The sequence below is a fragment of the Lotus japonicus genome, chromosome 6 (genome assembly GCF_012489685.1).
Source record: "Lotus japonicus ecotype B-129 chromosome 6, LjGifu_v1.2".
Classification (NCBI taxonomy): domain Eukaryota; kingdom Viridiplantae; phylum Streptophyta; class Magnoliopsida; order Fabales; family Fabaceae; genus Lotus; species Lotus japonicus.
In genome coordinates, this window is record NC_080046.1 from 33000982 (window position 1) to 33073070 (window position 72089).

The window sequence follows — 72089 nt, forward strand, 5'->3', positions numbered from 1 at the left end:
ATATCCAAAACTTCTTGTACGTTGGTTATTGTAATTGGTAATTATTTTGTGTTGGTGACTATTTGTGTTGGTGTTCCAAGTCAATGTCACTACACCTTATGTTATAGGGCATGCCCAGCAGCTAGTTGAATCATGGGCTTGAATCGTTTCAACATCATTGTATACACTTACATTTTAGTCCTTAATATGATGTAGAAACCTGAATGAAACCCGTGTCGTTACTTCGTTAATCAATTATCTGGTCCATTTTTTGTTTTATTTGATACCTCAAAATTGAACCTGCCTATATTTTATTGTATATACTTGTCTTTGCATTCTATGTTCCAAAAGTTGAGGATATTAGCTAAGTCTACTTTCGCAAATGATTTTGCACCCTATATCTTTTTCATTTGGAACAGGCGAACCAATTGTGTAAATATCCAACCTAAGAAAAATCTAATTTGCGTGAGTCAGGAGCCGACTCTAAGTAAGTAAGCATCGCTTCATAGATGACAAATGGACAACCTTTATGACTTTAGAGTTATTACACATTCTTCTTTTGCAACAAATTTTGTTTCTATTCCCCTTTCTTATGTCAAGAGACCTAGAAACAAAGCTCCTCTAACCAAATTAACCTTACAAACCATCCCGTCTACCAATGTGATGGTTGCTTCTTCCAATGGATGACAAGAAGGTTTGTTAGACTTTATATGTTACGAGATTTCTTGTTTCTAGCCACCTTGAGATAAATATCAGAAAGAATAGAAGCGCAGCAAGTTGGAGATTAACAACGCTTAATAGCTCTAAAGCCATAAAATGTTGTTTTATAAGCTGTCAATCTGTCATGTATGAACATTTCATGGTGTAGGAACTAATTTACTAACAATTAACATTTGTCTATAAAACAAATTTAAAGTTAATGTTCTTTCAACCAAGGTATCACTTTCATTATGGAAATTATCTACTAGGGTTGTCCAACGAACAGGTTCGGGCCCAAAGTTCGGTTTTGGTCAGGTGGAATCAGCCTCGAGCCAAAGACCGCCTCCGTCCGATCAGTATCATTGGGTTGCTTGGGTTCGGTCCTTGCGGGTTTCGGGTGCACCGGATCGGGTGAACAACAACCGACAAGAGAAAAAAAGAAAAAGAAGTTCTTAATACTGATAAAAGAGAAGAGATGAAAGAAGACAATAAATTTACATTAAAATTGCAACTAATAAAATGAAATTAATACATTCAAACTGAAGAACCAGATTCTAACAAAATTAAAAAACATTACAGATCTGATATCTACACAAAATGTCTGAACAAGATAATTAAATAAATTAAATGAATTGAACAACCCAAACAGGTGTTTTTTCTAGAGTTATGATTCATCCACACTTTCCAACTCTTTTCCACATTTTTTTTAACTGTTTATCTCTTCTCTATCAATCAAATCATCTATCACATCTTTAGTTTTTCTCTCGTTTCTTCCTATCTCTCTCCTCATCCACCTCTTTCCACCTCATCTTTGAGGTGTGAATAGAAGATTATTCTTTTTTCTATATTGTTAACCCAACCCACCGTGTGAGTAGAATCAATAGAGATACCCATTAATATTTTGGTCCACCGGTGCACCATGATTTATCACCATTAGATCTTAGTATCTTGGAATATTCTTTAACTAGTAAGTAGCTCGTGCATTGCACGGGTAATTTTAAAACTACTTTTAATGGTTTTATTTCTTAATATTCTTTTTAATGTAACTTTTAAATTTTTTTTATATATTTGAAATATGTCATAATATTTAGGCATGTGCTATAGTGATATATCAAAGTAAATAAAAATAACTAAACATAAAATTAAAATTGATCATATGACTAATATTAAAATTGTTCATCGGAGTTTACTTGACACGAATATAACAAAACATGAAACATATGCTAATGTAGCAAAAGTCTCAATGCAATCAAATCTTATTTCACATCTCGATCTTAATACGTTTCAACTTCTTAGTTCAAGAAGTTTGTGCTGCAAAATTTTGCGCTATATGGGAACAATTATGATTTCAATGTGATATTATTTTCATAGGAGTGGAGATAATAAATACTGTAATTCAAGTTCCCTATAGGATGAATGTTCTGCACGATGTTGGGACAATAGGTTCGACAATCGCTTAATAGTGAAAGCAGAAACTTAAAACATAAATAACAATACACAGGAATTGTTAACCCAGTTCAGTGAAAAAATTTCACCTACGTCTGGACGGTTTGCACCCAAAGAAAGGAAATCCACTATCTCAAGATTCAGGAATTACAGACACTCATGAACACCACAGTTCATAGTTCACTTCCTAATCTATCCAATGTATATCTACTTAGAATCTCAACCTAAGTATGAGAGCCCCTCTCACTTTCTCTCAATCACTGCCACAGTGATTGGTGAACACAATCAACAACAAGAGTTTGAAAGCAATCAAACAACACAGAACCCCTCTTTGCTTTATAGAACCAGTGAGCAAAGAGGAGTCACAACTAACAAAGGACAAAACACAATGAACAATCCTAAAACACTTGATCTCTCTCAATAGCTTCGATAGTCTTCAAGCTTTAGGTCTTCATCCTTTTTATATACTTCAGCAACGACAGCATAGGCTCTAGGGTTAGCTTGGGCTGAAGTAACAGATTGCAGCGACAACAATTCAAAACGTAATCTTGTTAGATATTGTTTCGTATTGCACAAGAAAAGATAGAAACCAATCTTTTAACAAAGATTGTTTCAACAAATAACAACCCACAGATAAAACCCTTCTGGTACAGCTACTTGATCCTCAAGTAACTACAAAAGCATATCTTCATAATCTTCAAGGGCCCACAACTAAAACTCAAGCTGAGGACTAATGCCCTAGCTTCGCAGAATCAGATGCCACGGCATCTGCTTCGACAATCGGTTGTTTTGACAAAATGCAAGACAACATGTAACAACAATCTCCCCCTTTGTCAAATTTTGTCTAAAACAACTCACTGATCAGAGAGGGTAAACAAAAAGAATCAAGTCGTCCCCTTAAGCAGAGCTCCCCCTCAAAAGATGCATTCATACCAACAACTAGCATAGTTGGAACATAACACTTAGCACCACAGCACACAAACTATCAACAAGTTTCAAAGAGTAATATCAGAATATAGCATGATTACTCTACAATGTACACCCGGTGGCAAGTTGAAGCTGACAATGTAGCGCCTCCAAACTCCGCGCGTCAGGCTTGGCATCCGGTCAACGCGATCCTCCATTATTCGCCCCGAATAGATAGCTCGGTGGCCGGCGGGGTCGACCACCTATGAGCCCGGGGTGTCCTGGTCCAACATCTCGAACCTAGTCCCCCCCCGAAGGGACGACCATCTCGTACCAGTCTGCCATGGGCGTCTGACAATAAAGGGCATACATAGCCCCCCAAACACAGGTAGCACGCGCAAGGGTCAACTCAAAGAATTACATAATAGTACAACCAATAGGTAAAGTTTAAGTAATAGCTACATAGGCTTAGATGTAGATGACAACATTATAACTTTTATATTTTACCAAAGGAAATAATAACATTTATTGGCAAACAACATATATCAAGTAAGATTAACAAGTACCAAATACATTCGACAGCAAAGTCAGTGTGAATGGTGCATGAATGCAAATGCTAAGGAACAAGATGCAATCCGGAGGGATGGGCACCAACGAGTCAGCCCTAACACCAGCCACGGTGGGACCATTTCCGCTCGGGCGTCTCTTATACCAAACAAAATGTAGTCAGATCAGCAGTGAACCCGTAGGTCTGCCATTTCCGTCTGCTACTAAGAATCACCGCAGTGTTCTTACATGGAAATCCGGGTCTTATGACCATTTTTGGAATCCAACGAGGCCCGACATTCTGCCGTATATTAACCTCAATGAGTGCATGAATGCAAGTGGTTAGCCAAACAATGTCTCCGATCTCACTCGTCACGTCGTCACGTGTTCTAGCTAACTTATTGTCTCTAAAAAGAATACCCTAAGGTAAATGTCGATTCTGCGACAAAAGACAATTAAATATCAGAAAGAGTGTAATCACTCGTGATAACTTCTCGAGTTATCTGACTCATCTCCATCCGACGGTCAAAATATGCTTAGTGAGCGAAGAGTACCAATGTACTTGGAAACTTATAGTTCCCGGACTTATCTTTTAGATAGTCAACAACAAATCTGCTCATCGAGCGAAAGAGTATCAACGTACCCGAAACTTATTAATTTCTCGGCTTATCCTTTAGATAGCCCAAACAACAAATCAGCTCATCGAGCGAAAGAGTATTAACATACTCGGAAACTCATTAGTTTCCCCAAACTTGGACTCGGTGACACTTCTCGTTTTCCAAAAACTAGTACTCACATCTTAAGCTCTTACTTGGATTTGTAATCATAAATTAAAGGTTTTGAGGTTGTTTAATGTCTTATGAATTTTCCTTGTAAAATAATTTCCATTTAGTTTTATCGCAAGTCTTATAAGTTTCAAAAGATCCCATGGCCCCAAATGATTCCCAGAGAAGGTCTCGATCCATCAACAATATCAAGAGTCCGAACCTCGGTCTGTCCCATCAAACTTCCTCAAATCTCACAATAAAGTCTGGCATAACAGCCCGTTATCCTCACTCTGCCGAATAACAGATATATGTGTAATTGCATATTCAAAACAGTACAATCCAACAGTCATGGTACATATAACAGCACATTGAGGAATAACCATTTAGCACTTAGCATATAGGGCAAATATCACACATCCTAGATTAACCAGATAGCATTTAGCATGTGAATCAACCTCAACAACAATCAAGCAATAAAAGATTATCAATTGTCATCCGTAGCCTCAGAAAACATTTTCCCAATCAAGCAAAATCAAGTGCATAAATAGTAAATCAAGTCGAATTCGTCGACACCTAAGTCATTATCTAGCATTCAGAGAGAAACCCTCACCTGTAGGTTTTCCAGCTTGTTCCTCAACTCTTCCTTCACAAACTTCTTCTTCGAATCCACAAAGTTCCTCAAACGAACCTTAGGACAAATTCACAGAAATCAATCAAATTAAGTCGATATAATCGAAACAATACTAACTAAAGTTATACAAAGCCCAAGAAGCTTCAGAGTACAACATCTAGGCACGAATGGAAGGGCTTTTCCCGAATGGATGAGTTTTGACTCGTTTCAAGTTTTGTACAAAAACACTTCATTCGCTAAAACATGCATAACTCGAGCTACAGAACTCGGAATGACACGAAACCGGCGCCAAAATTTTGACAATTGAAAGAGATACGCAATGGCTCAGGTCATAGAGACCCAAAAAAATTATTTTTGGACACGGTACCCAAGCAAATAGGTTTCGGCCACTATGGAAAATAGGGTTTTCGAACTTTTTCTTCGATCTAAATCAATTCCTAGGTATTCTTAGGCGATATCTAGGCCAGGGAAACTCTCAGAAAAATTATCGGGTCAAAAACTGTCGCAGGGGTATTTTGGTCATTATTTCCAGCTCAGAATTTCAAAACTGGATTTTCGAAAAACAAATTGGATGGGGACGTTACCAACGCCGTTTATGACGACTAATCCTACTAGCACTAAGCTAAGTCGTGAGTTTTCAGCTTAAAGGTCGCAACTTTGCTTAAAAATGGGTATTTCTCATAGAAATTGATTCCGGCGGCATTTCGGCGACATTCAGCAGAAAACGACCGAATATTCATGCTCTAGAACACGTAGGCAATAAGTTTAGACACTGAAATCAGCTTATTTGGACAGTTTTACAAAAAGGCTCAAAACTTGGAGCACAGAAAGACATAGCAAAAAGCGACGGAATTTAAGATCAGAAGAAAGAAATAACATCAGTACCTCGAGGCCTACGCGTAGCAACGAACGGAACGACGATCGGTCAAGAATTGGAAAAAATCACTTTTCCTCCTTCCCCCTTGGAAGCCCACGGCCGTGTGTGTGTGTTTTGTGATTTTTTTGTTTTTTTTTTCATTTTTCATACTATATATAGGAAATGGAAAATGCGGAAAAATGAGAATTTCGCGATTCCGATTTTTCCTACTGATTCCAACGTATTTTAGACACGATATTCTTCCCGCTGAATCGTCTAATTCTTCAAAGAAATAGCAGTATGATTTTATGTTTTCGAGGCTTGTTTTTAATGTGTACCGGCTAAAAATGCACTTTATGATTTTGACCTCGGATGCAGAAACTTCCTACTGAAGAAAGATTAGAAATATCGAGAGAAGTAGGCGTGGGCGAGTGGAATCTTCATTTGAAGCTCCGAATATAAAAAGTCTTCATCGTCCGTTGATTTTAGGGTTTCTGAACAATCAGGGTTTCGGTTTCGGCAAACTTCAGAGTATGGGAATTTGACCTTCGTATATTCCAGGGTTTCGTATCGAAACGCTTGTCATGGAAAGGATTAAGAGAAATTCTGACATTCCTCTGAATATTTTTGGAATTAGTTCCTATAGTGCTTTAAGGGTAAATTAATCGTTTACTAACGCTCTTGCCCTAGGCGTAAGCGAATAAGACTCACGCTATAACTTATATCGACTTTAATACTATTCTTAGCCTTTTCCTGAACTTTCTCCTTCATACATTAATTCCATTCGATAAACTTGTTCAGGTGTTCCTTCACGTTACATCAAACTAATCGTGAATAAGGAATTTCACTAATTTATTCCAAGCTTAAAAACTTGGGTCTTACACATTTACTTCCAAATAGGTGAAAGTATTTTACAGTAGGCTTCCTACCTTTCCATAGTTCATACTGAGTGGAAGATGTACCTGCTCTAATGGTGACCCTATTATGTATATAACAGGCAGTACTCATAGCTTCAACCCAGAACTTGTTTGGAATCTTCTTAGCATGTAACATTACTCTTGCTGATTCCTGGAGAATTCTATTCTTTCTTTCAACAATTCCATTCTGCTGAGGTGTGATGGGGGCAGAAAACTCATGACTTATTCCTTCTGATCCACAGAACTCCAAGAATTTTAAATTCTCAAACTCTCTTTCAAGATCACTTCTGATTCTCACAATCACACTATTCTTCTCATTCTAAAGTCTCAAGCATAGATTCTTGAATATTTCAAAAGTATCTGATTTTTCACTCATGAATTCAACCCATGTATACCTGGAAAAATCATCAACACAGACAAATACATACATTTTTCCTCCCAAGCTTTCAACCTGCATAGGATCCATAAGATCCATGTGAAGCAATTTAAGAACCTTTGTCGTGGTCTGATGTTGGAGCACCTTGTGTGACACCTTGGTTTGTTTTCCAATCTGACATTCTCCACAAATCTTTCCTTCTCCCAAGCTTAGTTTAGGAAGACCTCTTATTGCTTCATCAGCAATAACCTTTTGCATGCTCCTGTAGTTGAGATTCCCTAGTCTTTGATGCCATACATTAACCTCATCTTCCTTGGCAATTGTCTTTTGATCTGACTCCTCTCATCACAATTCTGTCATCATCTGCAGTCACAATACATTCTATTTTATTGAACTTCACATCAAGCCCTTGGTCATAGAGTTGGCTTATGTTGATCAGATTTGCAGTTAGACCATTAACTAGTAGCACATAATTCAGATTAGGAGATTCTGTGGTCACAAGCTTCCCTACTCCCTTGATCTTCCCTTTAGCTCCATCTCCAAAGGTGACATAGTTGCTGGAGTGACTTCTGATGTCTTGCAGGAAGCTCTTGTTTCCTGTCATGTGCTTTGAGAAACCACTATCAAAATACCAGTCTTCCTTTGATGATGCTCTGAATGAAGTGTAGGCTACCTGACATCTGACTTCACTCTTGGGCTTCCATTGCTTCCTCACCTGAGTAGGCTTTGAAGGCTTGATATTATTGCGGATCTGAGGATAGCCATATAACTTGAAACAATAGGGCTTTATATGACCATTCCTACCACAGTAGTGACCCTTCCAAGGTGCAGTTTTGCCAATCTTAAGCTGGAGATTCACATGTTGAGGCACATGTCGGGGAAATGGATCTGGCAACTGATAATTCATGGGCTTCATGAATTCAGATTGTTTTGTAGCAACAACAAATTTCTTTGGTCCTTTCTGATCTTCTTTGTTTGTTGTCCTGTGGTCAAAGCCAATTCCCTTCAAACTTCCTCCTTGCTTGCTAGTTTCTTTTAGAATTTCATCAAGCATGTCAGAACCACTATTCAGCATCCTAAGTGATTTGTGAGTAGCTTCAAGCTTTCTTGTCAGATTTACCACTTCCTCTTGAAGTCCTGCATTAATTAACATTAGGTTAGCCTTCTCCATGTTATGTTATGTAGTCAATTTGTAGTCCCACATCGCTTATGTAGTCTATTTGTAAGTCTCACATTGCTTAGAATAAGGAGGAGGTTGACTTACTCCTACTATATATAAGCACCTCATTGTAAGCATTATACACACCAAAAGAAATATTACTACCTAGTGTAGCCGTGGACGTAGGTACACACATTGTGTTCCGAACCACGTTAAAAATTCCTGTGTGATTTTTCTTTCTCTCTTCTCTCCTTTCTATTATTGCTCCCAACAACTGGTATCAAGAGCTTTAGGTTCGTGGGATAGATCCTCAGTTTAGAGGAAGAAGTGGGAGCAATGGCGCTGGAAGAAGGGAAGGTGAAGATTGAGAGGTTTGATGGTAGAGACTTCGGGTTTTGGAAGATGCAGATGGAGGACTATCTGTACCAAAAGAAGTTCTATCAACCCTTGACAGGGAAGAAGCCAGACGACATGAAGCAGGAAGACTAGAATCTGTTAGATCGGCAGGCCCTTGGTGTGATCAGATTGACGTTATCCAAAAATGTTGCGTTCAACATTGTGAATGAGAAGAATACTGCAGATCTGATGAAAGCATTATCAAATATGTACGAGAAGCCATCTGTCGCCAATAAAGTACATCTGATACGACGTCTATTCAATCTCAGAATGGGAGAAGGTAACTCTGTAACTGAACACATTAATAGCTTTAATACAATTATTTCGCAGGTATCGTCAGTGAAGATTACCTTTGACGACGAATTGATGGCCTTGAGTCTGTTACAATCCTTACCGGATAGTTGGGCTGCAACTGTCACTACGGTCAGTAACTCTGCAAGGGATAACAAGCTGAAGTTTGATGACATCAGAGACCTGATCTTAAGCGAGGATATTCGCAGGAAAGATTCAGGAGAGTCTTCAAACGCTTCTGGTTCAGCATTGAATACTGAAAGTAGAGGAAGAGGTAGCCAGAAGAGTCACAATCAAGCCCAAAGGCCGAGGCAGATCAAAATCAAGAGGAAGAAGTTAGATAAGAGTCAGGAATGACATCACTTGCTGGAATTGTGACAAGAAAGGTCACTTCACCAATCAATGCAAAGCCGCAAGGAAGAAGAAGAATTACCAAAAGAGGCAAGATGATGATGTATCTGCTAATGCAGCAACTGAGGAAGTAGCAGACGCATTAATTTGCAGCTTGGATAGTCCTGTTGATTCATGGGTTATAGATTTAGGTGCATCTTTTCATACTATTCCTTCAAAAGAATTATTATCTAACTATATCTCTGGAAAGTTTGGAAAGGTTTATCTTGCAGATGGAAAACCACTTGATATTGTGGGAAGAGGTGATATTGATATCAGATCCTCTAATGGACCTCTCTGGACATTGCATAATGTCAGACATGTCCCTGGAATAAAGAGAAATTTGATCTCTATAGGCCAGTTGGATGATGAGGGTTATCACACCACTTTTGGGGGTGGAGCTTGGAAGGTAACGAAAGGCAATATGGTTGTAGCTCGAGGAAAGAAACGAGGCTCCCTTTATACGGTTGCAGAGGAGGACATGATAGCAGTAACTGAAGCTGTCAATAGCTCATCTATATCGCATCAAAGGCTTGGACACATGAGTGAAAAAGGAATGAAGATCATGGCATCAAAGGGTAAGATGTCAAATTTGAAGCATGTTGATCTTGGTGTTTGTGAGCATTGCATTTTGGGAAAACAGAGAAAGGTTAGCTTCTCAAAAGCAGGCAGGAAATCAAAATCAGAAAAACTCGAACTGGTGCATACAGATGTGTGGGGTCCAGCCCCAGTGAAATCTCTTGGAGGCTCACGCTATTATGTCACCTTCATAGACGACTCAACAAGAAAGGTATGGGTTTATTTTCCCAAAAATAAATTTGATGTGTTTTCTGTGTTTAAAAAGTGGAAAACAGAAGTTGAAAATCAGACAGACTTGAAGATTAAGAGTCTGAAAATTTGATAATGGCGGGGAGTATGACAGCCAAGAGTTCAAAAAGTTTTGTTCAGAAAATGGGATCAGAATGATCAAGACAATACCAGGTACACCTGAGCAAAATGGTGTCGCGGAAATAATGAACAGGACCATGAACGAAAGGGCTAGATGTATACGAATCCAGTCCGGGTTGCCAAAAATGTTTTGGCCAGATGCCATTAATACAACAGCTTACCTGATAAATCGGGGACCATCTGTTCCTTTGGATTATCAGTTGCCTGAAGAGGTATGGTCTGGAAAGGGTGTAAGTCTTTCACATTTGAAAGTCTTTGGTTGTGTCTCTTATGTTCTTATAGACTCCGATAGGAGAGACAAATTGGACCCCAAGGCCATAAAATGTTTCTTTATTGGTTATGGGTCTGATATGTATGGCTACAGGTTTTGGGATGAACAAAACAGGAAAATCATTAGAAGTAGAAATGTCACTTTTAATGAAAGTGTGCTTTATAAAGACAGGTCTTCTGCAGAATCTATGAGTTCAAGTAAACAGTTGGAACTTTCTGAAAGAGTGGCATTGGAAGAAATTTCAGAAAGTGATGTAGGCAAAAGAAACCAGATTAATCCCGAGAATGAGGATGATGGGGTAGAAGTTGAGCTAGAACAAGAGCCAACAACAGTAATTGAAACTCCTATAACTCAAGTGAGAAGATCTACAAGAACGCCGAAAGCACCACAAAGGTATTCTCCTTCGTTGAATTATTTGTTGTTAACTGATGCTGGAGAGCCAGAATATTTTGGTGAAGCCATGCAGGGGAATGACTCTATCAAGTGGGAGTTAGCAATGAAAGACGAGATGACGTCCCTTCAGAAGAATGGAACATGGTCTCTGACCAAGTTACCAGAAGGAAAGAAAGCTCTACAGAACAGATGGGTCTATAGACTGAAGGAAGAATCTGATGGCAGCAGAAGGTACAAGGCAAGGCTTGTAGTGAAAGGGTTTCAGCAGAAGCAAGGAATTGACTTCATAGAGATTTTTTCTCCAGTTGTCAAAATGACCACTATAAGAGTTATCCTGAGTATTGTAGCTGCAGAGAATCTTCACTTGGAGCAGTTAGATGTTAAAACTGCATTCCTACATGGGGATTTGGAAGAAGAAATTTATATGACACAACCTGAAGGTTTTGAAGTTCCAGGCACGGAGAATCTGGTATGCAAGCTTCACAAAAGCTTGTACGGTCTGAAACAGGCACCGAGACAGTGGTACAAAAAGTTTAATGAGTTTATGAGCAACTCAGGTTTTAATAGATGTGACATGGATCATTGTTGCTATGTTAAGAAATTTGTTGATAGTTATATTATTCTTGCTTTGTAGGTTGATGACATGGTGATAGCAGGATCAAATATGACTGAAATTGACAGGTTGAAGCAACAGATGTCAGAAAACTTTGAGATGAAGGATCTTGGTCCAACCAAACAAATCCTTGGTATGAGGATTTCAAGAAATAGATCAGAAGGTGTTCTGAAGTTGTCCCAAGAGAAATATGTTGAAAAGTTACTTGACAGATTCAATGTTGGAGATGCCAATACCAGAAGCACCCCTTTGAGGAATCACTTAAAGTTTTCAAAGAAGCAGTCCCCACAGACAGATGAAGAAGAAAATCACATGTCAACAGTTCCATTTGCATCTGCAGTAGGGAGCTTGATGTATGCTATGGTTTGTACCAGACCTGATATAGCACATGCAGTGGGAGTTGTCAGCATATTCATGTCAAACCCTGGGAAGGAGCATTGGGAAGGTTTAAAGTGGATACTGAGATATCTGAAGGGTTCTTCAAGAATGTGCCTATGCTTTAGAAGAAATGATCTCACTTTACAGGGGTTTTCTGATGCAGATCTAGGAGGAGACTCAGATGGTGGAAAAAGCACCACAGAAGCAGCCAAGGAGATGATATGGCTGAAGAGTTTTCTCAAAGAATTGGGAAAAGAACAAGAACAAGATGTTCCTCCATTGTTTAGTGACAGTCAAAGTGTTATTTGCATTGCAAAAAATCCTGTCTTTCACTCCAGATGCAAGCACATACAGATGAAGTATCACTTCATCAGAGAACTTATCAATGATGAAGAATTATCTCTGTTGAAGATCTTACGATCAGAGAATCCAGCTAATATGTTGACCAAGACTGTTACAGCTGATAAGCTGAGGCTTTGCATTGCCTCAGATGGCCTTCGAAGATAATTGAAGACGAAGGCGCTACACTAGGTGGAGAGCATATTAGCTTATTGCTTACAAGAAGTACTACAATTAGACTCCAAGTGGGAGAATTGTTATGTTATGTAGTCTATTTGTAGTCCCACATTGTAAGACCCAAGTTTTTAAGTTTAGGATAAGTGAATAAAATTCCTATTCACGATTAGGTTTGATGTATCGTGAAGGGAAACCTGAACAAGAGTTTATTGAATGAAATAAATTTTATGAAGGAGAAAGTTCAGGAAAAGTCTAAGGATTGTATCAAAATCGATAAAAGTTATAGCACGATTAGTATTCGCTTAAACCTAGGTCAAGAACGCTAGTAAATAGCTAATTTACACTTTAAGACACGATGGAAACTAATTCCAAAAATCTTCAGAGAAATGTTAGAACTTCTCTTATTCGTCTATAAACAAGCATTTCGATACGAAACCCTGGAATGTACGAACGTCAAATTCCAATACTCGGAAGTTTGCCGAAACCGAATCACTGATAGTTCAAGAAACCTAAAATGAACGGTTGATGAAGACTTTTTCTATTCGAAGCTTCAAATGAAGATTCCACACGCGTACACCCATTTATCTTGATGTTTCCAATCTTTCTTCAGAAGGAAGTTTTCTCTTCTGACATTCACTGCAAAAAGTAGTTTTTCGGGTAAAATGGATTTACACTGACTTTGAATCGTTTACCTCAATTCCAAGAAACCTCTTTTGAGTTTTGGAATTCTGTCGCCAAAACCTATCTTAGAATTCACGGAGAATGAAGCCAGAAAAATCGGAATCGCGAAATTTTCATTTTTCCGCATTTTCCAAAACCTATAAATAGCAAGAAAATGAGAAATTTTGGCAAAACTTACCCATTTCTTTCCCCAAACCCGCGAGCAACATAGGAGGAGGAGGAGAAGATTTTCGCCGTTTCTTGCCCGATTGCTTCACAGTTCGTTGCTACTTGAAGACTACGAGGTATAGATACTATCCCTCACTTCTGATCGTCAATTCTGTCGTATTCTTCTATGTCTTTCTGTGCTCAAAGTTTGGAGCTTTTTGTAAAACTATCCAAATAGCTTGATTTTAGTGTCTAAACCTCTTCCCTACGTGCCCAAGAGTACTTCTAGCGGATTACATTTTGCCGAATGTAGCCGAAATGCCGCCGGAATTCATTTCTATAGGAAATACCCATTTTTAGGCAAAGATTCATCCTTTAAGCTGAAAACTATCGACTTAGCTTAGTGCAAGTAGGATTAGTCGTCATAAACGTCGTTGTTGACGTCCCCATCCATTTTTTTTTTCGAAATTTCAATTTTGAAATTCTGAGCTAAAAATATTGACCAAAATACCCCTGCGACAGTTTTCGATCCGATAATTTTTCCGAGTTTAGATTCACCTTAGTTACGACTAATAATAACCTAGGAAACAAGTTTGATCGATGAAAAGTCGGTGCACACAATTGTTGTGTGTGGCCGTGAGCTACCCTAGGGGAGGAAGAAAATTTCTTTTTCGAAAACTTGTCCGATTTCATTAGATTATCGTACCTCGGAGTATATGCTACTTCGTGTAACCTTAGTAAGTATTGATTGCTGAGTTTCTGACTGATTATGATGGAATTCGGTGGTTTTTGCTCTAAAGGTTCTTTTGGGGAATTTCCCGAAGAACAAGGCGTGGATTGTGAAGGAGCGTTTGAGGAGAACCCTGGAGGAGCTACAGGTGAGGGCTACTCACTGAACTATTAGCTAATGCTTTAGGTGTCGACGCATTCGACTTGATTTATTGTTTATGCACTTGTTTGTATTTGACTGGGAAAATGTTTTCTGAGGCTTCGGCTGACAATGATGATTATTCATCTATTGACTGTTTTTGAGTTTGAATCACATGCTATGGGCTAAATGGTTAATTTAGGATGTGTGATATCTGCTCTATATGCTAAGTGCTACGTGGTTAATCTAGGATGTGTTAATATATGAGCCATGATTGTTGGACTGTGCTAATTTAACTATGCTATTACACATATATCTGTGGTGCTGGAGAGTGAGGATAACGGGCAAGTCATGCCAAACTTTTATGAGGTTTTTTTTTAGAAAGTTTGACGGGACGAACGGAGTTCGGGCCTTGTTATTGTTTTAGTGGATCGAGACATTCTCTGGGAATTACTTGGGATTATGGGATCTTTGAAACTCATAGGAATTACGATAAGACTAAATGGAAACTTTTTTTTTACAAGGAAAATTCATAAGATATTAAACAACCTCTAAACCTTTAAATAAAGATAATAATCTCGGATGCAAGCTTAGGATTGAATATTAGTTTTGGAAAATGAGAAGTGTCGTCTAATCCAAGTTTTAGGGAAACTGTAAGTTCCTGAGTATGTCGATACTCCTTCGCTCTTTGAGCAGTTTGTTTAGCCATCCAAGGTATGAGCCGAGAAGCTTCACTGAGGCGTGAGACCTCGTGAAAAGCATGGATCTTCACTGAGGCGTGAGACCTCGTGAAAAGCATGGAACTTCACTGAAGCGTGAGATTTCGTGCAAGTGTGTAAATTCACTGAGGCGTGAGACCTCGTGAAAGCATAAAACTTCACTGAAGCGTGAGACTTCGTGATTGTATAAGACTTCACTGAAGCGTGAGACTTCGTGAAAGCATTGATGACTCGAAGAGTTATCGTGAGTGATTGCACTCTTTTTATGATTAATTGTATTTTGTCGCAGAATCGACATTCACCTTAGGGTATTCTTTTTAGAGACAATAAGTTAGCTAGAACACGTGGCGACGTGTCGAGTGAGGTCGGAGACGTTGTTTGGCTAATCACTTTGCATTCATGCACTCATTTTGAGATTAATACACGGCGGGATACTGGACCTCGGTGGATTCCAAAATGGTCATAAGACCCGGATTTCCATATAAGAACACTGCGGTGATTCTTAGTAGCAGACGAAAATGGCAGACCTTCGGGTTCACTGCTGATCTGACTACACTTTGTGTGGTATAAGAGACACGCGAGCAGAAATGGTCCCACCGTGGCTGATGCTAGGGCTGACTCGTTGATGCCCATCCTTCCGGAATGCATCTTGTCAACCGGCATTGCATTTCACGCAACATGCATACTAACTTAGTCGCTGAGTGTGATTGATACTTGTTAAACCTATTTGATGCATGCTGATTGTTATTATCGTCTTTTATATTCATTGTGAAATATACAACTCTAGGATGCTATCTCTAACTTATAAGCCTAAGTGGCTACTCCTTATCTTTACCTATTGGATTTATTATTTACATAATTCTTTGGAGTTGACCCTCGCGTCTTCTGTGTGTGCTTTGGCGGACTACGCCCATTGTCAGATGTCCATGGCGGACTGGTTTACAATGGTCCACCCTTCGGGGGGGACCCGGTTTGAGATACTGGACCAGGATGACCCCGGTTCATGGGTGGTCGACCCCGCTGGCCACCGTGCGACTTATTCGGGGAGGATTATGGAGGACCGCATCGACCGACTGGGACACTTGACGGAGGGAGTGCTGAGGAGGTACACTGTGAGCTTCAACTTGCCACCCGGCGTGCACTGCGGACCAGGAGTAGGAGCACCACCACCACCGTCATCTTCTGATGATGAGGACCCCTCAAAGGAGGAGCCTGTGGGAGGGACTTCTGCGGAGTCCAGCTCACCCACTGTTGCTATCATCGATGATTTTGGCTCGGGCCCTAAGCCCGTGAGGCCAGTACAGGAGCGCATCGGGGTAGCGAGAGGAGGTAGGATGGTGTACATAGACTTGGTCGTTCTGGATTCAGATTCGGACGACGATCACGCTAGCATGTAGTTTTGAGTGCTAGTGTGAGCTCCTCGAGACAGGATTAGTGTAGGAGTAGAGTCTTAGCTCTGACCGTCACGTTTCTATTTGGGAACAGGGTAGTTTCCTGCCGATAGCTTTTTGTGTGGTTTCTCTATGGAAATCACAGAGAATTGGTTGGACTAGGGGGTCTTGTTTTAGGCCGTTTGGGCTAACTTATTCTCAATTTTGAGGGATGGTGTTGCGGACACTTAACTTTTCCTTTGGATTGTACATATTGCCTACGGGCGTTACATTCTACTACTTCCCGTCACTGGAGGATACTCGTGACGTGGTTTGTTTCTTACAGCGGGGGCTGTAAATATTATTGTATATTAGTTCTGTTATCTTTTGTTGTTGAGTTTCATTTCTTTCAGTCTTTAATTTTATCATAAAAAAAATATTCATGTTTTTCCGCTTTAAGTTTCTTTTTGGTTACTAAAGTGACGCCACCGAAATCGGGGTGTTACATTGTGGTATTAGAGCTTGCCGAGTCTTTTGGGAGTCTTTGGGGAATAGGTCTTCTGTGCTAGGTTGTGTGACTCTGTAAAGAGTGAAAATTGATTGTCTGCAAGCGATTATTCGCTTAGACTTGATTGAAGTTATTGCTTAATCATATTGTATAGTTATGTTAGATGCTATCTTATGATGAGTACTAACTGTTTGTTTGACTTAACAGAACATGGTGAACACTAACCAATTAGCTGAGATGATGGCCACTATGGCCCAAGCTGTGACTGCACAGGCGAACGATAATGCTATGAGGCGTGCTGCCGAGGAGGCACGTGATCAGCATCAGCGTCAGAGAGAAGTGGAATTGATGAAGAACAAGAGGCTGAATCGTGCTGGAACAGGAGGGCCGATGAGGTCGGGCTCTCAAAACTTTCAAGGCAGAGGGAAATTTCAGAGCAGGAGGCCGTACCAACGTCCTGCTGGTAGAGGATTTGCTTCAGGATCTTACAGACCCATGGTGGGTACTGCTGGTGGTTCTGGAGGTCAGACTTTGAACAGGGAGATGACCTGTTTCAGATGTGGGAAGCCGGGGCACTATGCTAATGTTTGTCCCGATACGAGGCCCAAATGCTTTAATTGTAACAGATTGGGGCATACTGCCGGACAGTGCAGAGCACCCAAGACGGAACCAACTGTCAACACTGCTCGTGGAAAGCGTCCTGCTGCTAAAGCAAGAGTCTACACCATGGATGGTGAAGATACTGAAGGAGTTGACGGTCTGATCAGGGGAGACTGCGAGATTGACGGTAATCTCCTAACTGTACTTTTCGATTCCGGTGCAACACACTCTTTTATCTCTAGGGAATGTGTGACCAGATTAAAACTTCCTATTACTGCTTTGAACTTTGATCTTATAGTTACCACCCCTGCCAAAACTCTACTTGCTAATACGGCATGTATGTATTGTCCAGTAACATATAGAGATAGAGTCTACCATGCTAACCTAGTGTGCCTAACTCTTAAGAACCTAGATGTTATCCTAGGAATGGACTGGTTGTCCCACTATCATTGTCTTTTGGACTGCAACTGAAAGAGAGTGGTATTTCCTGACTCGGATCTTTCCGAGTATCTATCCGCCAATCACATTAGCGTCTCTTTGAATGAAGGATCTCAAGAGTATTCCGTATTGCTAAGCTTGGAGAGTAAAGGGAATCCGGAAGTGAACAATATTCCAGTTGTGAGAGACTTCACGGATGTTTTTCCTGGCGATGTACCTGGATTGCCGCGTGTACGCGACATTGAGTTTGCTATTGACATCGTACCGGGAACAGGGCCGATTTCGATTGCACCATATCGGATGGCACCTGCGGAGTTAGTGGAATTGAAGTCTCAACTAGAGGATCTTCTGTCGAAGGGATTTATCCGACCAAGCGTTTCACCATGGGGAGCGCCTATCTTATTGGTGAAGAAGAAGGACGGGAAATCTAGATTGTGTGTCGACTACCGACAACTGAACAAAGTAACCGTCAAGAATAGGTACCCGTTACCTAGAATTGATGATTTGATGGATCAACTGCGAGGAGCTGCGATATTCTCAAAGATAGACTTGAAGTCGGGTTACCATCAGATCAGAGTAAAGACTGAGGATATCCAGAAGACGGCATTCAGAACTCGTTATGGACACTATGAGTATTTAGTGATGCCATTTGGGGTGACAAACGCACCTGCCATTTTCAAAGATTACATGAACAGGACTTTCCATACATTCTTAGATCGATTCGTCGTGGTGTTTATCGACGACATTCTGATTTACTCAAAGAATGCTGAGGATCATGAGGGGCACTTGCGTCAAGGTTTACAAGTGCTGAGGGAGAAAGAGTTGTACGCCAACCCTTCTAAGTGCGAAATTTGGCTCGAAGAAGTAAAATTCTTAGGCCATGTGATCTCTAAAGAGGGTATAGCAGTGGACCCAGCAAAGGTAGAGACTGTATTGTCATGGGAACGGCCAAGGACTGTGACTGAGATCAGGAGTTTTGTCGGTTTGGCGGGATATTATCGTCGTTTCATCGAGAATTTCGCCAAGATTGTTGGACCTTTGACTCAACTTACGAGGAAGGATCAACCTTTTGCATGGGCCGAAGCGTGCGAAACTAGCTTTTAGACGATGAAGGAACGTTTGACGACGTCACCTGTACTCGTCCTACCGCAACCAGAGGAACCGTATGAAGTGTATTGTGATGCTTCGCATCAAGGTTTAGGATGTGTGCTGATGCAACATCGGAAAGTGGTGGCTTATGCTTCACGACAACTGAAGGTTCATGAGAAGAACTATCCGACTCATGACTTAGAACTCGCTGCCATCGTATTTTCGCTGAAAATCTGGAGACATCACTTATATGGATGCAATTTTACCATATTCAGTGATCACAAGAGCTTGAAGTACTTGTTCGAGCAGAAGGAGCTGAACATGAGACAACGAAGCTGGATGGAATTTCTCAAGGATTACGAGTTTACCCTACAATATCATCCCGGAAAGGCTAATGTTGTTGCTGATGCCTTGAGCAGGAAGATGCATATCTCGTCAATGATGGTTAAAGAGCTGCAACTGCTGGAACAATTTCGAGATTTGAGCTTAGATGTGAGATTATCCGAGGGTGAACTGAAGTTCGGAATGATCAGAATCTCCAATGGATTGATGGAAGAAATCCGAGACCAACAGTTACAAGATGAATTTCTACTCGGGAAAAGGAACTTGGTAATTCAGGGTAAAGACCCGGAATTCAAGGTAGGAAGTGACAATATCCTACGGTGTAAGGATAGAGTTTGGGTACCTAACAACCCTGACTTGAGGAGGTTGATTATGGACGAAGGTCACAAGAGCAAGTTGAGCATTCATCCTGGAATGAAAAAGATGTATCAGGACTTGAAGGTGAATTTTTGGTGGCCAGGAATGAAAAGACAAGTGGCTGAGTATGTAGTTGCATGTTTAACCTGTCAGAAAGCGAAGGTGGAACATCAGAAATCTTCAGGTATGCTACAAAACTTGGATGTACCAGAATGGAAATGGGATAGCATATCGATGGATTTCGTCGTGGCTTTGCCAAGAACTCAGAAGGGATATGATTCGATTTGGGTAATAGTGGATCGATTGACTAAGTCGGCTCATTTCATCCGTGTGAGAACTACGTACAACGTGGAGAAACTATCAGAGATATATATAGCTGAGATTCTATGACTTCATGGAGTGCCAACAAGTATTGTTTCCGATCGAGACCCAAAGTTTACTTCACATTTTTGGGGAGCTCTTCAGGAGGCTTTGGGAACGAGGCTGAGATTAAGTTCTGCTTATCATCCACAGACTGATGGACAGACTGAGAGAACTATCCAATCATTGGAGGATTTTCTACGAGCTTGCATGTTAGACAACAAGGGCAGTTGGGATAACCTATTGCCATTGATTGAGTTCACATACAACAACAGTTTTCATACGAGCATGGGTATGGCACTTTATCAGGCTTTGTATGGCCGCAAGTGTAGAACACCTTTATGTTGGTATCAAAATGGAGAGAATTTGTTAGTAGGACCAGAACTTCTGCAACAGACAACCGAGAAGATCAAGCAGATTAGAGAGAAAATGAAGACTTCTCAAAGTAGACAGAAGAGTTATGCAGATCAAAGGCGCAGAACTCTAGAATTCGAAGAAGGAGACCATGTATTTCTGCGAGTTACCCAGACTACAGGAGTTGGTCGAGCAATCAAGTCAAGAAAGCTTACGCCAAAGTTCATTGGACCTTATCAGATTACTCGTCGTGTAGGACCGGTAGCTTATCAGATTGCACTACCACCTTTTCTATCAAACATTCACAATGTATTCCATGTGTCACAACTGAGGAAGTATATTGCTGATCCAACACATGTTATCGAGCTGGATGACATTGAGTTGAAGGATGATCTGTCTTTCGATACACCGCAAATTAGCATTGGTGACACAAGGATAAAACAGTTGAGAGGAAAAGAGATCGAGTTAGTGAAGGTCATTTGGAACAAAGACACCGGTGATGCGACATGGGAGCTGAAAGAAAAGATCAAGGAACAGTATCCAGAACTTTTTACTGAACCCTAAGTTTCGAGGTCGAAACTTTCTTTTTGGAGGGTAGTAATGTAAGACCCAAGTTTTAAAGTTTAGGATAAGTGAATAAAATTCCTATTCACGATAGGTTTGATGTATCGTGAAGGAAAACCTGAACAAGAGTTTATTGAATGAAATAAATTTTATGAAGGAGAAAGTTCAGGAAAAGTCTAAGGATTGTATCAAAATCGATAAAAGTTATAGCACGATTAATATTCGCTTAAACCTAGGTCAAGAACGCTAGTAAATAGCTAATTTACACTTTAAGACACGATGGAAACTAATTCCAAAAATCTTCAGAGAAATGTTAGAACTTCTCTTATTCGTCTATAAACAAGCATTTCGATACGAAACCCTGGAATGTACGAACGTCAAATTCCAATACTCGGAAGTTTGCCGAAACTGAATCACTGATAGTTCAAGAAACCTAAAATGAACGGTTGATGAAGAATTTTTCTATTCGGAGCTTCAAATGAAGATTCCACACGCGTCCACCCATTTATCTTGATGTTTCCAATCTTTCTTCAGAAGGAAGTTTTCTCTTCTGACATTCACTGCAAAAAGTAGTTTTTCGGGTAAAATGGATTTACACTGACTTTGAATCGTTTACCTCAATTCCAAGAAACCTCTTTTGAGTTTTGGAATTCTGTTGCCAAAACCTATCTTAGAATTCACGGAGAATGAAGCCAGAAAAATCGGAATCGCGAAATTTTCATTTTTCCGCATTTTCCAAAACCTATAAATAGCATGAAAATGAGAAATTTTGGCAAAACTTACCCATTTCTTTCCCCAAACCCGCGAGCAACATAGGAGGAGGAGGAGAAGATTTTCGTCGTTTCTTGCCCGATTGCTTCACAGTTCGTTGCTACTTGAAGACTACGAGGTATAGATACTATCCCTCACTTCTGATCGTCAATTCTGTCGTATTCTTCTATGTCTTTCTGTGCTCAAAGTTTGGAGCTTTTTGTAAAACTGTCCAAATAGCTTGATTTTAGTGTCTAAACCTCTTCCCTACGTGCCCAAGAGTACTTCTAGCGGATTACATTTTGCCGAATGTCGCCGAAATGCCGCCGGAATTCATTTCTATAGGAAATACCCATTTTTAGGCAAAGATTCATCCTTTAAGCTGAAAACTATCGACTTAGCTTAGTGCTAGTAGGATTAGTCGTCATAAACGTCGTTGTTGACGTCCCCATCCAATTTTTTTTTTCAAAATTTCAATTTTGAAATTCTGAGCTAAAAATATTGACCAAAATACCCCTGCGACAGTTTTCGATCCGATAATTTTTCCGAGTTTAGATTCACCTTAGTTACGACTAATAATAACCTAGGAACCAAGTTTGATCGAAGAAAAGTCGGCGCACACAATTGCTGTGTGTGGCCGTGAGCTACCCTAGGGGGGGAAGAAAATTTCTTTTTCGAAAACTTGTCCGATTTCATTAGATTATTGTACCTCGGAGTATATGATACTTCGTGTAACCTTAGTAAGTATTGATTGCTGAGTTTCTGACTGATTATGATGGAATTCGGTGGTTTTTGCTCTAAAGGTTCTTTCGAGGAATTTCCCGAAGAACAAGGCGTGGATTGTGAAGGAGCGTTTGAGGAGAACCCTGGAGGAGCTACAGGTGAGGGCAACTCACTGAACTATTAGCTAATGCTTTAGGTGTCGACGCATTCGACTTGATTTATTATTTATGCACTTGTTTGTGTTTGACTGGGAAAATGTTTTCTGAGGCTTCGGCTGACAATGATGATTATTCATCTATTGACTGTTTTTGAGTTTGAATCCCATGCTATGTGCTAAATGGTTAATTTAGGATGTGTGATATCTGCTCTATATGCTAAGTGCTACGTGGTTAATCTAGGATGTGTTGATATATGAGCCATGATTGTTGGACTGTGCTAATTTAACTATGCTATTACACATATATCTGTGGTGCTGGTGAGTGAGGATAACGGGCAAGTCATGCCAAACTTTTATGAGTTTTTTTTTTAGAAAGTTTGACGGGACGAACGGAGTTCGGGCCTTGTTATTGTTTTAGTTGATCGAGACATTCTCTGGGAATTACTTGGGATTATGGGATCTTTGAAACTCATAGGAATTACGATAAGACTAAATGGAAACTTTTTTTTTACAAGGAAAATTCATAAGATATTAAACAACCTCTAAACCTTTAAATAAAGATAATAATCTCGGATGCAAGCTTAGGATTAAATATTAGTTTTGGAAAATGAGATGTGTGGTCTAATCCAAGTTTTGGGGAAACTGTAAGTTCCTTAGTATGTCGATACTCCTTCGCTCTTTGAGCAGTTTGTTTAGCCATCCAAGGGATGAGCCGAGAAGCTTCATTGAGGCGTGAGACCTCGTGAAAAGTAAGGAACTTCACTGAAGCGTGAGACTTCGTGCAAGTGTGTAAATTCACTGAGGCGTGAGACCTCGTGAAAGCATAAAACTTCACTGAAGCGTGAGACTTCGTGATTGTATAAGACTTCACTGAAGCATGAGACTTCGTGAAAGCATTGATGACTCGAAGAGTTATCGTGAGTGATTGCACTCTTTTTATGATTAATTGTATTTTGTCGCAGAATCGACATTCACCTTAGGGTATTCTTTTTAGAGACAATAAGTTAGCTAGAACACGTGGCGACGTGTCGAGTGAGGTCGGAGACGTTGTTTGGCTAATCACTTTGCATTCATGCACTCATTTTGAGGTTAATACACGGCGGGATACCGGACCTCAGTGGATTCTAAAATGGTCATAAGACCCGGATTTCCATATAAGAACATTGCGGTGATTCTTAGTAGCAGACGAAAATGGCAGACCTTCGGGTTTACTGCTGATCTGACTACACTTTGTGTGGTATAAGAGACACGCGAGCAGAAATGGTCCCACCGTGGCTGGTGCTAGGGCTGACTCGTTGATGCCCATCCTTCCGGAATGCATCTTGTCAACCGGCATTGCATTTCACGCAACATGCATACTAACTTAGTCGCTGAGTGTGATTGATACTTGTTAAACCTATTTGATGCATGCTAATTGTTATTATCGTCTTTTATATTCATTGTGAAATATACAACTCTAGGATGCTATCTCTAACTTATAAGCCTAAGTGGCTACTCCTTATCTTTACCTATTGGATTTATTATTTACATAATTCTTTGGAGTTGACCCTCGCGTCTTCTGTGTGTGCTTTGGCGGACTACGCCCATTGTCAGATGTCCATAGCGGACTGGTTTACGATGGTCCATTCTTCGGGGGGGACCCGGTTTGAGATGCTGGACCAGGATGACCCCGGTTCATGGGTGGTCGACCCCGCTGGCCACCGTGCGACTTATTCGGGGAGGATTATGGAGGACCGCGTCGACCGACTGGGACACCTGACGGAGGGAGTGCTGAGGAGGTACACTGTGAGCTTCAACTTGCCACCCGGCGTGCACTGCGGACCAGGAGTAGGAGCACCACCACCACCGTCATCTTCTGATGATGAGGACCCCTCAGAGGAGGAGCCTGTGGGAGGGACTTCTGCGGAGTCCCTCACCCACTGTTGCTATCATCGATGATTTTGGCTCGGGCCCTAAGCCCGTGAGGCCAGTATAAGAGCGCATCGGGGTAGCGAGAGGTGTAAGGCCCAAGTTTTTAAACTTATGCCAAGTAAATAGAATCCTATTCACGATTAGGGTTGATGTATCGTGAAGGGAAACCTGAACAAGAGTTTACCAAATGAAATAAATTTATGAAGGAGAAAGTTCAGGAAAAGTCAAAGGATTGTATCGAAGTCGATAAAAGTTATAGCACGATCGTTATACGCTTAAACCTAGGTCAGAAACCCTAGTAAATAGCTAGTTTTCACTTATAGGCACGATGGAAGTTAATTCCAAAAATCTTCAGAGAAATGTTAGAACTTCTCTTTTTCCATATATCACAATCGTTTCAAGGCGAAACTCTAGAATCTACGAACGTCCGATTCCAATCATCGGAAGTTTGCCGAAACCGAAACCCTGGTATTTCAAAACCCTAGAATCACCCGACTATGAGGACTTTTTCTATTCGGAACATCAAATGAAGATTCTACACGCGTACACCCATTTCTCTTGATGATTTCAATCTTTCTTCAGATGGAAGTTTTCTATTCCGACATTCGATGCAAAAAGCAACTTATCGGGTAAAATAGTTTTACACCGACTTTGCGTTAGTTACCAAAAATACAAGGAGACCTCATTTTAGTTTTGGATTTATGTCGCCAAAACCTATCTTAGAATTCATGGAGAATGAAGCCGGAAAAATCAGATTCGCGAAACTTTCATTTTACCGCGTTTTGCCAACCTCTATATATAGCCAAGAAAGGAAGAAAAACACAAAAATCTTACCCATTTTCTTCATCAAGGCCGCGAGTTTCACAAGGGAGGGAGAAGAGAAGATTTTGTTCATTTCTTGCTTGATCGTCGATTAATCAGTTGCTACTTCAAGGTTTCGAGGTATAGTCGCTAATCCTTACCTCTGATCTCTTTTTCCATAGCTTTTCTGTAGACTTTTCTGAGCTGATAGTTTTGAGGTTTTTGCAAAACTATCCTAAATATTTCATTTTTGATTCTAAACATCTTCCTTACGTGCCCAAGATCACTTCTCTCGGATTAGTTTTTCCGTTATGTCGCCGAAATTCCGCCGGAATCAATTTATGCCTTAAATACCCATTTTTGGAGTAAAGCTTCGTTCTTTGGGCTGAAAACTATCGCCTTAGCTTAGTGCTAGTAGGATTAGTTGTCATAAACGTCGTTGGTGACGTCCCTGTCAAATTTGCTTTTTGGGATTTCAGTTTTGAAATTCTAAGTTAAAAATCATGACCAAAATACCCCTGCGACAGTTTTTGATCCGATAATTTTTCCGAGTTTAGAATACCCTTAGTTACGGCTAATGATAGCATAGGAACCAAGTTTGATCGAAGAAAAATCGAACCCTACAATTATGACATGGCTAAATGAAAACTAACTGTTTATGTAAGGACTATTCCAAGGAAAAGCAAAAAGTTTTGATGTGGAAAAAGCTATTTTTGAAAAATCTGTACATGGTTTTGAAGAAGCAATATCCATGTTATCTTATGTCTCTGGGGATATAGAAGATCTTTATACAAAATCCAGCACAAGAAATATAATCTTAATTTGTAAATCCAATTTTAGCATGAGTTAGTTTTGATGCAGCTGGTAGGGGATCTGAATTGGTTTATCATGTAATTGACATTTTGGATTTTGGGTTTTCATAGAGTTAATTATCTAGATTATAATTTTCTTATATGGCTTTGTTGCTAGATTTTCTTGAATAGCTATTCTTAATTGAAATTTGAAAGATTTTTGTTAACGCATAATTCTAGCTTATAACTAAATGAAATGCCTTGAGCAATACTACTCATTGGCATAACATGTCATGTATGTCTCACTCTTGCTACTTCCCAGAGTTTTTCGCTATCCTGTTTCACTTTCATGACATCATGAATATCAATGCACATCAAATACATTCACTTCGATTATTAATTATTTATCTCAATGATGTTTCCTTCAAATCATAAAGAAACTTTTTCAATTTGATGAACATTTGTGTCTCTTTTTGTTAACAAGTTCAATTTGATTATATAAAGATATATGTGTATACTATTTTTACTTTTTAGGTGGATGGTGGTGATCTTAAGCTGCCTAAAAACATGATTTCTCCAAAACTCTTATCTTGATTTACGATTTATAATCCAAGAATGAGCTTGATACTGGCAGTTTGTTAATGGTGGACTTTATTGATGTGTGGGTCTCATTATTTTCTTTCCTCCACCTCCTTTTCTTTCATAGATATTTCAAACCTTTGAGAAAGACAATTGAATTTCTTAGTTACATATTTCAAGGCTTTGTTGGTTATTTTTCCTCGATTGTATCAAGAGCTAGGATTTATTTACACTTAATCTTTTTTCCAATCCCTTTCTCCTTTACTTTGTTTCTATCTCTCATCTTTCTCAATTGTATCATCTATCTCATCTCATATTTTCGTTATCCTGATTCAAACTTTTTCCTACTTAAATTGAGGTGTGAAAGAAACTATGTTCTTGTACTAAAAGACATCTCTTTTTTTTTGTACAAAGGAAAATTAAACCAAAACTAAACAACGCTTCTTGACAAGAGGCACAAGGAGAAAACTTCCAAACTTGCCAACGACAGCCATCTCGAGTTCCATCTCATGCATATATATTCTAATACCATTTGTAACATAAATCATATTATGTTATAGCTTTTAATTTTAGCTATTCAACAACGTATGCTCAGTTAGTTGCTTATATAAAATCTAAATCATAAAAAAAGATAAAACTACGTATGAAGGCCCCGTGCGTCGCACGGGTCACAATCCTAGTAATAACATTGGTGCATGGGTGGACCAAAATGTAAAAGGTCCACCCTAGTGGGCACCCTAAATAGATGGCAGAACAATAATGCATTGGCAAAAAGTTCAACATCATAGGCCCAAGCATGCTTGACAGATTTAGAAAAATATTGACAGTCCAACAGCAGCAACGGTTAGTGAATTACTTGCACTTGCGAGGAGATTAGCAAGCGTGCTTGTGCTTGTGCCTTAATAATCTATATGTCATCACATTGTTGTATTGCTATGTTGAAAATTTTGATCCCTTTAAGGATCGTAAGTTTGGCCAAACATTAACTAGTCTACACCTTGAAAAGAAAATCAGGTGAAAGAAAAAAGAAAAGCCAATTCTAAAGCGGATCAAGGATTGTGAAAGGGCTTTTAAAAAACTAAAAAAATTGTACTAAAAAAAATGAACAAACAAAATCTGAAATTGCTTGGACTAACAAAAGGGCTTGTGTTGCTATTTCCTAGAAAGTATATGTCAATTTCAAATCCAAGTAGAAACAATCCTCAATCAGCCTCGAGATAACTCGAGCAACCCAGATGAAAGTTTCACAAGTTTCAACAATGATCAAACAAATGTTTAAGCTTTCATTCACAGCGACTACTCCTCAGCCAAAGGAAGAATCAACTTCCTTTTAAAAAACACTTGTTCAAATTGCATCGAGGCAACAAAAATATAATACAAACAAGCCATAAATGGCTATAATATAACATCCAATGCTGCATTTTGAGTCACAATCAAAAGTATTCATCCGTAGAGTGTACGCAGGATTGCAAATCCCCATCAGCAATGGTGATGATCGGTGAAGAGACACTACAAGCACCTGTCTGCTTTTCTGTGAACAAGAGAGCCTACTTAACATTATAGAATGAACATTTTCTAACCAAGTTCAAACTAAGGCCTTAACTCGCTAGCTCTGGCTTTATATCAGAAAACTATACTTCCCACCAATATGGAAGTCAGTGGAACTGTGAGGTTGTCATCTAGCTCCGTGCTTATAGGAAGGGACTCCACAACAGCTGTGACAACAGACACAATAAGAAATCTTAGAGCCAATTCCCAGCTTCCCTCCATAAACCCGAATGAGGAGAAATACCACATGTACCTGTTAAACCATTCATTGTTAATGTAAATGATAGGTTAAGTTCGTTATCACTTGCAGGGGAAAGTAAAATAAATCAAACAGAAGTCCACAGAATGTTACCCAACAGAAGCTAAGAATCCGGCAGATGCCATTGCAACTGAACCGGCATATGACTTGTTTCTGTTGTAAGGAATCTTTTTACCCCCAAATCTCCTTCCAACAATGTCAGCCATACCTGAAACAGCACACTAGATCCTGTCTTTTCAAGGAGTAAGAGGATAAGGTTTCTTTGCTCTTAAATCCAGATTCTAGACATCGATGCAGAAGTGCTATTATTCTTGTATTGTTCATTTTTACTTTAAAAAACTTTAAAAAGCACTTCTTGTGCAGCTTGTGAGTTGTAAAATCTTCACATGCTTTCATTTTTCAGCTTAAACTGTTGGGACAATGGGCTTATGACTAAAGATTGGCTAATTTAAACATATAGAACTACAAGTAATTAACTGAGGCAACTTTACCATCTCCTGCACATAGATTACAGATCGCAGCAATGGCAATAGGCGAAGTTCTCCAATACAATACGGCAGCCAAAGTAATAGTTGCGGCATAATACAGTGGTCCTTTAAGAAGTTCCCTGGTGCAGAGGAAAAACAGAGACCAAATGAATAAATAACGTAAAGACATGTGACCAATTATCAAGCAAGGGCAATTTAACTGAATTTTTGTTAGTTTAATTCTCAAGAAGGACATCTAAAAGCCCAAGCTTTCTTCCTAGCAGGTAATTCGTACCACTACACACCCTTCTTTTTTACATACCACATTGAAAATAAAAAACGCTGAAGTATTCATATTATATTGGGTCAGGACTGATCAGCATCAGCTTAAAAACCTAAAAGTAAGATATGTTTTTCTAGAAAGAATTAACTGTAAAATGAGCTAACTACTAATAGTTACACAGATTCAGAAATTCTCCCTGGCATTCATGAGTACAATTTTGGAACCTGTAATCTCCAAATCTGCTCATTGACTTCACTGTGCCCTCATCTTTCAAAATTCCAAGTCCAATAAAAAGCATCCGGAGTATATTGACTCCCGGAATAAGAGCAGCAAATAATGAAGCCCATTTGTCATCACTGTAATGATTGAAGAAAGTTCATTCAATAAAGGCAACGGTGACAGGACTTTGAACTGGCTGATAATTCATAAACTATACGATTACCTGTATAGCGGCCAGCAGAATATGAATGCCAGCCCAATGCTTACATGTACAAGTTTCCTATTCAATTTCTAAACATGGAAAAATAGTTAATGGGAATTCTGCAGACATTAACAAGATATACATTTAGAAATATAGCATATCAGCATCTATTAAATGATTAACAACATACAAAACTCATGCACTATAAGACAAAGTGTATCTTTATATACTAGTTGAGTCAAACATGTACAAACTTTCATCTCAATCCATCAGAAGAGTTTCATTCACTATTTGACTCCAAAAGTGCTGACGCCCGTTTACACCAATGAGAATACAAACATACCCTAAGTGCTACAGGCTGATGAAAGATAACTAAAATAATGTACCACTCTTTTCTTGCAAAATACTTTTTTTATAAAGCAAAAGTTAGTAAATTAGTTCCTCCTCAGGATTCAAACCCTAGACCCTTCACCCTTCATCCCACCCAATCCTTATGTCTCATAGCTCTTACCATTCTTTGAGAGAGAATCAACATTCAGCAACAAATAATTTCTCATCAGAAATTACCATGACAGAGGGGTTTTATATTTTCTTCCAGGAAGCTAGGTATAAGATCACAGACACTCATGCCGAAAAAAAATGCAGGAAACACTTCACTGATGCTTCAATTGGCATAGTTCAAATTCCCCAGTGAACACTAAGATTGTAAGAAATCATCATCTCCAACAACCCCCATCTGTCACTCAGCTAGCATTGAATCACTAGGGGGGGAAAGAAAGATAAAAATATTGCACAATGATTTTCCCTCAACTCAAACCCACATACCCAAAATATAAAAACACAACCTTTTGAACTATGGTACTCGAGAATCAGTCTAAATTGTAAGAAAATCATCATTTCAAGCTAGCCCCTACTGTCACCCAGCTAGCATTGAATTACCAAACCTAAAAACACAATCTATTTCAGCAAAGGAACTCGAGAATGAGCTAAACAAGAAGACCCACCTGGTCAAATAGCCCTCTTGTAGCAGTTTCTTCCCACAATCGAAGGAAGGACAAGGCAACAACGCCAGAAATAGCAGTGGCATAGATGTTACCGACGAAAGGGTCATGGTGCAGCATAGTGGCAGAGGCGAAGTTCCGGAGAGAGAGGGATCGTAGTGGTGGTGGGGTGGTGGTTGCAGAGAAGAACAACAATGAAGAAGAAGAAGAAGAAGAAGAAGAAGAAGAAGAAGAGGGTTTGAGTTGTTGGGAGAGAGAAAAATGAGAAGTGGGTGGAAAGTGTGTTGTGAGGAGAAGAGGGAGAGAAACATAAGCAACTGGGTCACACTTGATTCTGCTGCTAATCATGTTGGGATTTTGAATTGTCAATTTTGCATCCTTCTTCTTCCTCGCATTTTCAATCAATCACAAAGGGTTGGTGGGTGTAGCAGCTAGAATTGAATTGAATTGGTTCACAACAACTTGGCTTTTGAGCAATAACTAACGAACTAACGAAAGATTGCAACGTGAGAGAGAGAGAGATCGTGTCTCTTAGAGCAACTCCAACGCTGGTTTCTTAGACCAGTTGGAGTTGCTAAGGAACCGTTTCTTATTTTTTGCAGCATTGGAGCTGATCTATGTGGCAGTTTTAGTTTCTTAACTACAGTGCAGAGTTCCTTGGGCAAGGAACTCTGCTTTTTGGTTCCTTAACATTAAAAAGTAATATTTTCTCTCACTTGCTTCAACTGAATCCAGAGGAAAACGAAACAGAATGAAGGAAATCAACACAGTGCTTGCTCTTAAACCAGAATTCCAGAAATTTTATTCAACAATAAAATAAATACAAAATTATAATGAAATGTTTTAGAAGAAAGAAGATGTACAAATTTATTTACAACAGAAGATAAATTTTTTTACATAGAAAAAAAATAAAAAAACACAGAAGCTGAAAGGGAAGAACAGGAGCTCCGATCCGGTCGTTTTTGCTCCGATCTGGAAGGGAAATGAGAGAAGTTCAATAGAAGAGTACAGGATCTGACGAAAATCAACAAAATCAAGAGAAGTACAATAGAAGAGTACAAGATCTTACCTCAAATCGGCTTGCATGTGGGGGCAGATTGAGGCTCTATGGTGGCGGTGGTGGTTGTTTGGTGGCCGGTGGTGACTGCATGTGGTTGTTTGGTGGCGGTGGTGGTTGTTTGGTGGCCGGATTTCGTGAATGGAGAGGGAAGGGTTTTGGGGTTTCATGGAGAAGGGAGGGGGAAGGGTTTTAGGATTTCTTTGAAGAGAGGAAGGGAGGGGAAATGGTTGTTTGGCGGCGGTGTGAGGGAGAGAGATCGAAGAAGAAGCTGAGGGAGATCAGAGGATGAAGAAATCAGTTTTAGGTGAGGGAGAAGAGAGGAAAAAGAAGAGAGGAAGGAGAAGAAGTGGACGGCTAGGGTTAGGAAGGGATGAATGAGGGGAGAGAGTGGAAAAGTTGTTTATATAGTGGGTGACCGGCTGGAACCGGTTTAGACCAGTTGGAACCGGTTTTCTGCCCGTTTGGGCTTGGTTTGACCGGCCTGGCCGGTTTTTTTTTTCTCTTTGGACTCTTTTTTTTTTTAAATCATCTTTGGAGCCCAATTTTTTTTTTAAACTTTCAGCCCAAACATTAATTCTTAATTAATTAAAGAAATTAAAAGGAAATAATTAAATTTAATTATAGTATTGATTTAATTTTAAATTTTAAATCTAAATTGGGTGAAAATAAATATTATAAATTAATGTTGTATGATGGGACACGGGTGGGACCCTTCAAATAGTAATTTAAGAAACCATGGGTTGGAGCAAAATCTGGTTCAGTTCCTTAGGAGTTCCTTAAGTCTGATGTGGCAGTACGGGCCCACAGGAATAGTGTAGAATAGTGCTGAATAGTGTGTTAAGAAACCAAATAAGGAATTGTGGGTTGGAGTTGCTCTTATTAATGAAAGAAACTCTGTCTTGGGAAACCCCCCAATCTGTCTTTGTCCTCCCTACTCTGCTACTGCTACAGTGAACAACTGGGTACAGTGCCTGTGTAAATTCAGTAAATTGAAATTAATATTTTTTTACGTACATTTTTTTTTACTTAAAATACTAATAATAGAGTTAATTTTGTTGAGTTAATCATCAAATTGGTCAATGTCTTTATAAGGTCGTTTGAGTTTGTCTCTCGCCGAAAAATATTGTGATTATCGTCCCCACGATTACAACATGTTTGCATTTAGTCTGGTGGGCGTGGGCAGAACTCTGGCGAAGTGACTCAATAGCAAGTCGGAGCTGACGTGACTTTAGCCATATAATTTTTCATTAAATTTAATATGACATAGATAATTAATGATAATTATATAAAATAAAATAAAAAACTTTATTAAAAAATTAAAAATATTATAAAAATTCAAATACTGAAATTTCTTTCACTAATAAAAAACAAGAAACACTTAATAATCATCTGGTTCATCTTCAATCTCATCTTCATCTTGTTTCATCATTTAAAGTTTCACCATTTCCATTTCTAAAATTGAGCATTACCACAATAGTTCAAAACCTCTAATGTTAAGCACTCCAATACTGTAAGGTGGCGAGAGAAAACTGAAGGAAATTCAGCTGTGTAATCCCTTCCACATGATGTGGGAGGGAGAAGAAGAGAAAATCAAGCTCACCTGCCCAGGCATTACCGGCAACCTTGAATCCTTCTCAGAAAATCTTACCTTAAATCCTTCTCAGTAAACACCAACCCAGAAACATAACCAAAACACCCTAAATCCGGCGATGCCAACCCCCACCCCACCCCACCCGCAACCTCAACCCCACCCCCGACCTCAACCCCAGCCCCACCCCACCCGCAACCACTTTGTCAACCACTTATTCTCTTCTCTAAGTTCCAATCCATAACAAGCATAATAAAGAGACTGTTACACAATAATGGAGTTGCAACAACACCATTCTCTACAACTTTACTTTCAGATTAATCAAACCACTCTCCTTCTCCCTCTTTTTTGAGAACTGAAACGAAATCAACATCTTCTTAAGGACTTTCAAAAGCAACACCATTTTTAGATGTTCTAAGCAATTTCACATGATATAAATTGAAAAGAGAACATGTTACACATTTCATTATTGCATGAAGTAAAGCATTCAAACAAAGCCTCAAAGCTAAATTCGTCTCCTTGTGAGCATTTCAGCAAAAACTTTATAGAGCCAATGAATTATCATTTCTTGTAATAACAACCATTCGACAATGAATCTATTTAAAGAATTGTTTTTATGTCACTGGTGTGCACTTATGCAATATTTTCTCATAGCTTCATGTGATAAATTATGTGCGGAAAGAATACAACCCTATCCATTGATAACATGTTTCTGAAAATCAGTTCGTTATCCTATAATCACACAGCACAGTGAAGATGACAGCCCACATACAGACAATTAATACAGTAAGACATCAAAGAGTTCAACTCTTCATAAGCATCTAATAACATGATAATTTTCACTATTCATCAGAGTTAACTAATTTTGAAATCATCACCCTTTTAAGGACTTTCAAGAGAAGCACCATTTTGAATCATATCAAAATTATTGACATTAAAAGGAAGCAATGGTGCATGAAAGCATAAGACAGCGATAGGGAGTACCTTAGGCCCTTTGTGAGCAGTACCATTTGGATTGTCATGGGCATTGCTCAGTGACATTCTTAATGACATCTCCATCTACATAAAAGTTCTGCTTAAATTTTCCTGTTGCACTTCTGTCAGATAACCATCCATGAACTGAGCCCCTTTCCTCCAATCCTTTTCTATTCTCCACTCTTTTTAATTGCTTAATAAAACAACCAAAGCAGCCAGCTACTAACCAGGTTGACTCCTTAAACTGATGTTGGTTGAACACCTAGAATCATTTTAGCTGTTAAAACCAGTATTTTCAAGATTCCGTAATTTGCATGATTAGAACTATGTTCCCTTACTTTGCAGATGTAAATATCAAGGCAAATAAAGGATCTAAGGAACAACATGTTAACCAGCAATTTCAATGAGAAAGTAGCAAGCATTAATATTTCAATGAGAACACTTTAGGTAAATCTTGTTAATCAGTTTTTCCAAGTTGTTTGCATAAATTCAGAACCAGGAACTGAAATAAATATTTCAACCTAAATATGGCAAGCAGTGCAATATTTCATTTCTTTATCAATAGATCACTTCTTTTCTCTCCTAAGAGGAAAACTGATTTCAGCATATCAAAGAGGGAAAACGTTAGAAAACCCATATGAATCTAGTCTTCGAAACCAAAACGGGTATAGGAGTCAGTTACGGGTAGGGAAGGTACTAGCACCCTAAGTGTCCATTTAAAAATGGTTACCCTAATTAATCGTGTGAAAGAAAATAGCTTTTTATTTATTCCACCCCAAGAAAATGATTTTGAATAAGATTAGTTTATATTTATAAGAAAAAAAAATGATTATTTACAAATTTGGCTTGACGGTTGTTGATGCCCGCTCCTACGTATCCCCAAAGTGCGATGGATAATTCAAAGTCACGTAGTTCTTGAAACATTTTTTAGTTGGTTTGTATTTTTTATTTTGAAAAGATTTGATATATTAACATGTCTTACTTATGTAGAAAAGAGATCATTTTAAGTTGGTAGGTGTATTTTATTATATATATAAATAACCATCCATTAAAAGATTATGCTATTTTTTTTAAAAAAAAAGAACAGGTTACGTTACTTTAGTTTTCAAAAGAAAAACTTATATTTGGAAGGTTGTGATTTGATTAGTAACAAAGGATAAAATTAGGTGTTCACAGTTGCCCCTCTTTACTTGTTATTTTTCATAGGCAATATGAGTAACAATTGTTATCAAATTGCTATGATAAAATAAAAGTAAAGATATGAACTCTAATTTTGTCCCACAACTCCATGGTCTAAGTGACTATGCGCACATGAGACCGGGAAACAAAAACTCAAATAAATGGCGGAACCACTACGTGGTCTTCCGAAAAAAGGAAAAGTGAGATAGGCGACCACTACGTGGTCTCTTGAGAAAAGAGTTGCGGAACCACTACGTGGTCTTCCGAAAAAGAAAAGAGAAACGAAACCACTACGTGGTTTTTGAGCGGGTGCACTACGTGCTCCTTGACTGGATGATGGCATAGTACGTGTGCCTTTGAGCGGGTTCACTACGTGTACCCTTGACTTAATGATGGCCCACTACGTGCGCCTTTGAGCGGATGCACTACGTGCATCCTGATTGGATGCCGAACCACTACGTGGTCTTCCGAAAAAGAGAACAAGCTACGGAACCACTACGTGGTCATCCAAAAATGAAAAGAGATGTGAAACTACTACGTGGTCTTTGAGTGAGTTCACAACGTTTACCCTGGAGAGATTTTGACTCACTACGTGCGTCGTTGAACGGGTTCACTACGTGTACCCTAACTGGAAGATGATGGCCCACTATGTGTGCCTTTGACCGGATGCACTACGTGCATCCTGATTGGATGCGGAACCACTATGTGGTCTTCCGAAAAAGAGAACAAGCTACGGAACCACTACGTGGTCTTCCTTGTACCCTGTATAGATTTTGGCTCACTACGTGCGCCGTTGAGCGGGCTCACTACGTGTACCCTTGACTTGATGATGGCCCACTACGTGCGCTTTTGAGCGGATGCACTACGTGCATCTTGATTGGATGCGGAACCACTACATTGTCTTCCGAAAAAGAATACAAGCTACGGAACCACTACGTGGTCTTCCGAAAACGAAAAGAGATGTGAAACTACTACGTGGTCTTTGAGTGGGTCCACAACGTGTACCCTGGAGAGATTTTGACTCACTACGTGCGTCGTTGAACGGGTTCACTACGTGTACCCTAACTGGAAGATGATGGCCCACTACGTGCGCCTTTGAGCGGATGCACTACGTGCATCCTAATTGGATGCGGAACCAGTACGTGGTCTTCCAAAAAAGAGAACAAGCTACGAAACCACTTCGTGGTCTTCTGTGTACTCTGTATAGATTTTGGCTCACTACGTGCGCCGTTGAGCGGGCTCACTACGTGTACCCTTGACTTGATGATGGCCCACTACATGTGCTTTTGGTAACCCATTCCCGTCATCTACCTAACCTCTGATTTTTTATTTTTTATTTTTTTTATATTTTTTTTTTTAGATCCGGCATCAGGCATCCAAGGACCCCAAGATGAGCTAGAACGCAGCATTTGCCCCTGTTTTCAACTTCCACAAGTCTACATGTCACCTGTCGCTGCTGGACTCTGAATCAAACAACCTTGGCAGTATGTCATTGGTAAAATTTCCTGTGGTTTAACCGTCTATCTTCTTGACTCAGACTTTGCAAAGCTTACAAGGCTCACAGAATTTGCCCATAATGATGCATTTATATGCTACAACATGCTTCCCTTTAATGCATAGTAATAATGAAATGCAAAATGAATACAAGGGTTATCAGATGAAAAAGAGTTTATTAGTATTCAAAAGGTAAATCGTGCCGGAAAAGCCAATTTATTCATCAAACGAATGAAAGATACAAGAGGAAAGATATGTGGGTGATGGTATAGTACTAAGAAGACACCCTCTTGGATGAGAAGTGCTAGCTTTACTTCGTCTCATTCTGCCTGTCCATCAACTAGCTGCTTGATCTTCTTGATTGCCCCAGATGACTCTCTCTACAAGCATCTCCTTTGCCCTAGCCAAGACTTCTACCTTCGCAAGGGATATCCCAAGATCAAAACCATGCTCTTTCTTCTTAGTCTTCCCTTTTTTTTTAACCCTAACTTTTGCGTGGGCTGCTCTTTTTGAGTTTTCAGTCCACCAGGTGGCTCTAACTTTTTCCTAGACCATCTTTTGATCTAGCGAGCTTTTCAAACATTATACTTTTTTTACTACATCAAAATTTACTGGGTGCGGCGGATCTTGGCTATCCACATCACTAAGGATAAGGGCTCCTCTAGTGAAGACTCTTTTGACTACACATGGACCTTCATAATTTGGGGTCTATTTACCTTGGTGATCCTTTTGAGTAGGCAAAATCTTCTTAAGAACTAAATTCCCTTCTTGAAACTCCTTGGGACACACCTTCTTTTCCCTAGGCTTTTTTTTTCCATCTTTTTCTGATATAGCTGACCATGACACAAAGCGGCTAACCTTCTACCATCGATGAGATTCAATTGGTCAAATCGGGTTTGGACCCATTCAGCTTCCTCCATTTTAGCTTCCATCAACACTCTTAGTGATGGAATCTCAACTTCAATTGATAAGACAGCCTCCATCCCATACACTAGAGGAAATGGTGTTGCCCCAGTTGAAGTGCGAATGGATGTGCGATATGTTACTACCAATCTCAATCTCTATATGTTACAACCATTTTCAATCTTCGCGGCCTCGACTGCTCAAAAGTTTTGAGGGAGGTTCATCCTCATCTTCTGCTTCCCCGTCGGCTTGATTGATGGGGCAGTCAAAATAAGGCGATATTGCACTAGCATTGTCACCCTTGAGGACATCACTCTTAGCCCTGCATTGTTGTTAGTTATGAATAAAAGGGCGGGGATAAGAAGAAACGTTGGCAACAAAAGGCTTAAGCAAAGACGAAGAAGAGGGCAGCAAAGTAAAAGAATAGGTTACGGTAGAAATTTAAAATGCATTTTATTAATATTATAAATCAAAGGGAAACATGATGACCCAACACAAAATGTTCAAGATATCCTAAGCTTTGGGCAAAGCAATGGACAAGCATTATGCAATTACTTTGGAACGAACTTGTAAACCATAGCAAGTTCGACAACCCTCCAATTATTGAGATTTTCATTTGGCGCACATGGACGGATTAGATCAGCATGCTGAATTCCTGGAACATTTTTTTCTGCCGCAGCTATCGGGCCTAGAAATTCAAAACTAGCACTTCGAAATGTCTCGAACAGATTGCAGATGGGGAGTCTCTCAGTCTTTGGCTCCTGATTTTCCAACCTGGCTAATCTCTTTTCCCTTTTATCAGCAGCCACCATTTTCTTGTCATCCTTAGTGGGTTTGTAACCTAGCCCATATTTGTCCTTAATTTCGAATGGAGTTGGAACTTCAACGATCCCCTTTTCACTTGTTCCAAGCCCTCTTCCTTGCTCATAACCTCCTTCAAGCATTACTTTAGCGACCATCAAAGAAGCATCTGACAATTGTGCTTTTGGGTCGGGCATTTTTTGTTCACGTGCGTTGCACTAGCAATTTCTAGTGCCTGAAATGAGGTCTCTAATGCATCTTCCGGTGCATAAACATGCCCGCTTCGGGTCATTCCCAGGGTGTCAGCAATATTTGTAATAGTTGGAGCTTCAGAACTGCCATTTTCGATCATAAAATCATATTTCCATTGTACTGCCTTGCTATCTTTGCATGGAAATGGAGCTGGTAGTTTGATGGTGATTGACTTGGGATCAGTAGAAACCGGGGCAGCTGCATAGCTACCAACAAACATCTCTGTAAGATCAAGATTTGGTCATGTGGTACAACTCTATGTTTTGATGATAACAAGTATTTATTTGTGGATGAACAACTATGATACTCTAATGTTTGTCTTGAGTGTTTTGACAAACAGGTTCTGATTCTGACACCAGAAGATATATTCGTCAGAAGTTCTGAAGATCAGAAGATCTGAAGATCAGAGGATCTGAGGATCAGAGGATCTGAGGATCAGAGGATCAGAAGATCTGAAGACCAGAAGCTCTGAAGGTCCAGAAGCTCTGAAGGTCCAGAAGCAGAAGTTACGAAGGCAAATGTCTCTATCAAGAAGTACAAGAGCAGTGTACTATTCTGACAAGCCTACCTACCAAGGTTCAGCCACAGCAGGTTCTGGAAGTTCCAGAAATGCCCTCCAACGGTCATATTCTCTCAACAGAAATATCCTTTGCACCTTGGACTATAAAAGGCTGAAGAAAAGAAGAAAGCTAAGAGAGAGAAACCCAGAGCTGCAATACAAGAAAAGATTCAAGCCTCTACTTTCTTCATCTGTTCTTATTTAGTTTACACTCAGCTTATTTAGAAGCAAACCTTTGTAAACACCAACCTCAAACAGTTGTTTGATTTTCCTTAAGGGACCGGGTAGGTCAGTATCCTTAAGAAGACTAAGAGAGTGAATCTTAGTGGTGATTCCTTTAGGAGATCAAGGTTGATCGGATACTAGAGAAGACTAAGAGAGTGAATCTTAGTGATAGCTAAGTCAGTGTATTGTTAGTCACTTGTAGGTTTCAAGTGCAGTTGTAACAATTATCTGATTAGTGGATTGCCTTCATTCTAAGAAGGAAGAAATCACCTTAACGGGTGGACTGGATTAGCTTGAGGGATTTATCAAGTGAACCAGGATAAAATACTTGTGTGCTTTCCTCTTCTCACTATCTTTATCCGCTGCACCATCTATGTAACACCCCGATTTCGGTGGCGTCACTTTAGTAACCAAAAGTAAACTTAATGCGGAAAAACGTGAAATATTTTTTTTTTCGATAATAACTAAGACAAGACTGAATTAAATAAAACCCAAAAGCGAAAAGTAATAGAGCTAATATACAATATATAAACAACCCCCGCTATAGTAGTAACCTCGTCACGAGTAAACCTCCAGTGACGGAAAGAAAAGTGTAACGCCCGAAGGCAAAAGGTACAATCCACAAGAAAGGTCAAGTGTCCGCAACACCATCCCTTAAAACTGAGAATAAGATGGCCCACCGGCCTGAAGCAAGACCTCCTAAGTCCAACCAACTCTCTGTGATTCTCGTAAAGAACCACACAAAAAGCTATAGGTGGGAAACTACCCTGTCCCCAAAGAAAACAAATGATGTTCAGAGCTAAGACTCTACTCCTACACTAATCCCATCTCGAGGAGCTCACACCAGCACTAAAACCTACATGCTAGCATGATCGTCGCCCGAATCTGAATCCAGAACGACCTAGTCTATGTACACCATCCGTCCTCCTCTCGCTACCGCGATACGCTCCAGTTCCCGCATCTCAACCCTAGTTCCTCCCGAAGGATGAACCATCATGAATCAGCCCGCCAAAGACATCTGACAAAGGGCGTTTGTTCACCAAAGCACACACAGAAGACGCGAGGGTCAACTCCAAAGAATTATGTAAATAATAGCACCAATAAATATAAATAAGATAATAGCCACTTAGGCTTATAACTAGGGATAACATCCTAGGGTTGCATATTTCCACAAAGAATATAACGACTGTAAATCACAGTTAACATGCATCAAGTAGAACTAACAAGTATCAAACACACTCATCAACTATGTCAGTATGCATGTTGCATGAAATGATATGCAGGTTAACCCAGTCAACCAATATGCAATCCGGAACGGATGGACATCATCGGATCAGTCCTAACACCAGCCACGGTGGGACCATTTCGGCCCGTGATGCCTCTTACTCCAACATCATCATGTAGTCAGATCAGCATAAAACCCGAATAACGTCACTCTGCTTGGCGACGGAACAAACCGACAACGTCACTCTGCTTGGCGACGGAACAAAACAACAACGTCACTCTGCTTGGCGACGGAACAAAACAACAACGTCACTCTGCTTGGCGACGGAACAAAACAACAACGTCACTCTGCTTGGCGACGGAACAAAACAACAACGTCACTCTGCTTGGCGACGGAACAAAACAACAACGTCACTCTGCTTGGCGACGGGACAAACCAAAGGTATTGCCACTTATAGGCTGGGCACCTCGAGACGGTCGTAACACTAGCCTCGTGTTTAACCATTTCTGCTCGGGCGTCGCTTATCACCTTTGGCTATAGTCAAGACGGTACAAACTCTACATGGTTTGACCATTTCTGCTTGCTATGCCGAACATCAACAGGCACGATACAACTCTACATGGATGATCGTTACCTCCTGTTGTGCCAGGTATAGTCAGGACCGATCCAACTCTGCATGGCTGATCGTTACTTCCTGCTATACCGAAGTACTCTGCTTGGCACTTCATCGCGCACATGCATGGGTGCAACCACTCACGATGACTCTTCGGGTCACCAATGCTCTCACGAAGTCTCACGCTTCAGTGAAGTTTCATGCTCTCACAAGGTCTCACGCCTCAGTGGAGTTCCATGCTTTCCACAAGGTCTCACGCCTCAGTGGAGTATCCCGCATTCACAAGGTCTCACGCCTCAGTGAAGCTTCTCGGCTCATCCCTTGGATGGCTATCAAACTGCTCAACGAGCGAAGGAGTACCAACATACTCAGAACTTACCAAACTCCTCAACACTTGGATCCGACGACACTCCTCGCTTTTCCAAAACTATGATTTGACTTCCAATGCCTTCCTTCGAGGTTGTTATCATTACTTAAAGATTTTGAGGTTATTTAAGGTCTTATGAATTTTCTTTATAAAATAGATTCCCTTTTGTCTTATCGCAAGTCTTATACATTTGCAGGATCTCCCAATCCCAAGTCGCTTCCAGAGGATGTCTCGATCCACTAAACAAAATTAAGGCCCGAACCTCGTTCGTCCTATCAAACTTTCTCAAAACTCTCAAAATAAAATCGGCATGACCTGCCCGCTATTCTCACCATTCAGAATCTCAGATTCCAGTACAGAGCATATTTAAATCATCACAATCAACAACATGTCATATATCAATAAATCGCATCATAAACACTTAGCACTTAGCATATAAAGCATGCACCACACATCCTAGATTACCCACATAGCACATAGCATGTAAGACAATCTCAAAAACATTCAGTAGATGAATCATCTACATTGTCAGCCGAAGCCTCAGAAAACATTTTCCAATCACACACAATTCCAGTGCATAAATAGTAAACAATGTCGAAACATCGACCCTAAGCATTAACTAGAGATTCAGTGAGAAGCCCTCACCTGTAGATTCTCCAGGACGATCTCCTAACACTTGTTCACAATCAAAGGCTTGCTCCTCTGGGAATTCCTCAAAATCACCTTTAGAGCAAAACCACAGAAACACTATCAGAATCTATCGAAAACTAAGTTATCGATACTTACTAAGTTTACTCGAAGTAATCTATACTCTAAGGTACGATAATCTAGCGCGAAAGACAAGTTTTCGGAAAAGGAAATTTTCCTCCTCCTCCCCTATAGGGCTCGGCCACTTTTCACAATTGTGGGGCTCGATTTTTCTTCGATCAAACTTGGTTCCTATGCTTTCATTAGCCGTAACTAAGGGTATTCTGAACTCGGAAAAATTATCGGATCAAAAACTGTCGCAGGGGTATTTTGGTCATGATTTTTAACTTAGAAATTTCAAAACTGAAATCCCAAAAACCAAATTTTGCAGGGACGTTACTAACGACGTTTATGACAACTAATCCTACTAACACTAAGCTAAGGCGATAGTTTTTTGCCTAAAGGTTGAAGCTTTACCTCAAAAACTCCAAAAATGGGTATTTAAGGCTAAAATTGATTCCGGCGGAATTCCGGCGACATAACGGAAAATCTAATCCGGCAGGAGTGATCTTGGGCACATATAGAAGAGGTTTAGAATCAGAAATGAAAGATTCAGGATAGTTTTGCAAAAACCCATAAACTATCCGCTCAGAAAACTCTACAGAAAAGCTATGGAAAAAGCGATCAGAGGTAAGGATTAGCGACTATACCTCGAAGCCTTGAAGTAGCAACTGATTGATCGACGATCAAGCAAGAAATGAAGAAAATCTCTCCTCCTCCTCTCCTATGCAAACTCGCGGCCTTGAATGGGTTTTTGGGTGAGTTTTGTGATTTTTTTCTCATTTCTTGGCTATATATAGAGGTTGGCAAAACGCGGGAAAATGAAAGTTTCGTGAATCTGATTTTTCCGGCGTCATTCTCCGTGAATTAATAGATATGTTTTGGCAAAAGAATTCCAAAACTATAAAGAGGTCTCCTTGTATTTTTTGCAACTAATGCATAGTCGGTATAAAACTATTTTACCCGATAAGTTGCTTTTTGCATCGAATGTCGGAATAGAAAACTTCCTTCGGAAGAAAGATTGAAATCATCAAGAGAAATGGGTGTACGCGTGTAGAATATCCATTTGAAGCTCTGAATAGATAAAGTCTTCATTGTCGAGAAATTCTAGGGTTTTGAAATACCAGGGATTTGGTTTCTGCAAACTTCCGATGATTGGAATCGGACGTTCGTAGATCCTAGAGTTTCGCCTCGAAACGATTGTGATATATGGAAAAAGAGAAGTTCTAACATTTCTCTGAAGATTTTTGGAATTAACTTCCGTCGTGCCTAAAAGTGAAAATTAGCTATATACTAGGGTTTCTGACCTAGGTTAAGCGTATAACGATCGTGCTATAACTTAAATCGACTTCGATAAAATCCTTTGACTTTTCCTGAACTTTCTCCTTCATAAATCTATTCCATTTGACAAACTCTTGTTCAGGTTTCCTTTCACAATACATCAACCCTAATCGTGAATAAGATTTTATTCACTAAGCATAAGCTTAAAAACTTGGGTCTTACATTACTACCCTCCAAAAAGAAAGTTTCGACCTCGAAACTTAAGGGTCAGTAAAAAGTTCTGGATATTATTCCTTGATCTTTTCCTCTAATACCCATATAACACCGTCCGTGTCCTTATTCCAAATAATTTTCACTAAAACACTCTGCTTTCCCTTCGATTGTTTCACTCTTCTAGTCCCAATGTTGACCAACGGCGTCTCAACAGACATATCATCTTTCAACTTGCCGAGGTTTAACTACAATCCTCAATGATACCACCACTAAAACTCTTACTCGAATATGATCTCCAGCTTCTGAAGTCAATCTTTACCCTAAGATTCTCATTCCACATAGCAAAATTCACTCGCTAATCTCTAGCTCGTATCACCAAAATCCATAACAAGTTTCATTCACTCTTAGACTTTAAGCAACTTGTCCAAATATGACAACCTCCAGTGTTCATCTTAATACTAACACTTCCCTTTTCTATAACTTGATCTCCATCTCGTCAATCAACTTCTTAATCTCTCTATCAAATTCTACCCAACTTCGAGTCCTAGAAACTTAAGACAACAGTTCATAGACTTAAAACCTGAACCTTCAACAAGTTTGGACCTCTAATGTCCGTTAATTCTTCAATGCTTCCTAAATGAATATCCATTTCTTCAAACTATATCTCCTTCGCAAGAGAACTTATACTAAATGCGAACTTTTTCCTCCCAACTCGACTAATCCTCGATCCAATCAAGTTAATCTTACCAATCCTTCTATCAAAGTCCATAGCCAGCTCTGATTCCGAATATCACCCCCTCAATATTAAGTTGATCAAGCCTAATACATCGAAGGTGAAATTTAGAAAAACCCACTGGAACAGTCAATGAGTTCCTATCATCCAATAGTCACAAATATCCTGACCTCACATCCTCAACGATTCCGCTACGGAACTACACGCCCTCGACATCATACGTATACTATCCATAAGAAATCTCTATGAGATTCATTCTTCAGCTTCTAGCTTCCTTTTAAACGCATTGGTGCAAAACTACTTTCTAGGTTTACCGTGTTATTCTAAACCTCGTGTAATTTCTATAGCTAAAAAAACGAGCTACGGTCAAATAAGGTGTTAATAGGCGTAATAACTATAAGGTCAAAGCTTAGACAGTATAAGTAAGATAGGTGTGCTTGCACCCGCTACAAGAGTAATGGATTATGTTATACTGAAATGAGGAAGAATGGTTAGAAGGTTACCATCGTTCTTGCGCTCTCCTCTGGTTAACTCCTCAGCTCCTTCACCATCCATGATATAAACTCTTCCTCTAGCAGCAGGGCGCTTTCCCCTTATGGTGTTGACAAATGGCTCAACCTTGGGTGTCTTGCAGTTGTTGGCCAGATGTCCTGGTAGATCACACTTGAAACACCTCGGCTTCCCCTTCGGGCATTTCGTGGAGTAGTGCCCAACCTCCCCGCATTTAAAACATGTCATCTCACGGCTCCCAGCTTGGCTTCCTGCTCCTCCCGCAGCAGCAATCGTAGGCCTGAACGGTCCTGGGGTAAACCCTTCCCCCGTAGGACGCTGATAAGGCTTCTTCATCTGTAACTTTCCTTTTCCCTTGTTGTCTTGGGAGCTCGACCTCATCGGTCCCCCAATTCCTGCTCTATTCATCCTTCTATTTTTCATCAGCTCCACCTCCGTGGCTTTCTCAACCAACGACTGGAATCGCATGATTCCCAGCGGCCTCACTGAGTCCTCAATATCAGGCCTCAGTCCATTTACAAAGCGCTTGCACATGTAGCGCTCACTCACATGATCATGAAAGAATTGAAAATGCTTCGCCAAAGATTCCAGCTTTGAAGCAAATTCTGGTACCGACATACCCCCCTGACGGAGTGTCAGAAATTGTGACTCCCGCTCATCCCGAGCACTTGTTGGAAAATACTTTTCCAAGAATGCGGTCCGGAATGAGTTCCAGCTAATCTCCTCGTGATTGTCTTCCATAATTCCTCTGGTGCCCTTCCACCAGTACTCAGCATCCCCGAGTAGCAGATAAGTCGCCATGCCCACTTTGGCACCCTCAGCAGTTTGTAGTACGCCGAATATCTTCTCGATTTCCTGAATCCAGAGATCCGCTTTGTCTGGGTCAGTACCACCAGAGAACTTTGGTGGGTTTTGCCTCCTGAAGTCATTGAGGCCTTTGTTTTGGTCCAGAGTTACTTCCCTCTGGCGCTGATGCTGATCACGTGCCTCCTCAGCAGCACGCCTCATCGCATTATCATTTGCCTGCGCTGTTACCGCTTGGGCCATAGTGGCCATCATCTCAGCTAGCTGGTTAGTATTCACCATGTTCTGTTAAGTTAAACAAACAGTTAGTACTCATCATAAGATAGCATCTAGTATAACTATACAATATGATTAAGCAATAACTTCTATCAATTTTTAAGCGAAAAATCGCTTGCAGACAATCAATTTTCACTCTTTGCAGAGTCACACAACCTAGCACAGAAGACCTATTCCCCAACAACTCCCGAAAGACTCGACCGTGCTCTGATACCACAATGTAACACCCCGATTTCGGTGGCGTCACTTTAGTAACCAAAAGTAAACTTAATGCGGAAAAACGTGAAATATTTTTTTTTTCGATAATAACTAAGACAAGACTGAATTAAATAAAACCCAAAAGCGAAAAGTAATAGAGCTAATATACAATATATAAACAGCCCCCGCTATAGTAGTAACCTCGTCACGAGTAAACCTCCAGTGACGGAAAGAAAAGTGTAACGCCCGAAGGCAAAAGGTACAATCCACAAGAAAGGTCAAGTGTCCGCAACACCATACCTCAAAACTGAGAATAAGCTGGCCCACCGGCCTGAAGCAAGACCTCCTAAGTCCAACCAACTCTCTGTGATTCTCGTAAAGAACCACACAAAAAGCTATAGGTGGGAAACTACCCTGTCCCCAAAGAAAACAAATGATGTTCAGAGCTAAGACTCTACTCCTACACTAATCCCATCTCGAGGAGCTCACACCAGCACTAAAACCTACATGCTAGCATGATCGTCGCCCGAATCTGAATCCAGAACGACCTAGTCTATGTACACCATCCGTCCTCCTCTCGCTACCGCGATACGCTCCAGTTCCCGCATCTCAACCCTAGTTCCTCCCGAAGGATGAACCATCATGAATCAGCCCGCCAAAGACATCTGACAAAGGGCGTTTGTTCGCCAAAGCACACACAGAAGACGCGAGGGTCAACTCCAAAGAATTATGTAAATAATAGCACCAATAAATATAAATAAGATAATAGCCACTTAGGCTTATAACTAGGGATAACATCCTAGGGTTGCATATTTCCACAAAGAATATAACGACTGTAAATCACAGTTAACATGCATCAAGTAGAACTAACAAGTATCAAACACACTCATCAATTATGTCAGTATGCATGTTGCATGAAATGATATGCAGGTTAACCTAGTCAACCAATATGCAATCCGGAACGGATGGACATCATCGGATCAGTCCTAACACCAGCCACGGTGGGACCATTTCGGCCCGTGATGCCTCTTACTCCAACATCATCATGTAGTCAGATCAGCATAAAACCCGAATAACGTCACTCTGCTTGGCGACGGAACAAACCGACAACGTCACTCTGCTTGGCGACGGAACAAAACAACAACGTCACTCTGCTTGGCGACGGAACAAAACAACAACGTCACTCTGCTTGGCGACGGAACAAAACAACAACGTCACTCTGCTTGGCGACGGAACAAAACAACAACGTCACTCTGCTTGGCGACGGAACAAAACAACAACGTCACTCTGCTTGGCGACGGGACAAACCAAAGGTATTGCCACTTATAGGCTGGGCACCTCGAGACGGTCGTAACACTAGCCTCGTGTTTAACCATTTCTGCTCGGGCGTCGCTTATCACCTTTGGCTATAGTCAAGACGGTACAAACTCTACATGGTTTGACCATTTCTGCTTGCTATGCCGAACATCAACAGGCACGATACAACTCTACATGGATGATCGTTACCTCCTGTTGTGCCAGGTATAGTCAGGACCGATCCAACTCTGCATGGCTGATCGTTACTTCCTGCTATACCGAAGTACTCTGCTTGGCACTTCATCGCGCACATGCATGGGTGCAACCACTCACGATGACTCTTCGGGTCACCAATGCTCTCACGAAGTCTCACGCTTCAGTGAAGTTTCATGCTCTCACAAGGTCTCACGCCTCAGTGGAGTTCCATGCTTTCCACAAGGTCTCACGCCTCAGTGGAGTATCCCGCATTCACAAGGTCTCACGCCTCAGTGAAGCTTCTCGGCTCATCCCTTGGATGGCTATCAAACTGCTCAACGAGCGAAGGAGTACCAACATACTCAGAACTTACCAAACTCCTCAACACTTGGATCCGACGACACTCCTCGCTTTTCCAAAACTATGATTTGACTTCCAATGCCTTCCTTCGAGGTTGTTATCATTACTTAAAGATTTTGAGGTTATTTAAGGTCTTATGAATTTTCTTTATAAAATAGATTCCCTTTTGTCTTATCGCAAGTCTTATACATTTGCAGGATCTCCCAATCCCAAGTCGCTTCCAGAGGATGTCTCGATCCACTAAACAAAATTAAGGCCCGAACCTCGTTCGTCCTATCAAACTTTCTCAAAACTCTCAAAATAAAATCGGCATGACCTGCCCGCTATTCTCACCATTCAGAATCTCAGATTCCAGTACAGAGCATATTTAAATCATCACAATCAACAACATGTCATATATCAATAAATCGCATCATAAACACTTAGCACTTAGCATATAAAGCATGCACCACACATCCTAGATTACCCACATAGCACATAGCATGTAAGACAATCTCAAAAACATTCAGTAGATGAATCATCTACATTGTCAGCCGAAGCCTCAGAAAACATTTTCCAATCACACACAATTCCAGTGCATAAATAGTAAACAATGTCGAAACATCGACCCTAAGCATTAACTAGAGATTCAGTGAGAAGCCCTCACCTGTAGATTCTCCAGGACGATCTCCTAACACTTGTTCACAATCAAAGGCTTGCTCCTCTGGGAATTCCTCAAAATCACCTTTAGAGCAAAACCACAGAAACACTATCAGAATCTATCGAAAACTAAGTTATCGATACTTACTAAGGTTACTCGAAGTAATCTATACTCTAAGGTACGATAATCTAGCGCGAAAGACAAGTTTTCGGAAAAGGAAATTTTCCTCCTCCTCCCCTATAGGGCTCGGCCACTTTTCACAATTGTGGGGCTCGATTTTTCTTCGATCAAACTTGGTTCCTATGCTTTCATTAGCCGTAACTAAGGGTATTCTGAACTCGGAAAAATTATCGGATCAAAAACTGTCGCAGGGGTATTTTGGTCATGATTTTTAACTTAGAAATTTCAAAACTGAAATCCCAAAAACCAAATTTTGCAGGGACGTTACTAACGACGTTTATGACAACTAATCCTACTAACACTAAGCTAAGGCGATAGTTTTTTGCCTAAAGGTTGAAGCTTTACCTCAAAAACTCCAAAAATGGGTATTTAAGGCTAAAATTGATTCCGGCGGAATTCCGGCGACATAACGGAAAATCTAATCCGGCAGGAGTGATCTTGGGCACATATAGAAGAGGTTTAGAATCAGAAATGAAAGATTCAGGATAGTTTTGCAAAAACCCATAAACTATCCGCTCAGAAAACTCTACAGAAAAGCTATGGAAAAAGCGATCAGAGGTAAGGATTAGCGACTATACCTCGAAGCCTTGAAGTAGCAACTGATTGATCGACGATCAAGCAAGAAATGAAGAAAATCTCTCCTCCTCCTCTCCTATGCAAACTCGCGGCCTTGAATGGGTTTTTGGGTGAGTTTTGTGATTTTTTTCTCATTTCTTGGCTATATATAGAGGTTGGCAAAACGCGGGAAAATGAAAGTTTCGTGAATCTGATTTTTCCGGCGTCATTCTCCGTGAATTAATAGATATGTTTTGGCAAAAGAATTCCAAAACTATAAAGAGGTCTCCTTGTATTTTTTGCAACTAATGCATAGTCGGTATAAAACTATTTTACCCGATAAGTTGCTTTTTGCATCGAATGTCGGAATAGAAAACTTCCTTCGGAAGAAAGATTGAAATCATCAAGAGAAATGGGTGTACGCGTGTAGAATATCCATTTGAAGCTCTGAATAGATAAAGTCTTCATTGTCGAGAAATTCTAGGGTTTTGAAATACCAGGGATTTGGTTTCTGCAAACTTCCGATGATTGGAATCGGACGTTCGTAGATCCTAGAGTTTCGCCTCGAAACGATTGTGATATATGGAAAAAGAGAAGTTCTAACATTTCTCTGAAGATTTTTGGAATTAACTTCCGTCGTGCCTAAAAGTGAAAATTAGCTATATACTAGGGTTTCTGACCTAGGTTAAGCGTATAACGATCGTGCTATAACTTAAATCGACTTCGATAAAATCCTTTGACTTTTCCTGAACTTTCTCCTTCATAAATCTATTCCATTTGACAAACTCTTGTTCAGGTTTCCTTTCACAATACATCAACCCTAATCGTGAATAAGATTTTATTCACTAAGCATAAGCTTAAAAACTTGGGTCTTACATTACTACCCTCCAAAAAGAAAGTTTCGACCTCGAAACTTAAGGGTCAGTAAAAAGTTCTGGATATTATTCCTTGATCTTTTCCTCTAATACCCATATAACACCGTCCGTGTCCTTATTCCAAATAATTTTCACTAAAACACTCTGCTTTCCCTTCGATTGTTTCACTCTTCTAGTCCCAATGTTGACCAACGGCGTCTCAACAGACATATCATCTTTCAACTTGCCGAGGTTTAACTACAATCCTCAATGATACCACCACTAAAACTCTTACTCGAATATGATCTCCAGCTTCTGAAGTCAATCTTTACCCTAAGATTCTCATTCCACATAGCAAAATTCACTCGCTAATCTCTAGCTCGTATCACCAAAATCCATAACAAGTTTCATTCACTCTTAGACTTTAAGCAACTTGTCCAAATATGACAACCTCCAGTGTTCATCTTAATACTAACACTTCCCTTTTCTATAACTTGATCTCCATCTCGTCAATCAACTTCTTAATCTCTCTATCAAATTCTACCCAACTTCGAGTCCTAGAAACTTAAGACAACAGTTCATAGACTTAAAACCTGAACCTTCAACAAGTTTGGACCTCTAATGTCCGTTAATTCTTCAATGCTTCCTAAATGAATATCCATTTCTTCAAACTATATCTCCTTCGCAAGAGAACTTATACTAAATGCGAACTTTTTCCTCCCAACTCGACTAATCCTCGATCCAATCAAGTTAATCTTACCAATCCTTCTATCAAAGTCCATAGCCAGCTCTGATTCCGAATATCACCCCCTCAATATTAAGTTGATCAAGCCTAATACATCGAAGGTGAAATTTAGAAAAACCCACTGGAACAGTCAATGAGTTCCTATCATCCAATAGTCACAAATATCCTGACCTCACATCCTCAACGATTCCGCTACGGAACTACACGCCCTCGACATCATACGTATACTATCCATAAGAAATCTCTATGAGATTCATTCTTCAGCTTCTAGCTTCCTTTTAAACGCATTGGTGCAAAACTACTTTCTAGGTTTACCGTGTTATTCTAAACCTCGTGTAATTTCTATAGCTAAAAAAACGAGCTACGGTCAAATAAGGTGTTAATAGGCGTAATAACTATAAGGTCAAAGCTTAGACAGTATAAGTAAGATAGGTGTGCTTGCACCCGCTACAAGAGTAATGGATTATGTTATACTGAAATGAGGAAGAATGGTTAGAAGGTTACCATCGTTCTTGCGCTCTCCTCTGGTTAACTCCTCAGCTCCTTCACCATCCATGATATAAACTCTTCCTCTAGCAGCAGGGCGCTTTCCCCTTATGGTGTTGACAAATGGCTCAACCTTGGGTGTCTTGCAGTTGTTGGCCAGATGTCCTGGTAGATCACACTTGAAACACCTCGGCTTCCCCTTCGGGCATTTCGTGGAGTAGTGCCCAACCTCCCCGCATTTAAAACATGTCATCTCACGGCTCCCAGCTTGGCTTCCTGCTCCTCCCGCAGCAGCAATCGTAGGCCTGAACGGTCCTGGGGTAAACCCTTCCCCCGTAGGACGCTGATAAGGCTTCTTCATCTGTAACTTTCCTTTTCCCTTGTTGTCTTGGGAGCTCGACCTCATCGGTCCCCCAATTCCTGCTCTATTCATCCTTCTATTTTTCATCAGCTCCACCTCCGTGGCTTTCTCAACCAACGACTGGAATCGCATGATTCCCAGCGGCCTCACTGAGTCCTCAATATCAGGCCTCAGTCCATTTACAAAGCGCTTGCACATGTAGCGCTCACTCACATGATCATGAAAGAATTGAAAATGCTTCGCCAAAGATTCCAGCTTTGAAGCAAATTCTGGTACCGACATACCCCCCTGACGGAGTGTCAGAAATTGTGACTCCCGCTCATCCCGAGCACTTGTTGGAAAATACTTTTCCAAGAATGCGGTCCGGAATGAGTTCCAGCTAATCTCCTCGTGATTGTCTTCCATAATTCCTCTGGTGCCCTTCCACCAGTACTCAGCATCCCCGAGTAGCAGATAAGTCGCCATGCCCACTTTGGCACCCTCAGCAGTTTGTAGTACGCCGAATATCTTCTCGATTTCCTGAATCCAGAGATCCGCTTTGTCTGGGTCAGTACCACCAGAGAACTTTGGTGGGTTTTGCCTCCTGAAGTCATTGAGGCCTTTGTTTTGGTCCAGAGTTACTTCCCTCTGGCGCTGATGCTGATCACGTGCCTCCTCAGCAGCACGCCTCATCGCATTATCATTTGCCTGCGCTGTTACCGCTTGGGCCATAGTGGCCATCATCTCAGCTAGCTGGTTAGTATTCACCATGTTCTGTTAAGTTAAACAAACAGTTAGTACTCATCATAAGATAGCATCTAGTATAACTATACAATATGATTAAGCAATAACTTCTATCAATTTTTAAGCGAAAAATCGCTTGCAGACAATCAATTTTCACTCTTTGCAGAGTCACACAACCTAGCACAGAAGACCTATTCCCCAACAACTCCCGAAAGACTCGACCGTGCTCTGATACCACAATGTAACACCCCGATTTCGGTGGCGTCACTTTAGTAACCAAAAGTAAACTTAATGCGGAAAAACGTGAAATATTTTTTTTTTCGATAATAACTAAGACAAGACTGAATTAAATAAAACCCAAAAGCGAAAAGTAATAGAGCTAATATACAATATATAAACAGCCCCCGCTATAGTAGTAACCTCGTCACGAGTAAACCTCCAGTGACGGAAAGAAAAGTGTAACGCCCGAAGGCAAAAGGTACAATCCACAAGAAAGGTCAAGTGTCCGCAACACCATACCTCAAAACTGAGAATAAGCTGGCCCACCGGCCTGAAGCAAGACCTCCTAAGTCCAACCAACTCTCTGTGATTCTCGTAAAGAACCACACAAAAAGCTATAGGTGGGAAACTACCCTGTCCCCAAAGAAAACAAATGATGTTCAGAGCTAAGACTCTACTCCTACACTAATCCCATCTCGAGGAGCTCACACCAGCACTAAAACCTACATGCTAGCATGATCGTCGCCCGAATCTGAATCCAGAACGACCTAGTCTATGTACACCATCCGTCCTCCTCTCGCTACCGCGATACGCTCCAGTTCCCGCATCTCAACCCTAGTTCCTCCCGAAGGATGAACCATCATGAATCAGCCCGCCAAAGACATCTGACAAAGGGCGTTTGTTCGCCAAAGCACACACAGAAGACGCGAGGGTCAACTCCAAAGAATTATGTAAATAATAGCACCAATAAATATAAATAAGATAATAGCCACTTAGGCTTATAACTAGGGATAACATCCTAGGGTTGCATATTTCCACAAAGAATATAACGACTGTAAATCACAGTTAACATGCATCAAGTAGAACTAACAAGTATCAAACACACTCATCAATTATGTCAGTATGCATGTTGCATGAAATGATATGCAGGTTAACCTAGTCAACCAATATGCAATCCGGAACGGATGGACATCATCGGATCAGTCCTAACACCAGCCACGGTGGGACCATTTCGGCCCGTGATGCCTCTTACTCCAACATCATCATGTAGTCAGATCAGCATAAAACCCGAATAACGTCACTCTGCTTGGCGACGGAACAAACCGACAACGTCACTCTGCTTGGCGACGGAACAAAACAACAACGTCACTCTGCTTGGCGACGGAACAAAACAACAACGTCACTCTGCTTGGCGACGGAACAAAACAACAACGTCACTCTGCTTGGCGACGGAACAAAACAACAACGTCACTCTGCTTGGCGACGGAACAAAACAACAACGTCACTCTGCTTGGCGACGGGACAAACCAAAGGTATTGCCACTTATAGGCTGGGCACCTCGAGACGGTCGTAACACTAGCCTCGTGTTTAACCATTTCTGCTCGGGCGTCGCTTATCACCTTTGGCTATAGTCAAGACGGTACAAACTCTACATGGTTTGACCATTTCTGCTTGCTATGCCGAACATCAACAGGCACGATACAACTCTACATGGATGATCGTTACCTCCTGTTGTGCCAGGTATAGTCAGGACCGATCCAACTCTGCATGGCTGATCGTTACTTCCTGCTATACCGAAGTACTCTGCTTGGCACTTCATCGCGCACATGCATGGGTGCAACCACTCACGATGACTCTTCGGGTCACCAATGCTCTCACGAAGTCTCACGCTTCAGTGAAGTTTCATGCTCTCACAAGGTCTCACGCCTCAGTGGAGTTCCATGCTTTCCACAAGGTCTCACGCCTCAGTGGAGTATCCCGCATTCACAAGGTCTCACGCCTCAGTGAAGCTTCTCGGCTCATCCCTTGGATGGCTATCAAACTGCTCAACGAGCGAAGGAGTACCAACATACTCAGAACTTACCAAACTCCTCAACACTTGGATCCGACGACACTCCTCGCTTTTCCAAAACTATGATTTGACTTCCAATGTGTAACACCCCGATTTCCAGGTGTCACTTTAGTAACCAAAAATAATCTTTACGCGGAAAACAGGTAATTTTTTTTTCGTTTTCTTTCCTTTAAATCAAAACGATAAGGAAGTAAAGACAAAACCCAACTACTCAACTAACCGATATACAACAAATATAAACATGTACAGCCTCAGCTGCACTTCCACGTCCCACACACTCACAGTGACTCCAAAGCAGTGTGCCCGTAGGCAAATATATACAGACCCAGAAGTGTAAGTGAGAAAATTATGATTACAAACCACTAGGAGAAAGTCGGCCTCAATATGGCCTAAGCAAAGACCCCTATGGTCCAACTGACTCACTGTGATCCCTCAGTAAGAGAACCACACGAAAAGTCATGCGTCGGAAACCTACCCGATCCCAAAAGCAAAACGAATCAGAGCTATTACAGTAACAACCAACTCCAAAAGACTCTAACCACCCATACCCCACACTACTATCATCGACCCTCCCTCGATCAGGCATGAAGTCCGGGTCCTCGTCGAAAGCTTCAGTAATAATCGTTCCGCTCCGGGTCTTTCCCGCACAACGAATCATCATGAACCGGCTGACAGACGCCTGGCAGCAGGCCGACCGCCCAAACACAAACATACAAACAAAGCCAAGGCGCTAGGGTCAACTTACAGAATACAATAGATATACAATCAACTTGTGATAAAGGGGATATATACATATGTTGTATATATATACATATAAGTTATGTATTGCCTACTCTAAGGTATATACATAGCATGTTCTCGAATCTCCTACACAGTTCAATCATTAATACCTAACGATGTTCATCAACATCAAATCATCATAATCTCAACATATGAAGTTAGGTGATAAGGTTAGTCAAACAATGTATCGTCCTCCCAACACACACGTATCCAACTAAACCAATGTTCCCTGTCGTTGCCCTAGGGTAAACGACGATGAAATCTCACGCTTCCATGAAGTCTCACGCTTCAATGGGGTCTTACGCTTTCACAAAGTCTCACGCTTCAGTGAAATCTCACACATTCACGAAGTCTCACGCTTCAGTGAAGTTTCGCGCCTTCACGAAGTCTCACGCTTCAGTGAAGTTGCACGCCTCCGCAAAGTCTCCCGCTTCAGCAAAGGTGTACGCCTCCGCAAAGTCTCCCGTTTCAGCGAAGGTTCCCGTCTCCACGAGGTCTCCCGCCTCAGTGAAGTTTCTGCTTTCACGAAGTCTCACGCCTCAGTGAAGCTTACTCACTTTCACGAAGTCTCACGCTTCAGTGAAGTTCCATGCTTTCACGAAGTCTCACGCCTCAGTGAAGCTTCCCGGCTCATCCTTTGGATGGCTAAATAAACTGCTCCGACCCAAACTCAAAACAACCCAAGAGTTAGTGTCGGTCAATACAACACAACTCCACCAACAAGATTACACGAGGGTCTAGTGTCGGTCAATACAACACAGCCCAAACAACAAGAGCACTAGGTGTCGGTCAATACAACACGGCTCCATAACACTTCCCCAAGAGTACTAACGTACTCGGTGACTTTCAATCATCACCATAGCTCACCTTAGTGGCTTTCCCAATTCCGATAACTCTCCAAACCCACAACAAAGGTCGACTTTTCCCCCGCCTTTCGTAAATATTTTTCCCCTTCAGTTCTCCTATGCTTAAACGTTAATAAAAATGATTTCAATTCAAATTAGTCAAATTATGAGTTTATTTCTCAAAGTCTAAGTTTCCCAAGTCTTTATTTTTCGAAAGCTCTATCATTCTAAGTTTCCAAAAATCAACCACCCAAAATACATTTCCCGGGGAAAGTCTAGGAATTCCAACGAATCCCAACAAATGGCTAAGTCTCAAACCCCACATTTGGACTTGCCTAGGTTTGTTCATCCAACCCGAAATGTCAAAGATCACCGGATCAATGAACCTCCACTCCGAAGTTGCGTCAAAACGCTCAATTCAACACATCATCAATATCATAAGTTATGAAACAATCATAACAAGAAATCATCATCATATACAACATCAGATAAAGCATAGGTCGAGTTTATCGACGCCTATCATGCAATCATAGCTAAATATAGCAAGTTGCCCTAACCTCGAGCTGTTCCAGCTTCGAAATCAAGGTTGTCCTCAAACAGTTGCTCTGAATATTCCAAAGTTCCTTCAACTGAACCTCGGAGAAAAACAAAGCAGAATTCAAACAAAATCGATTAGTTCGATCGCAAAACAATACATAAACGATAGACAAAGCATCAAAGCTTCAGAATACGACAAACGGGTACGAAAGGACAAGTTTTCGAAAACGAAAAACTCCCCCCCCCCTTAGGAAAAACCCACGGCCATAAGGAGAAAAGGGCTTCGGCTCTTTTTCTTCGATCAAACCAGTTTACAAGGTAGTTTTAGGGTAAAACTAAGGCAAAGAAACTGTCAGAACAATTTTCGGACAATCGGGTCGAAATACGACTACGCAGGGGCATTTTGGTCCAAAATAAAGGCTCAAAACTTCAAAGTTATCAGTTCTGAAAACAGATTTGACAGCAACGATCCTCATGACATCCGTGACAACAAATCCTAAAGGCACGAAGTCAGATTATAGCTTTACGACAATAAAGTTTCGAAATGTGAGACAAAAAGAGTTTTGAGTCAATTTTTCAGATCCTGGACAACTGAATCGCAATCAGAGTTTACTGACAGAGGTTTTAGACTCAGGGGAACATAAGGAACATAACCCAAGCGAGAAATCAGAGAAATCGGACAATTTTAGAAAAAGCTCAAAACTTAGAGCACAGAAACGACTTCAGAAACGCAACAGAAACAACAATCAGAGGTAGGAATCGTGTTAGTTACCTTGATACCTAGAAGTAGGGACGAACTGCACGAAGATTGGTCAAGTTTTCGCGGAAATCCCCTCCCCCCTTGCTCTCCACGAAATCAGCCACAAATGGAGGAAAATGGAAGATATTTTGCTTTTTCGCCTATTTATAGGCGGGCGAAATCGCGGGAAAATGAAAATTTCGCGATTCCGATTTTTGCAGCACGTTCACCGAGGAATTCTAAGAGAGATTCTAGCGTCAGAATTCCAGAACTCAAAACAAATATCTAAGATATGGGAAAAACGATATCGAAAATCTCAAAAGCGGTGTAAGTTAAATCTGTCCCGAAAAACCACTTTTTGCTGTGATCGCCGGACGACAAAACTTCCTTCTGAAGAAAGATTGGAAACGTCGAAACAAATCTGGCAACGCGGACGGAATCTTCGTTAGAAGTTCCGAATAGAAAAAGTCTTCATCCATTGCTCGAAAATAGGGTTTCGAAGCAAAGAAATTAGCGTCGGCGGACATCCGAAAAGTGAAACCTATCGTGCGTACAGTCCAGAGTTCCGAAATGAAACGCTGGTCGATGGAAAAATAAAGAGAATCTTTAAATTTTCCGAGAGTTCGAAATCTCACTCAAAACGTTGCTTTAAGAGCGAAATAGCCTATTCTGGACACGCTCGCCATAAGGCAGGTGTGCAGACAACTCGCACTAATTCCTACAGCGACTACGCAACATACCTCAAGCAATTCCTGAACTTTCTTCTTCATTGATCTTTCTCAAACAACAAACTCCTGTCACGTTTACACTGATTCTACGCGTGAGTCGGAACTTAACTGGTTCTGCAAATCCAGGTCTTACAATACTCCCCTCCAAAAAGAAAGTTTCGTCCTCGAAACTCAGAGTTCTGCGAAAAGTCCGGAATACAGTTCCTTGATCTCGTCCTCCAATTCCCATGTAGTATTGCCCGGGTCATTGTTCCTCATAACCTTTACTTAAGCAATCTGTTTTGCCCTTGATTGTTCCACGCTTCTATCCCCACTGCTAACTGTCGGTGTCTCAAAAGACAAACCATCATTCAACTTCATGTCGTCTGGCTCGATCACTTTGCATCGGATCTCTGCTTGAAATGATACCGGTTGGCACTCCGTGCAGTCGCACAACCTTAGCCACTTACTTCTTTACTTTCGGTCGTCCGAAATTCTTCTTAAACTCGGTGCCTCTCTGTCATCTCAAGGTAAATACTCAACTCGTCCTCGTGATCTTCATCTACAGTCCAAAACTCCACTTGTCCGTTCGATAACTCCTAGACGAAATATTGCGTTGGAATCTAATAGTCCATTAACGTCACATCCAACTTCGTAACTATCATCACTCGCACAATGAAATCAATCTCCTACTTAGTCACCATTCGAATTAAAAATCGACTTATGTCCTTATTTCTTGTCCTTCACTAATCTTATCCCCTTCAACATCAAGTTATCAACAACTTATAAGATAATCCTCTTCTTAATATCTAACAATCCATTATTATCGTCTTCTTCCTTAGAACTTCCCTCACTCAAACCTATTTACACTTACTGAAATCCCTAACACTTCGCACCAATCGAGACTTATCCTCTAGAAGATTAAATCATAACTATACCTCAAGGGACTTAACTAGCCATCTTATCATCCGATCCTTCAACATTCTGAGATTTAACTCTTACCGTAACCGCTAACACCACCAAATCTCTTATGTGTACAGGAATCTCAGCTCTCTAGGACAACCTTAGCCCTAGATTCTTATTCAACTTTAGAAAAATTCACTTGTTACCCGTAATGTGCACCATCAAAATCCATAACAAAGTTTCATTCCCTCTTAGACTCTGAGGAACTTGTCCAAACATAACAACTTCAAGTATTCATCTTAATACTAACACTTTCCTTTTTGTCACTCCATCACCATCTCGTCACTCAACTTCTTAATCTCTCAATCAAATTCTGACAAACTTCGAGTCCAGACATTCATAGATTTAAAACCTAAACCTTCACCAAGTTTGGTCCTCTAATGACCTTTCATCCTTCAATACTTCTTAAATGGATATCCGTTTCTTAAAAACTATAACTCCTTCACTTACCCAAACGACCTGATAAATGTCGTCATGCTTCCACACTCACCACTTGATCCTGCTATCCATAATCATAACTTATTATGCTAACATCATTCAAATTTTATCACATGGTCATTATGTCCGCAACCTCCTAATCAACATCAATCGATCACCAACTTATGACCAACCTTAACACCCTACACAACCCAGAATTCCTTTACTTCAAGATCACTCTTATATTATACCTCAATGGTCTTAACCCGAAACTCATCTCCAGGTCTTCAATCTTCTAAGATTCAACTCCTATTGTCACACCTACAACCATAAGATCTCCTACTCGTACGCGATTCTCGGCTCTCAAGATTCAATCTTAACCCTAAGATTTCAATCCAACTTAGTATATCTCACTTAGTAATCTAAGCACAATTGTCTGAAGTCCATATCAACAATCTCAAGTATTCAACTTATGCTAAAACTTTCTTTCTCCAACTTAATCATTAATTCAACACTTTTCAAATGAAAATTCATCTCTTAAGACTATAATGTCTCCACATATTAATCAAACGCTTAGCGAAACTTATTGCTCGAACTCGACTATAACAATCTAGTTCAGAGTTAATTCTTCTCACTCTTGCTACCATCAAGCTATCATCTAAAACCTGATTAAATCCAACTTATTTAGTTTCTAACAATTCCACTCAGCAATCACATAACCTATAACTTCATAACTTCCGAGAAACTACTTAATACTTTTCCAGCACTAAATCTCTTGACTTGGTCTACCTCTACTTGGAGTAATCACACAAACTTTCCTCCCAAATCCGACTAATCCTCAATCAATTCAAATTCATCTTACCCGTCCTTCTATCAAAGTCCATAACCAGCTGTGATTCCGAATATCACCCCCTCAATATTAGGTTGATCAGGCCTAATACATCGAAGGTGGAAATTTAGAAAAACCCACTGGAACAGTCAATGAGTTCCTATCCTCCAGTAGTCACAAATATCCTGATACTAAATCCTTTAATGATCCCGCTACGGAACTACACACCCTCAACATGACACGTATACTACCCATACGGAATCTCCCTAAGATTCGTTCTTCAGCTACTAGCTTCCTCATAATCGCATCGGTGGAAGGCTACTTTCTAGACTTAGTGTGCTATTCCCAACCTCGTGTAACTTCTATAGTTAAATCACGAGCAACCTCGAATAAGGTCCTACATCGTTCCCACGTTCTTCCTCGTTCAACTCCTCAGCTCTTGCCCTCCTTGGCATGAATCCTTTCCTCTGGAGCAAGTTGTTTTCCTTTCCCAACATTCCCTGATGATTCGCCCTTGAGTGCCTTACAATCTCTGGAGAAATGTCCCGGTTGGTTGCAATTAAAGCGTAGTTTTCCCTTGATCTTGCACTTACTAGCATAGTGCCCTACTTCCCTGTACCTGTAACACGTCACTGCTCTTCCCGAAGTCTTGTTTCATGTCCCTTCGGTAGCATCATTCCCTTTCATCTTACTATCAGACGTTTCCTCCTGGGGTGTCTTGCAGTTCACAGCTAGATGCCCCTCTCGGTTACACTTGAAGCATCTCCATCCAGTCACTGAGCACTTGTTAGCAAAATGCCCAAACTTTCCACAACGAGTACATGTCACACCTTTGTCACCAACTGGCTCCCCTCCAGTATCAGCAGTCGTTGGTTTGTAGACTCTTGAGATAAGATCTCTTCCCTTGAAACGCTGATACGGTCCCCACTGATGGTAGCTCTCCCTTCTGTTGTAGCCTTGAGATCCTGACCTTATTGGTCCCCCAGCTCCTGTTCGGTTCATTCCTCTTTGTTGATACATCGCCATCGCCATCAGTCGTTGATGATGCTCACGTGTAGCCTCCGCCATCCGGTTAAGGTCCACCATCCTATGTCTCATCAAATGTCCGATTAGTACTAACCATACGGTAGCACTAGACAAACCACTCAATCCGATTAAGTAGTACGCAAACAATTAGAGCGAAAATCGCTCTGCAGACAATCAATTTTCACTCTTTGCAGAGTCACACAACCTAGCACAGAAGACCTATTCCCCAAAGACTCCCAAAAGACTCGACTAAGCTCTGATACCACAATGTAACACCCCGATTTCCAGGTGTCACTTTAGTAACCAAAAATAATCTTTACGCGGAAAACAGGTAATTTTTTTTTCGTTTTCTTTCCTTTAAATCAAAACGATAAGGAAGTAAAGACAAAACCCAACTACTCAACTAACCGATATACAACAAATATAAACATGTACAGCCTCAGCTGCACTTCCACGTCCCACACACTCACAGTGACTCCAAAGCAGTGTGCCCGTAGGCAAATATATACAGACCCAGAAGTGTAAGTGAGAAAATTATGATTACAAACCACTAGGAGAAAGTCGGCCTCAATATGGCCTAAGCAAAGACCCCTATGGTCCAACTGACTCACTGTGATCCCTCAGTAAGAGAACCACACGAAAAGTCATGCGTCGGAAACCTACCCGATCCCAAAAGCAAAACGAATCAGAGCTATTACAGTAACAACCAACTCCAAAAGACTCTAACCACCCATACCCCACACTACTATCATCGACCCTCCCTCGATCAGGCATGAAGTCCGGGTCCTCGTCGAAAGCTTCAGTAATAATCGTTCCGCTCCGGGTCTTTCCCGCACAACGAATCATCATGAACCGGCTGACAGACGCCTGGCAGCAGGCCGACCGCCCAAACACAAACATACAAACAAAGCCAAGGCGCTAGGGTCAACTTACAGAATACAATAGATATACAATCAACTTGTGATAAAGGGGATATATACATATGTTGTATATATATACATATAAGTTATGTATTGCCTACTCTAAGGTATATACATAGCATGTTCTCGAATCTCCTACACAGTTCAATCATTAATACCTAACGATGTTCATCAACATCAAATCATCATAATCTCAACATATGAAGTTAGGTGATAAGGTTAGTCAAACAATGTATCGTCCTCCCAACACACACGTATCCAACTAAACCAATGTTCCCTGTCGTTGCCCTAGGGTAAACGACGATGAAATCTCACGCTTCCATGAAGTCTCACGCTTCAATGGGGTCTTACGCTTTCACGAAGTCTCACGCTTCAGTGAAATCTCACACATTCACGAAGTCTCACGCTTCAGTGAAGTTTCGCGCCTTCACGAAGTCTCACGCTTCAGTGAAGTTGCACGCCTCCGCAAAGTCTCCCGCTTCAGCAAAGGTGTACGCCTCCGCAAAGTCTCCCGTTTCAGCGAAGGTTCCCGTCTCCACGAGGTCTCCCGCCTCAGTGAAGTTTCTGCTTTCACGAAGTCTCACGCCTCAGTGAAGCTTACGCACTTTCACGAAGTCTCACGCTTCAGTGAAGTTCCATGCTTTCACGAAGTCTCACGCCTCAGTGAAGCTTCCCGGCTAATCCTTTGGATGGCTAAATAAACTGCTCCGACCCAAACTCAAAACAACCCAAGAGTTAGTGTCGGTCAATACAACACAACTCCACCAACAAGATTACACGAGGGTCTAGTGTCGGTCAATACAACACAGCCCAAACAACAAGAGCACTAGGTGTCGGTCAATACAACACGGCTCCATAACACTTCCCCAAGAGTACTAACGTACTCGGTGACTTTCAATCATCACCATAGCTCACCTTAGTGGCTTTCCCAATTCCGATAACTCTCCAAACCCACAACAAAGGTCGACTTTTCCCCCGCCTTTCGTAAATATTTTTCCCCTTCAGTTCTCCTATGCTTAAACGTTAATAAAAATGATTTCAATTCAAATTAGTCAAATTATGAGTTTATTTCTCAAAGTCTAAGTTTCCCAAGTCTTTATTTTTCGAAAGCTCTATCATTCTAAGTTTCCAAAAATCAACCACCCAAAATACATTTCCCGGGGAAAGTCTAGGAATTCCAACGAATCCCAACAAATGGCTAAGTCTCAAACCCCACATTTGGACTTGCCTAGGTTTGTTCATCCAACCCGAAATGTCAAAGATCACCGGATCAATGAACCTCCACTCCGAAGTTGCGTCAAAACGCTCAATTCAACACATCATCAATATCATAAGTTATGAAACAATCATAACAAGAAATCATCATCATATACAACATCAGATAAAGCATAGGTCGAGTTTATCGACGCCTATCATGCAATCATAGCTAAATATAGCAAGTTGCCCTAACCTCGAGCTGTTCCAGCTTCGAAATCAAGGTTGTCCTCAAACAGTTGCTCTGAATATTCCAAAGTTCCTTCAACTGAACCTCGGAGAAAAACAAAGCAGAATTCAAACAAAATCGATTAGTTCGATCGCAAAACAATACATAAACGATAGACAAAGCATCAAAGCTTCAGAATACGACAAACGGGTACGAAAGGACAAGTTTTCGAAAACGAAAAACTCCCCCCCCCCTTAGGAAAAACCCACGGCCATAAGGAGAAAAGGGCTTCGGCTCTTTTTCTTCGATCAAACCAGTTTACAAGGTAGTTTTAGGGTAAAACTAAGGCAAAGAAACTGTCAGAACAATTTTCGGACAATCGGGTCGAAATACGACTACGCAGGGGCATTTTGGTCCAAAATAAAGGCTCAAAACTTCAAAGTTATCAGTTCTGAAAACAGATTTGACAGCAACGATCCTCATGACATCCGTGACAACAAATCCTAAAGGCACGAAGTCAGATTATAGCTTTACGACAATAAAGTTTCGAAATGTGAGACAAAAAGAGTTTTGAGTCAATTTTTCAGATCCTGGACAACTGAATCGCAATCAGAGTTTACTGACAGAGGTTTTAGACTCAGGGGAACATAAGGAACATAACCCAAGCGAGAAATCAGAGAAATCGGACAATTTTAGAAAAAGCTCAAAACTTAGAGCACAGAAACGACTTCAGAAACGCAACAGAAACAACAATCAGAGGTAGGAATCGTGTTAGTTACCTTGATACCTAGAAGTAGGGACGAACTGCACGAAGATTGGTCAAGTTTTCGCGGAAATCCCCTCCCCCCTTGCTCTCCACGAAATCAGCCACAAATGGAGGAAAATGGAAGATATTTTGCTTTTTCGCCTATTTATAGGCGGGCGAAATCGCGGGAAAATGAAAATTTCGCGATTCCGATTTTTGCAGCACGTTCACCGAGGAATTCTAAGAGAGATTCTAGCGTCAGAATTCCAGAACTCAAAACAAATATCTAAGATATGGGAAAAACGATATCGAAAATCTCAAAAGCGGTGTAAGTTAAATCTGTCCCGAAAAACCACTTTTTGCTGTGATCGCCGGACGACAAAACTTCCTTCTGAAGAAAGATTGGAAACGTCGAAACAAATCTGGCAACGCGGACGGAATCTTCGTTAGAAGTCCCGAATAGAAAAAGTCTTCATCCATTGCTCGAAAATAGGGTTTCGAAGCAAAGAAATTAGCGTCGGCGGACATCCGAAAAGTGAAACCTATCGTGCGTACAGTCCAGAGTTCCGAAATGAAACGCTGGTCGATGGAAAAATAAAGAGAATCTTTAAATTTTCCGAGAGTTCGAAATCTCACTCAAAACGTTGCTTTAAGAGCGAAATAGCCTATTCTGGACACGCTCGCCATAAGGCAGGTGTGCAGACAACTCGCACTAATTCCTACAGCGACTACGCAACATACCTCAAGCAATTCCTGAACTTTCTTCTTCATTGATCTTTCTCAAACAACAAACTCCTGTCACGTTTACACTGATTCTACGCGTGAGTCGGAACTTAACTGGTTCTGCAAATCCAGGTCTTACACAATGCCTTCCTTCGAGGTTGTTATCATTACTTAAAGATTTTGAGGTTATTTAAGGTCTTATGAATTTTCTTTATAAAATAGATTCCCTTTTGTCTTATCGCAAGTCTTATACATTTGCAGGATCTCCCAATCCCAAGTCGCTTCCAGAGGATGTCTCGATCCACTAAACAAAATTAAGGCCCGAACCTCGTTCGTCCTATCAAACTTTCTCAAAACTCTCAAAATAAAATCGGCATGACCTGCCGCTATTCTCACCATTCAGAATCTCAGATTCCAGTACAGAGCATATTTAAATCATCACAATCAACAACATGTCATATATCAATAAATCGCATCATAAACACTTAGCACTTAGCATATAAAGCATGCACCACACATCCTAGATTACCCACATAGCACATAGCATGTAAGACAATCTCAAAAACATTCAGTAGATGAATCATCTACATTGTCAGCCGAAGCCTCAGAAAACATTTTCCAATCACACACAATTCCAGTGCATAAATAGTAAACAATGTCGAAACATCGACCCTAAGCATTAACTAGAGATTCAGTGAGAAGCCCTCACCTGTAGATTCTCCAGGACGATCTCCTAACACTTGTTCACAATCAAAGGCTTGCTCCTCTGGGAATTCCTCAAAATCACCTTTAGAGCAAAACCACAGAAACACTATCAGAATCTATCGAAAACTAAGTTATCGATACTTACTAAGGTTACTCGAAGTAATCTATACTCTAAGGTACGATAATCTAGCGCGAAAGACAAGTTTTCGGAAAAGGAAATTTTCCTCCTCCTCCCCTATAGGGCTCGGCCACTTTTCACAATTGTGGGGCTCGATTTTTCTTCGATCAAACTTGGTTCCTATGCTTTCATTAGCCGTAACTAAGGGTATTCTGAACTCGGAAAAATTATCGGATCAAAAACTGTCGCAGGGGTATTTTGGTCATGATTTTTAACTTAGAAATTTCAAAACTGAATCCCAAAAACCAAATTTTGCAGGGACGTTACTAACGACGTTTATGACAACTAATCCTACTAACACTAAGCTAAGGCGATAGTTTTTTGCCTAAAGGTTGAAGCTTTACCTCAAAAACTCCAAAAATGGGTATTTAAGGCTAAAATTGATTCCGGCGGAATTCCGGCGACATAACGGAAAATCTAATCCGGCAGGAGTGATCTTGGGCACATATAGAAGAGGTTTAGAATCAGAAATGAAAGATTCAGGATAGTTTTGCAAAAACCCATAAACTATCCGCTCAGAAAACTCTACAGAAAAGCTATGGAAAAAGCGATCAGAGGTAAGGATTAGCGACTATACCTCGAAGCCTTGAAGTAGCAACTGATTGATCGACGATCAAGCAAGAAATGAAGAAAATCTCTCCTCCTCCTCTCCTATGCAAACTCGCGGCCTTGAATGGGTTTTTGGGTGAGTTTTGTGATTTTTTTCTCATTTCTTGGCTATATATAGAGGTTGGCAAAACGCGGGAAAATGAAAGTTTCGTGAATCTGATTTTTCCGGCGTCATTCTCCGTGAATTAATAGATATGTTTTGGCAAAAGAATTCCAAAACTATAAAGAGGTCTCCTTGTATTTTTTGCAACTAATGCGTAGTCGGTATAAAACTATTTTACCCGATAAGTTGCTTTTTGCATCGAATGTCGGAATAGAAAACTTCCTTCGGAAGAAAGATTGAAATCATCAAGAGAAATGGGTGTACGCGTGTAGAATATCCATTTGAAGCTCTGAATAGATAAAGTCTTCATTGTCGAGAAATTCTAGGGTTTTGAAATACCAGGGATTCGGTTTCGGCAAACTTCCGATGATTGGAATCGGACGTTCGTAGATCCTAGAGTTTCGCCTCGAAACGATTGTGATATATGGAAAAAGAGAAGTTCTAACATTTCTCTGAAGATTTTTGGAATTAACTTCCGTCGTGCCTAAAAGTGAAAATTAGCTATATACTAGGGTTTCTGACCTAGGTTAAGCGTATAACGATCGTGCTATAACTTAAATCGACTTCGATAAAATCCTTTGACTTTTCCTGAACTTTCTCCTTCATAAATCTATTCCATTTGACAAACTCTTGTTCAGGTTTCCTTTCACAATACATCAACCCTAATCGTGAATAAGATTTTATTCACTAAGCAAAAGCTTAAAAACTTGGGTCTTACAATCTATCTCAGAGAAACCGAAAAGATTTACTTTAAATCTTAAGGGGAAAGTTTTTATATTCAAAACTCTATTCAACCCCCCCCCCTTCTAGTCGTTTTTCACACGTTCAATTGGTATCAGAGCGCAAGTTCTGATTACCACACTTAACAGTGTTCAGTAGATCCGGGCCAGTGTGAAAAACTCATGGATTCCACCACTACTACAAGCAAATATCAATACAGTGCAAGACCACCTATCTTTGATGGTCAGAGATTTGATTTTTGGAAAGATAGAATCAAAAGCTTCTTTCTTGGCTTTGATCCTGATCTCTGGGATTTTGTTGTTGATGGCTACACCCCTCCTGTCGATGAACATGGTGTAAAGATCCCAAGGGAGAAGATGAGTGAAGATCAAAAGAAGGAGTTCAGAGATCATCACCGATCAAGAGCTATTCTGCAAAGTGCCATTTCATATGAAGAATATGAGAAAATTACTGATCGTGATTCCGCCAAGGGCATCTTTGAATCCTTGAAGATGTCTCATGAAGGAAACAAGAAAGTGAAAGAATCAAAGGCACTGTCTTTGATCCAGAAATATGAATCCTTCCAAATGGAACCTGACGAATCCATTGAGGATATGTTTTCCAGATTCCAGTTGATTATTGCTGGAATAAGACCCCTCAGCAATAGCTACACCACTGTGGATCATGTCATGAGGATCCTTAGAGGTCTTCCTGAAAGTTGGATGCCTTTGATAACTTCCTTGGAGCTAACTAGAGATGTTGAGCAGATGAGTTTGGAAGAACTCATAAGCATACTGAAGTGTCATGAACTAAAGCGTGCTGAATATCAGGATCAGAAGAAGAAGTCTATAGCCTTGAAATCCAAATCTGAAAAGGCTAAGGCTCTCCAAGCAGAAGCAGAAGAATCTGAAGAAGCCTCTGAAGATTCTGATGAAGATGAGCTGACTCTGATATCCAGAAAGCTCAACTGCATCTGGAAGCACAGGCAGAGCAAATTCAAAGGCTCATCAAAGGACAAAAAGTCAAAGAAGCATTTCAAGACCAAGAAGAGTCTGATGGTGACTTTTGATGAATCAGAGTCAGAGGATGTTGACTCTGATGGTGAAGTTCAAGGACTCATGGCTATTGTCAAAGACAAAGGAGCAGAGTCAAAGGATGCTGTTGACTCTGACTCAGCATCAGAAGGAGATCCTACCTCAGACGATGAAAATGAGGTATTCGCTTCTTTCTCAACCTCTGAACTGAAACATGCTTTGTCTGATATCATGGATAAGTATAACTCTTTATTGTCTAAGCATAAAAAGTTGAAAAAGGACTTATCTGTTGTTTCCAAGACTCCTTCTGAACATGAGAAAATTATTTCTGATTTGAAAAATGATAATCATGCTTTGGTAAATTCTAACTCTGTGCTTAAGAACCAGATTGCTAAGTTAGAAGATATAGTTGCTTGTGATGCCTCTGATTGTAGAAATGAATCTAAGTATGAAAAGTCTTTTCAAAGATTCCTGGCTAAAAGCGTAGACAGAAGCTTAATGGCTTCAATGATCTATGGCGTAAGCAGAAATGGAATATATGGCATTGTCTATTCTAAACCTTCTGAAGTTGCTGCATCATCTCTTAAGAAAGGAACTTTCTCTATGTCAAAATATCATGCTCAAATTCCTTTCCATTATCCTGCTGAAAGACCCAAAGTTGTCAGAACTTCTAGGCTAACTAACAAGAAAGGACCCAGAAAGTGGGTACCTAGGGATAAGATTATATATGTTGCAGATATCTTCAATAGGTCCATCGAAACTCCAACCATGGAACTTGGACAGTGGATGGAAGCAACACATGACGGGAGAAAGACATATGTCCCAAGATCCAAAACTTGAACCTGAAGGTGAAGTTGTTCTTGGAGGCATTAGTAGAGTAAGATTTGGTCAAGGAATCATTGGTTTTCGATAAGAACCCCTCTGTTGATATTCTGAACGCTATTCATGTTAGAATTAATGATAAGCTTGACTCTGACAAGTCAAAGCTAGCTGAAAAAGCTTGCAGAGATGAGCATGACCGTTTCAGAAAGAAACAAAGACTCAGAACTTGACGAACCAGAAGCAACAACATCAGAAGATGCTACTACAACTTCTGACTTGCGTCATCAGAAGAAGAGTAGGTTCCTAGCTTCTCATTCTGAAGTATCTGAAGATGAAATTTTGTCCAGAATGGAGATGTCACCAGAACCACACTTCTGCTCTCATCAGTACCTATACTAATCAGAAGCCAAGTATCACTCGGTATTCCTTCTGAGGGGGAGTATTTCGTCTTTTGCTCTTACTATTTTTTTTTTCCACCTTCATTCTTTTTGCTTATGACAAAAAGGGGGAGAACTTATAGTATCTTGACAACTCCTATATTATTTAGCTCAGAATCTAGATATTACTAACGTTGATATTAAGTATTAGATTCAGGGGGAGCTTAGCTCAGAATCAAGCACGAGTCTTTGATTCAGAAGGAGCAAGATAAACTATACACATCAGGATAAGTTTTAACTCTGATACCTTATACTCTGAGTGTATTCAGTTTATTTGTTTAGAGTTGTTCATCAAAATACATGGTTTTGTCATCATCAAAAAGGGGGAGATTGTAAGATCAAGATTTGGTCATGTGGTACAACTCTATGTTTTGATGATAACAAGTATTTATTTGTGGATGAACAACTATGATACTCTAATGTTTGTCTTGAGTGTTTTGACAAACAGGTTCTGATTCTGACACCAGAAGATATATTCGTCAGAAGTTCTGAAGATCAGAAGATCTGAAGATCAGAGGATCTGAGGATCTGAGGATCAGAGGATCAGAAGATCTGAGGATCAGAAGATCTGAAGACCAGAAGCTCTGAAGGTCCAGAAGCTCTGAAGGTCCAGAAGCAGAAGTTACGAAGGCAAATGTCTCTATCAAGAAGTACAAGAGCAGTGTACTATTCTGACAAGCCTACCTACCAAGGTTCAGCCACAGCAGGTTCTGGAAGTTCCAGAAATGCCCTCCAACGGTCATATTCTCTCAACAGAAATATCCTTTGCACCTTGGACTATAAAAGGCTGAAGAAAAGAAGAAAGCTAAGAGAGAGAAACCCAGAGCTGCAATACAAGAAAAGATTCAAGCCTCTACTTTCTTCATCTGTTCTTATTTAGTTTACACTCAGCTTATTTAGAAGCAAACCTTTGTAAACACCAACCTCAAACAGTTGTTTGATTTTCCTTAAGGGACCGGGTAGGTCAGTATCCTTAAGAAGACTAAGAGAGTGAATCTTAGTGGTGATTCCTTTAGGAGATCAAGGTTGATCGGATCCTAGAGAAGACTAAGAGAGTGAATCTTAGTGATAGCTAAGTCAGTGTATTGTTAGTCACTTGTAGGTTTCAAGTGCAGTTGTAACAATTATCTGATTAGTGGATTGCCTTCATTCTAAGAAGGAAGAAATCACCTTAACGGGTGGACTGGATTAGCTTGAGGGATTTATCAAGTGAACCAGGATAAAATACTTGTGTGCTTTCCTCTTCTCTCTATCTTTATCCGCTGCACCATCTATCTCAGAGAAACCGAAAAGATTTACTTTAAATCTTAAGGGGAAAGTTTTTATATTCAAAACTCTATTCAACCCCCCCCCCCCTTCTAGTCGTTTTTCACACCTTCAATCTCTTGTAGCGGGGCTTTGCTAGTCTTGTCCACTTGTACAATAATGGTCTTTTGTTCACCTAAAACAGGAGTGGTTACACTCCTGGTGTAATGGATAATCAGCGGCTTTGAAAAGATCGGGATCTGCCCCTCATTCATTGCTACTTCATGGTCGGCCCCAGATCGGCCTATACTCACTAGCCTCTGATCCATAAGGTCTACAATATCCCTTTGAACCATATCATTCCTCGTTTGCACATTTCAATAAAGATGAGCTTCAACGGAGTCCTAACATCTTCCACGCTTCTGGCCAAGCGTGGTTTGGAATCTTTCCCAATTGCATTCGCGTTGTGACCTGGCAGCGGATTGTTCCCAATATTTGGTTTTTCACCAAAATTCAGAAACTTCGCATCGATCAACTTTTGCACCTT

The 72089-nt window shown here is 40.6% G+C and overlaps 1 protein-coding gene and 1 long non-coding RNA gene across 2 annotated transcripts; both read right to left on the minus strand.

Moving 5' to 3' along the window:
- Window positions 1–27847: 27847 nt before the first annotated feature.
- On the minus strand, window positions 27848–31090 carry LOC130723834 (probable phytol kinase 3, chloroplastic). Its single transcript, XM_057574972.1, has 6 exons — window positions 30570–31090; window positions 29587–29654; window positions 29369–29500; window positions 28886–29001; window positions 28488–28602; window positions 27848–28388 (listed from the first exon to the last, which is right to left on the minus strand). The coding sequence occupies exons 1-6, from the start codon at window positions 30912–30914 to the stop codon at window positions 28211–28213; spliced, it is 954 nt and encodes a 317-aa protein (XP_057430955.1). The 5' UTR covers window positions 30915–31090; the 3' UTR covers window positions 27848–28210.
- Window positions 31091–31345: 255 nt separating this feature from the next.
- On the minus strand, window positions 31346–32097 carry LOC130723593 (uncharacterized). Its single transcript, XR_009014309.1, has 2 exons — window positions 31636–32097; window positions 31346–31538 (listed from the first exon to the last, which is right to left on the minus strand). It is a non-coding gene; the product is annotated as an uncharacterized LOC130723593 (long non-coding RNA).
- Between the last annotated feature and the right edge of the window lie 39992 nt (window positions 32098–72089).

What these genes read in the sequence shown, in the direction of transcription:
- LOC130723834 (XM_057574972.1), bottom strand. Translation starts at nt 30,914, where the DNA reads ATGATTAGCAGCAGAATCAAGTGTGACCCAGTTGCTTATGTTTCTCTC. An exon ending in CAAGAGGGCTATTTGACCAG is followed by an intron (nt 29,655 to 30,569) that starts GTGGGTCTTCTT and finishes TTCCATGTTTAG; the next exon opens with AAATTGAATAGGAAACTTGT. An exon ending in TTCTGCTGGCCGCTATACAG is followed by an intron (nt 29,501 to 29,586) that starts GTAATCGTATAG and finishes CAATCATTACAG; the next exon opens with TGATGACAAATGGGCTTCAT.